The 72089-nt window shown below is 34.7% G+C and overlaps 1 protein-coding gene, 1 long non-coding RNA gene and 2 pseudogenes across 2 annotated transcripts; 1 reads left to right on the top strand and 3 right to left on the bottom strand.

Annotated features, from left to right (window-relative positions):
- Positions 1–29485: 29485 nt before the first annotated feature.
- LOC120118492 (patellin-3-like) lies at positions 29486–31874 on the top strand. The gene is made up of 4 exons (XM_039138520.1): positions 29486–30728; positions 30840–30964; positions 31049–31199; positions 31351–31874. Exons 1-4 carry the CDS (start codon positions 29544–29546, stop codon positions 31603–31605), a joined length of 1716 nt encoding a protein of 571 aa, XP_038994451.1. The 5' UTR covers positions 29486–29543; the 3' UTR covers positions 31606–31874.
- Positions 31108–58668, bottom strand: LOC120118493. Its single transcript, XR_005515754.1, has 4 exons — positions 58656–58668; positions 39107–39114; positions 32684–32688; positions 31108–31227 (listed from the first exon to the last, which is right to left on the bottom strand). It is a non-coding gene; the product is annotated as an uncharacterized LOC120118493 (long non-coding RNA).
- Positions 58669–59637: 969 nt separating this feature from the next.
- LOC120118871 lies at positions 59638–66301 on the bottom strand (annotated as a pseudogene).
- A 288-nt stretch (positions 66302–66589) lies between these two features.
- LOC120118749 lies at positions 66590–69365 on the bottom strand (annotated as a pseudogene).
- Positions 69366–72089: the final 2724 nt, after the last annotated feature.

The following is a 72089-nucleotide window of genomic DNA, read 5'->3' as shown; positions in this document are numbered from 1 at the left end:
CAGTATTTTCCTTCGTTAATGGCTCATTACCTTTGCTATTTGGCACCCGCTCCCGTTCCTTTAAGACCACATTATTTTCCTCCCATGGATTCCTCACGTTAACAACATCCTCTGTCCCTATTGTTCAATTAGTTTCAAGAGTACTCGGTAGCTCAAATCGAGACTTATCAACTTGAGCTTCATTCCCTTTAGAGCCATTACTTTCCTCTACAGGTTTCTTCACACGACGTCGTCAACCCGGTGCCATCATCCAAGGGCCATAAACGTCCTCACCACTCCTCGACATTCTGCCCAAATCCTCTACCCGAGCCACCTCCTGGTTCACCTGCTCCACATTCTTCTCGTTTGATTGTTTTCCACAAAGGTCTTGAAAATGACCATAAATGCCACACTTAAAACATTGTACTGTAGACCTTCGTATTATATTTTTTGGATGAAACCATCAATCATAATGCATGCAAGAAGGGGTTTATTCAAATCGACAACTACCGCCAATCTTGAAAACTTCCCTCTTTCTCCCCCATTGGTATTATAATCTACTTTAACCGCTCATTTTATTTCATTCGCTATCATACCAAACACCGACTTCGTGTAATACCGGTATGGTAGGCCCAGTAAACGAATCTACACAACCACATGAGAAGGGTAGCCATCCATTATAGAGAAATTCCTGCTCCATGGTTGGACCATTAGATAGCTTTCAAACACTACCCAAGACCCTTCCGTCAAAACCTTGTTATAATCCGCTTCACTCTCCAACTTCACCAGAAAATATTTATTGTCTAGATCAATCAATTGAAATATACCTTGAGGTTGCCACAACGTTTTAATCTTATTCCACAGAGCAGGGTAACCACTTGTCCTACCCAATAAATGAACAACTATTGATCTCTTTATGTTCTTATCAATGCTATCATGGACCCGATTTGAGATTTGAATCATAGGGTAAACCCCGCTCCTAACAATTACCACGTCACCCTCCTGCAACACCACATCATACCTCTCAAAGAAGCTCATGTCTGAAGCGATTCCATGGTTCGGGCTAGTCAACTTTCCTGCATATAACACACGTTCCCCTTGTACCCCAGTATTCGGAGTTTCCATATAAGATGGTAGATCATCAGCTTCCACTTCCATACCGTTATCAACTACCACCTCTTCCCCTTTTTCTCATTCACTAACCCTTGTGATATGATTACCTTCCTCCAACGGACCACCTCCTTGATCATCTGAAGGTAACAGCTGGTCATCAGCTGTCCGAGCAGCCGGTCGAGAAAAACTAACCATACAAACAACCAAGAAAACCCTAAAAGACCTCTCATACTTTCTGAAATAATTTTTAATTACTATTACTTTGAAACAAACAAAATGAATCAGCCATCAAAAGGAAAATGTGTAATTCCTGCACGGGTTTCTGTAGCTTTTAAAGGGAAAAAAACTTAACTTTATTTTTCATTTTTTTAATTAAATTCTAGGGTGCGTTTGGTTCACGGAATGTAAGATTATTAGTTAGAATAAAAGATTACCAGAAAATAGGATTACTGGAAATGTTGTATTTTCTGTTTAGTTGGTTTAGTAGGAATGTAAGATTATCGTGTTTGGTTAAATGAATAAAAGATTATTAGAATGTATATTTGATCAAATTATCCTTATTATATATTTATTTTTTTAACAAGTTGAAAAATATTTATATATTTTCTTTAAAAAATTAAATTCATAAAATTTATATATTTTTTTACAAAATTAAAAATATAAAAAAGTTTAATAAAGGGGTAAAATTTTATTTTTAATCCCTGAACTTCATATAAAATTTTAATTATAGATTTTTTTTGTAAATCTAAAATAGTTTGAATAAATTTATAATTTAACCTTCGTAGAATTTTTATTATTTAATGACAGAATACATATATTTTTGAAAGAAAAAAATATTAAGGGCATTTTAGTCTAAAACACCGGTAATCTAACAATACGTAAGGAAAGGGAGGTAATGACATTCCCGTTAGTATACCCCAAAAAGTCCACTATTAGTAATGTAAGATTACCATGAATGACATTCCCGGCCAACCAAACGGGGAATGTAGATTCCATTTCCATAGGAATCTCACATTCCCCCGACCAAACACACTCTTATAATTTTTCCGTAATTTAAATCATAATATATTTTTGGTAAAAAGGCATCTAAGGTCTCTGAACTTTCCAAAAAAAATCAATATGGCACTTATTCTATTTTTTTAGATCAATGTGACCCTTTAACTCGAAAAAAATAACTCAATGTGACCTTTTGACCAACGTTTTCTGTTATTCACCAACAGTTACGTTAATTCATGCTGTTATAAATTGGGTAAATTACAATATTCATCACTCAACTTTTTTTATTCTCTTCTATTTTGGTCACTAAACTCTAAAGTTTTCAATCACTGTTCCCCATGATTCAAATTTAGTCTTCGAAGAGAAACCCTTCCTCGGAAAAGGCTTCAAATGAATTTCTGGTATGCAGAACAATAACCACACTAGATTTCATGATCAAATCAAAAGACCCTTCCTCGAAAATGCTTTTTTGCATATGTGCCACAATATATAAACATATACACACATATGAAGAACACAAGAGAAAGGCATATCAGAATCAGGAAAAGAAAAGGAAATGATAATTGGACACATTAATTGACCAGAAATCCAATATCCAACAGAACCCAAAAACAAGAGATGAACCTCATTAGCAATTCTTAAGGAACAAATGTTAAACCGAATGAAAATGGATAGATTTGAATATCAAACATTTTATTTCATTTGTATTAAGCTGAGCAAATCTTAAGGAACTCAAAATCACCCAAAAAAAACAAAGGAAAACGCATCAATCAGCATGGGAATTTAAATTAAGAGCAAACCAGGCTTTAACGGCAGAGACATAACAGGGTTTAAGTTAAGTCGGTATCAACAGAAAAAACCAGTTTATAAACACATGCAGCTGTGAAATGTAAGGAATATTTTTTGAATTTAAAAAAGGAAAAGAGAAAACCGACCCACGAAGGTCGGAAACGTGACAGAGAAAAAGAGAGAAAAGCAAACGTTAGAAGGAAAGAAGAGATTAGTAATCTGGTTTAAAAGACTTAATATGAATCGTGGGGGAAGGGAAATTACCTACCCAGATTACTGATGCTTCTCAAAAGAGAGACCAACATCTCCTGCCTCTGCTGCCCTCTGATTTAGTGATGAGGTATTTGAAACCTGAATTTGATGCTGCCCCATGAAGGTAGAGATCAAACAGAGGAAGCAACGCGGCTGAGAAGATGGGTTTGGGGAAAACATATGAAAAAAAAGGGTAAATTGATATTTTATCCTCGAACTATACAAAAGCGATCATTTGTGTAGATTACCCTTAAAATAAAATGGGTTAATGTAAATTTAGTCCCTAAAGTCTCTAAAACTTTTAAAATTGAAAACATTTAGCGTTTAGTGACCAAAATAGAAAAGAAAAAAATAATTGAGTGATTAATGGTATAATTTTCTCAATTTATAACAGCAGGATTTAACGGAATCAATGGTCATTAACAGAAAAACGTTGGTTAAAGAGCTACATTGAGATCTTTTTTTCGAAGTTGGAGGGTCATATTGATAAAAAAATAAGATGAAGGCAACATTGATTTTTTGGAAAGATTAGGGACCTCGGGTGTCTTTTTGCCTATATTTTTATTTTTTTAATTTACCTCCCAGTTCCACACGAAGCTTGCTTCTTCCTCTTAATTAAAGCTTTTCAAAGGACTTCTCAAAACTCCATCAAACATAATCCTCAAACCATGTTCAATATCCCACTTCTCCAACAATTTTGGCACCATTTATTTACCTCATCACATCATCTTTCATCCCACCATGAAAATACTTGATTCCAAAATTGTCCAATGGGTGTTTCTTTTTCAAATCCCACCGCTCTGTCTTCTTCATTATTCTTCATTATTTCTCTCTTTCATTCCATTCACCTTTTCACTGTCCATTTCCGTAACTTGGAATCTCACATTAGTTTGTGATTCAACACTTCTACCTTCCCGGGAATTGTTTTTCAAACCCCTTTCAATCCCAATGTTTTCTTCACTGGGATCGTCTATGAGTATGGGTTATTTTTTTTAATAATCAGGGTAAATACATAGTAGTATTTGTTTAAAGATGGCTCTCAAATTTTTTGAGATTGATTGTTTACATTTCTGCTATCTATGGTGCTCGAACCTAAATCCTCAAAGAATAACAATACTTCTTTTAACACGGGAGGCCACTTTAGTTATAGGTTCTAGCATGTGTGGGTTGAGACCGTCGTTTTCCTCACCCAATGTTTTAGTCCTACATTGTTCGAGATTCTTCTACCATGTTACTGCCATGGAGTTCGAACGAATTTACACTGGTCCATTTCTCATCTAACTTGAAGTTGGAAAGTCCCACATTTGTGGGTATGAACGAAACCAACGCTCTTGAATGTTGGCAATGGCATGAGTTCAATCATATCAGGGAATAACAAAACTTTTCTTCAATCGCTTTCGGTGTGGACTATCAAAAGATGGAAAAATCAGCTGCCATGGAAAAGTCGGTGGTGTCTCGGGTAAAGAGCCTAGAGGGAATTACAGCGTCATTTCTTCTGGGTTTAGCCATGCTTGTGCTATCAAAAGAGATAATGATATAGAGTACGGGGGAGGGGGGGAAACGGTGGTCGACAATATGCCAAGGGGGCGAAAATGATTTCACTCTGCCACAGGAACTGGAAACGCATAGTTTCATTGCAATCAAAGAAAAGAAGAATGTTTTTCTTTTTGGAGTTCTAACGTTGGACTCTCCGCTGTTTTGTTGGGGTGATTCAAGTTTTAACTCGGGTTCTATAGTATTCTCCGAAGTTTTACCAAGACCATATCGGACTAAATGTCCATGTGGTGCCGATAAAACGAGCTGAAATGACGAGGACTTCGTCGTATGCCACCAGCAGTCCAGCACCAAGTGTGGAGCCCAGGGTTTTAAATAGTATTCACGGTCACGTTTTCGGTCGCATCGCGTTTATCACGGTTGCAGATATAACAGATGCTATTGCGATCATTACGGATATTGCGATCGTGAGTTTTTTTCGAAGGATATGATTTTTTTTAATTAAAAAACTTGTTTTAAAAAAATTAAAATAACGGAATAATAGCAGAATAGCGGTCCGCTATTGCCGCGATTGGTCGTTATCCGTTAAATTACGGTCGTGATCCGTCGTTATTGGTGTGATCCCGCTTCACACTATTATTTTTCACGATAGCGGTTTCGGACACCACCGTGACCGCGATATAACGGCCGCGATACCGCTATTCGATCGCTATTTGAAACCTTGGTGGAGCTGATAAAGACAACATCTTTATTAACGAGCTCGAATATTTATCTCGCGTCCACCACAAAAACCTTGCCCGACTATCGGGATTTTGCGAAGAACCGGAGAGAGTGTACTGGTATACGAGTACATAAACAATGGCACACTCCACGACCATCTCCACAAGACCCGATCGTTACACTTCATGTCATGGGCTACACGAATTAAGATCACATTAGACGTTGCGAGGGTGATCGAGTACTTGCATGAATATGCAGTACCATCAGTCATGGATAAATTTAGCTCGGACTTCTTCTCTAAAAATATAAAATTATCATACATTTTAAATTTTTCTATAATTTTTTTTTGATAATTCCATTTTCATTACCCAAGAAAGCAGGAAGCCTGCTACATAAAAACAACTTAGCACTTGCTATATAACCAGCATAGACATCATACGAACAATAGTACTAGTTCACCCCAACTTAAGGGATACCCCATTTTACACATAGGGAGTCATATCTCGGATCAGTTCTGTTGATAGTCCGACCTTCCAGCCGAATTTGAACAACTTCTTTAACATCTTTTAGCACATTATCCACCAGTCGTGCTTTACCCCCAAATAACCTATTATTTCTCTCATTCCAAATGCCATACACATGACCAGCCCAAGCAAGTTTAAACACTCACACAAGGAGAGACTTTCCTTTAAAGCAATGAACAACCCATGCCAACTCCTTATCCCAATTGCTAACTTTACGATTTACACCACATAAAGTAAGGATAACACCCCACAACTCCCTCACAAAACCACAATGAAAGAACAAATGATCTCTAGTCTCAGCCTACAAAGCAAACACTTGTCATTTTCCATATCTAATCTCATTCTCAAAAGCCTTACCCGAGTAGGAAATCTATCTAAGATAGTCATCCACACAATGATGATATACTTTGGGACAAGCCCTAGAAATCAAACCAAATGATGCCATAGGATCTTTGGAACCTTAATGCGCATATCCTCCCAAATCTGCCTCGTTTTAAGGTTTCTATCCGGACCAACAAAAAGGTGAGAAATAGTCGGCCTCAATTTCAAAATACTTTTGAAGCTCCAACTGACATTAATGGGGATACTCAGCATTCCTAATCACATAAGTGTGGAACCAAGCCACCCAAAGAGAACCTTCATTAGCCAATATGTTTCTGATCAATTGTACAATACATGCTTTATTCCAGCCTCCTATATCTTTTACACCCAGACCCCCTTCAGATTTCATTAAACAGACTTATCTCCAGCTTACTCTAGCACCCTTTGCAAGCAGCTCAAACCCCGTCTAGAAAAACCGAGAGCATAACTGTTAAATTTTCCTAATAATCGCTTATGGCAGAATAAGTTGTCTATACCAGTAATTTGTTATGCTGAATAAAACAACACGAATAAGTTGCAATCTGCCAGCAAAGCTGAGATGTTTATTAGCCCATAAATCCAACTTTGCTTTTATTTTATCAATAAGGCTTTGGTAATCCTTCACAACAAGCTTTCTAGTCACCAATGGAACACCCAAATATCTCATAGGGAGTTTTCCCAATTTAAATCCAGTAATCTTCCTTATAGCAGCACATTGCTCAGAAAAAACCCCAACTATGTGTATCTCACATTTGCTAACATTTAACTTTAAGCCCGACATGGAATATAAATTATCTAAAAAGTTTGCACACCAATAATAGAATCAATTGAACCTTTGCAGAATATGAATAGTTCATCAGTAAAATAAAGGCGGGTGAGGCCAATCCTTTCACACTTAGGATGAAAATTGAAGATTCCCTCATAGTAGCCACATTCAGTAGACTAGACAGAACATTCATAGCAAGGACAAAAATATAAGGTGAGAGGGGATCATCTTGCCTTATACCTCGAGCACCCCTAAAATAGCCAACTAGGCTACCATTAAACACTATAGAATATATGGTGTTTGTAAAACATTCCTAAATCCAGCAAATGAATTTCTCAGGCAGTCCTAAAGCATACAAAATAACACCTACAAACTCCAGTTTAAAGAGTCAAATGCTTTTTGTAAATCAATTTTTAGAGAACATCTTGGGGAGATATTTTTCCTAGTGTAACCCTTAACAATCTCTTGAGCAAGTAGCGTATAATCAACTATAATCCTCCCTTTCACAAAAGCAGTCTAGTTCATGGAGATCATACTAGGAAAAATAGTAGACAGACGACTCACTAAAATTCTTGTAATAGTCTTATAAATCACAAAGTAGTAACAAATAGGTCTAAAATCCCTAGCCATATTCGGATTAGGCATATTTGGCACAAGAACAACAGCCGTTGCATTAAAAGAAGGGAACATAAAAGAGTTATCAAAACAGTGCCTGATGGCAGCCTTAAAATCATCCCCCACTATATGCCAAGCTCTTTTGAAAAAAATAAGGATTATAACTATCTGGCCCAGGGGATTTGTCATTCCCTTGCCCCCATATGGCTTCCTTTATCTCAGCATCAGAGATTTCCATGCATAAAGCATTTGCAGCACCTATAGGCAATGAGTAATCAAGAAGATCTTTAATTATTCTAACATTACAACCCTTAACATCCGAGTCAACCACACTGAATTGATTTTTTAAAAAAATAATCACCTCATTAGACATGTCATCAAAAGTGTCTAGCCTAGTTCCGTTTTGATAATAGAGAACCCGAATTGTGCTACTCTTCCTCTTGCTAGCCACCATAGAGTGGAAAAATCGAGTTCCTTGATCACCATTTCTAATCCAATTCAATTTTACTTTTTGCTTATAGAAAAGCAATTTTGCCTCTTCAAGAACTTTCAACTCCCTTTTAACTTTCAACTCAACATTAATATTGTTGCCATCAATATCAGAATCCAAATTGGCTAGCTGAATTTTTAGCAGAACTTCTCTCTTTTGCTTAACCTGACCCGAAATGTCACTAAATCGAGCCCTATTAAGCTCTTTGAGACATCTCTTCAACCATTTCAGTTTTTGAAAAAGCACCTGAGCTAGATTCCCTGCAACCTATGCCTGCCAAGATTCCTCAACTATAGTCATAAAATCTAGATGCAATACCCAAAAATTGAAGAATTTAAAAAACTTAGGTCTAGCTACAAGAGCTTCTTTATGCAGCCAAACTAGAGCATGTCAATGATCCGAATCACCTGGAGCTTGGAATTAAACATCTGAGTCAGGAAACGTTCCAATCCAATTCAAATTTACAAGTACACGGTCCAATTTACGTGCCAAGTAAGTTTCGTGTTGTTTGTTTGACCAGGTAAACATAGGACCAGTAAATGGATGATCAAAAAGCCCCAACTCCTCCACATAGTTTTGAAAATCAGAAATATCAACATTTGCTCCAACACTAACGGGTATCGAACTTTCTTCAGCTTTTAAGATGACATTGAAGTCCTCTCCTATCAACCAAGGCATAGTACCTACCATACTTTCCACAAAACGCAGTTGATTCCAAAGTTGCCCGCGAATACATCCCTCATTATAACCATAAACCGTTGTTATGCAAATATCTTTTCCACCAAAAGTGCCCTTGATAGAAACACTTTGGTCAAATACATAACAAACAATATAGCTCAAACCTTTTTACCAAAGGACCCAAATGCGACCATTTACAGCATGGCTATAATTGCCACATAATTTGCAATTGCCAAACCTCTTATTCAAAATTTCCCCTGATTTACCCTCATTTACTCTTATTTCAAGTAGGCATAAGATATTTATTTGGCAACTAACAACCCAACGTAGCACCTTTCCTTGTTTTAGAGGATTATTAAATCCCCTTACATTCCAAAAGCATATTAACATGGTAAAATAGTAGAGGAAGAAACACCACCTCTATCCTCCATCTTTTTAACTTTTTCAGCATGTTCTTTATTCTTTAGCTTCATATCTTGAACTATTTTTGCCACTCCAAGAGAAGCATCTCTCTGCTTTCTACCAGAGTTCTCAATAGCATGGTTTAATAATCGGTCCGCAATTGGCTTAAAGATAATTTCTTGACCCATTTCTAAACTAATGCCTATATGCAAGTTGCAAACCAAAAGGACTCAACTCAAACAACACAAGTGCATAGTAGGAGAGAAGTTTGTCACAAAATCATATAGAACTGATACATACAACTTCTAAACCAAAAACCTTCAACTTCCACTATGGCAACTTTGCATTTCAACCTAAGAGATAGTCTTGTCTCTTCCTATGATTGAATATGTTTTTAGATAAAATGCAAGCCAACCTCAATGATAGTTGTTTTGGTTCATTAATTGAAGTATGCTTAGATTTATCCATTGTGTCCACTCAGAATATCACTTAATACATCTCTTTTTATATCAATTTTCATATATTTTATGATTAAAAAATAAAAATTATTAATTTTATTTTTAAAATAATAATAATTCAGTTAAAATTGGATCAGATCACCTCGAATTAGAAAATATCTTGCCGAAGTTCCAATTTAGACTAATAATTCCACAATTGAACAAGTTTATTTTAAGATAATTGCCATTACTTTTACTTTCGTTGAAAAATAAAAATATGGTAAATATTTTAAAACAATTTCTAGTTTCTACATCTATAATATAATGGATGAAGGTGGGTAAATTTTAAAACATATATTTAATTTTTTTATTTTATAATAGTTTTAATTTACTTGTTTTTAATAAATTTATCAATTCGTACAATCTCATTTAACTTCCAATAGTAACTTGGTCAAAAGCATTATATACAGTATAAAATAGTAAATACTTATTAATTTTATCATTTTTCATTATCACAAAATTGGTAGGTGTATATATATATATATATGTTATATTTCATATTTTATCATATCATAATTACGTTTAAAATAATTTTTATTTATATATATTTAATATATTAATAATTTATGTTATATAAATATCAAAATGTTAATATATTTCATTATTATCATTACCTATTATATAATATTACATATATCAACGACAACATTTTTATTTATTTTAGATTACAATACATCTAAGATGAAAAAATAATTTATATAAAAAATGTTTATGAAAATTGATGAATGATGGTAAAGGTTATGTTAAAATGTTTATATACAATTATAAATAAACTATATTTTCTTTAATCACCGAGATAAATGATGGTAAAGGATATATGATAAATTTTCCTTAGTTGGTGCTCAAACCCGTTACTTCTAGAAATAACAATATTTTCTTTAACCACCAAAATAAGTTAATTCATGCATTAAAATTTTAAGTTTTAAAAATTATATAAACTAAAATTAATTATATTAAAATACAATTAATAAATATATTTTTTTAATTAACAATAAATATCTAATTTATTAATTGACTAATTCAAATTGAATTTTGTAGAGGTCCATTATAGAGACGATCTTCTCAACTTTTTATATACACAATTATTAAGATTTAAACTTTTAATTTTATTTAATAAATTTAATATATCATTTCACTAAATCAATTAATTATTTATTATAAAACGACCGCACAACGTCTAATGTAAGGGTAAAATTGAGTTTGAAAAGTAACTATCATTTGAAGACAACTTAGGAAGGCGTGAGGAACAAACGACCGCAAGGAAAAGTGATGCTTCATTGCATGACCAATAACACTCCCAAAAGTACAACAATACGATCCATATTTTTTTTTATTTTACTATTTCCAAGAATATATGTTTTTTAAAAGATATATTTGAAATTATATTATTCATACATATAAAATTATATTTCAGACTGAGTAAAAATAAATTTAAAGAGAATTCCCACATTATTCTTAAAATTTTAAATTAAAAATGTATTAGTTTAAATTCAAGATTTTAAGGCGTTTTTTACTAAAAAATCACCCTAACAATAAATAATTATTTGTCAGACACCGTTTTTCCAAAATTACCGATCTAGCACCATTTCAGACAGGTGGACGAAAAGTGCGGATCAGGAAGAGCGCCTTCCTGGGGTTCTATCTGAGCTGGCGCCACGGTGGAAATGCGCGACTCATGAAGCACACTTTCGCGGGGTTTTCTGACACGATAGGGAGGCGCGCCTTCCATTATTACCCCCAGCTATCCCGACCAATCACTTATCCCTCTACCTACAAATACCTCCCCGAATCCAAATATCAAACCACACTAAAATTACTTTTACATTCTTCCTTTTATCAATTCTCTCTATCAAGCTAATTAAATTTTTGGTATTATTTTTAGAAGGTAAAACTATTTTTATTATATTATATTTATTTCATATTTAATTATTTGATCAAATTTTATTATACTAATTATTTTTTATTACTTCTTGTGGTTGTAAAATGGAAGGCGAGATCACATCTAAAGACATTTTGCTGATACGGTAACAATATTAAATTATGTTATTTAAATTATTGTGAATATTTTTAAAAACTTTTTAGTATTAGTTTATATTTTAATTCATATACTATTTATTTATTTAGGAGAATGGTCATATATTAGAAACAATTATTTGTTTTTTACATATATAATACTCTGAATCTTTCAAACTTTAAACTCTCAAAATGAGACGTATTTTAGCTATTGTTTACTATGATGGAGAAATTTGAGAAGATGAAATCAACATTGTCTTTGCATCAAACCATTATGTCACTTTATCCTTCAAGAGAAACATCACTCTTGAGAAATTGATCATTAAAATTTCAAGGAAGGTTCATGTTGGGAGTACTAGAAGATTGTCCTCACTTTAATACAGATTTTCGACTGCACTATTTACGTTAACTTATATAGCGTTCGTACTATCCAACGATGACAATGTTGCTATGATGGTTGATGCTCATAATCAAAATTCAGACGTTGTTACACAAATGTATACCACATTTGTTGAAGTGTTTGTGATTCGTGGTATGACATTATGCTCTCACTATGGGCTGTCTCAATAAGCTAATCAAGTTGACAGCTCAACTCAAGTAATGTGTAATGATTTTACCTCATTAATGGTACATCTGCATCTTGGTACCATTCCATCTGTATCAAGGTGGCTCTACAAACAATCCGTATGACAACATCGCTTCTAGTTCAAGGGTAAGACATTTATCTGCCAATTTATTTGACATGAATATGGAGATTCCCTCGACGCAATAATCTATTCAATACCTATTTAACACGACGCCTTCAAGTTCCAGGGGAGACATTCAACTACGAGCTTCTTCGACATCAATATAGAGATGTTTGTGACACAACACTCAGTTCAAAACCCGTATGACACAATACCTTCTAGTTCAAGTCAAAACTACCAGCTTGTTCCACCTAAATATCGACTCACGGAGGAACCCTCATTTCTACCAGAAGAACCTCTTCGTGAGCCAGGTGCATATGGTGTTGAGACTGAACTATTCGTTGAACCAAAATCATCGCAGCTCAACATGGACTCCAATAATGATGATGTAGATGAAGTTCCCATAAATATGGGACACATCGAACCCTCAACACATATGTATAAAGTTGACTATGATGCAAAGTACATCCAGAATTTGCAGATATGCCTAATGTTGGTGTCTACGAATTTAACTAATCAGTCAATGATGGTGAGTTATATATCGGAATGAAGTTTTCATACATGGAAAAAGCGATTATTGCAATTAAGAATTACAACATTCGTAATTTTGTTCACTTCAGAGTCGACCGATCCACCACCGAAAAGTATGTCTGCCATTGTGTCTAACGTAATAACGGATGTAACTGGATGGTTCGTGTATCGAAGAGGAAGAGGAAAAACAACATATGAGAACTAATAGTATACAACGATCCTCACACATGCTGTGCTAGAGAGATCAACAGGACCATTCCAACTTAGACTTCGACATTATCTACCAAGCCATAATACTCATGGTCAAAGAAAGCTATCATATAGCTATTGCGGTGCTAATTTCAGCTATACAATTTTAATATGGGTACACCGTCTCCTACAAGAAAACATGGAAGGCAAAGTAGAAGGCTATTAAAAAACTTCACGGCTAGTGGAATTCATCTTACAACGAACTACCAAGTTGGTTTGACGTAATACGCAGACTAAATCTTAGGATAATATTCGACTTTGAAACTTGTCATGTATACCACAATGATCGAGTGCTTCACGATTGATGTCAATTTTACCAGCTTTTTTAGACTTACTCACAGTGCATTAATGTTTCGAAATACTGTAAGCCCGTGGTCCAAATTGATAGGATATTCTTGTATGAAAAATACAAACAAGTTTTACTATTAGACGTTATCTAAGATGGTAATCACAACATTCTTCCAATTTCTTTTGCCCTTATTGAAGGTGAATATAAATATTTTTGGGCTTTTTTCTTAAGAAACTTTCGCTTACATGTTGTCACACGGGAAAAAATCTGCATAATTTCAGACCTCAGAGATCGGATCAAAGCATCAATGGACTTCTTAAGTCCAATGTGATAACCGCTTCATGTCCAATATCAGTATTGTATCCGACATATTGCTGCAAACTATCATGGAAAATTTAAGAAGAATGATGAACGCCAATTACTTGTACATATGGGTATATCACGATGTCTAATTTTATTTCTCAATCATTTTCATTTTTTATGGGAACTTAACAATAAGAAATACATTTGACGCGTATGTTACAAAATATTACCTCAAACATTTGAGTCCATGCTTCAAGATTTACGAGGAAAAAATGAGCAAGGATACAACTGCATCAGCCTTATCAATAAATAAATGTGGACAAATACATACGATGACGGATATCGATATGGACATGTGACAACCAACTTGGTTGAGGCTATTAATTCGACCTTAATGGGGGGCGCCATTTACCAGTAACAACTTTGGTTAAAACGAAGTATTTTTGTTTGGGAGCATTTTTTTCCAAGCTCTAACTTGGATGCAAAACAACCATTCTTATCACCCAATATTAGTTGCAGATCTACAAAAAAATATTATTGCATCAAATGAAATGTCTGTAACAAACTTTTCTCAAACCCATGAATTATTTCATGTCACATAAATTGGGTAACGATTGTACTAGATCCATCCTTATTAAGGGAGGCAAGTCATCCAAAATCTACTCGAATTCATTGTGATATGGATATTCAAGAGGTTTCTAAAGAAAACAAAATATGTAGGCATTGTAGAAACTTAAGCCACAATAGGAAAAAATATCTCTTTTATCATCATATAACCATTGAGCATCACTATGTAATTATGGTTTATGACATCTCAGTTTGTGTTATTTGAGCATCACCAAATAAATATAAACAATAAATACATTAAGAAAATTAAATAAAAACATTACAAACTAAATAATAAAAATAATTAAATATAAATATTAAATATTAAACATTAAGAAAATTAATTAATAAAAACATTAGGAAACAAAATAAATAAAAAAAGTCTATAATTCATTACTGTTGAGTTAATCGATTGACGGATTTGGCCAAGAGAGGGGGGTGAATTGACAATTAAAAATTTGGTGGAAACTTTTGCAGAAAATTGAAAGTAATTGCACAGCGATTTAGAGTGGTTCGACTTTCTCAATCAAAGTCTACGTCCACTACCTTAGCTATCCACACTAAGGATTTTCCAACAAATTCACTAATTTGTTCTTTCTTTTGAGGCCAAAGAGATAACCTTACAACACCCTCAAGAATATACCCCAATTCTTGAGAACACTCTTTCCCAAAGAGAAGATTACAAATTTGCAAACTTACAAGGAAAACCTCACAAGGTAAGATGTTTGCACAATTCTAGAACAAGAAAAGAACACTCAAAGATAATTACAAATGAGCACAAATGGTGTTCTTGAAAGGAAAATTGGCTTGATTTGCACAAACTTGATGTTTGATGCTTTCTCTCTTGTTTCTCTATAATTTCTTGTTGATCAAGGGCTTCAGAACTTGTTTAAATACACCTTGAATCAATTCTGAACGTTGGGGGTAATTAATGAAGATAATATAGCCGTTTAAGTGTGAAAACATTTAATAAAAATGCTTGGAGCATGGGGGGAATCGGTTCCCCCTCATAGGGGATCGGTTCCCTAAGTGTAAAATTCAAATATTTCGACCATTGAACAGGGGGGAATCGGTACCCCCTATGGGGGAAACGGTTCCCTCCGAGCATTCTGGAAATCTCGGAGCCAAACCATTCAGGGGGGAATCGGTACCCCCTTGGGGGGGAATCGGTTCCCTCTGAGCAATCTGGAATTTTTGGCTTTGAAATAGTTTGAAATACTTTGAAAGATTATTTTGAAATTGTTTTAAGATTAAAACTTAAGGGGGAATCGGTACCCCCTATGGGGAAACGGTTCCCTCCGAGCATTCTGGAAATCTCGGAGCCAAACCATTCAGGGGGAATCGTAACCCCTGGGGGGGAATCGGTTCCCTCTGAGCAATCTGGAATTTTTGGCTTTGAAATAGTTTGAAATACTTTGAAAGATTATTTTGAAATTGTTTAAGATTAAAACTTAATTTTACACTTAAGTAAGGATTAAAATGATTTTTGAAATATTTGGAGTAATGTTTGATATTCGAATAATTATATCGAATATACTTAGAAAATCATTTGGAAAATCTTAAAATTCATTAACTTAATTTGTTATATCGAAATATCAAATTTTCAACAATCTCCCCCTTTTTGATATACAAAACATTTTAGAAATTTTAAGATTTGAAATCAGGTATTTTAAGTTTTAAAATTACTCCCCCTTACTTTAACACTTCTCCCATTTATCATTTAAAAACACTTTAACACTTCTCCCATTTATCATTTTAAAACACACTTAAAGCACACACTTCTCCCCCTTTTTGTTAAATCAAAAAGATTCAAAGAAACGGAAAAACATTTAGCCAATTGATTAGGTATATGTATGCAGTTGCTAAGATCACAATCAAGAGAAACGTTAGCCATTAGTTCCTAATCAATATTCATAAACATGAGATGGAAAATGGTCAATTGACTAATAATGATGTAAATGATGCAATAATGAATAAATCACACCAAACAAAGTCACACCATCCTAAATCCAAACAATTCACAATCTACAAATTCAAACATTCCAAAATTCAAAATGTTAAAACAATAAGTTTGGAGTTCAAAGTAAAACATTAATCACATATCCGGATCAGGAGAAGGAAAACGAGCTCGCATAGCGGCCATTTCGTTAGTGAGGTCATTAATACGTGCGTTGGTTGCTTCATTATTTGCACGCATTTCCCGAAGAATTTCTAATTATTGAGCTCCCATTGTGGATAAATTAGACTCTATAGAATTAAAGCGCAAATCCATGGTCGCATATCGGTAATCAAATGTCTCCATAAAAGATTGAAAATATGGAGGCATTTGAGTCGATTGTTGTCCGCTCCTCGGTTGCTCAGGCTCATCTTCGGCTTCATCGATATCCCTCATTAATTGTTCAAACTCTGGATCTTCGTCAGCTTCGAGTGGAGCTTGTGAAGAACTAGCTCCCAGAGTAGTTGCAGAAGATCGAACCCATTCACCGGATTCTTTATTTTTGACCCATCCCGCTCTTGTTAATGAAAGAAGATTGATTTGTTTCTTAAGAGGAAAGGAGGCATCTAGACCAACTCGAAGCTCGGCTTTAGAAAAGAGGTTACTAAGGATACAACCGTAAACTAGTGAAGAACAAAGTTTCTTATTTGGCAATAGGTTAACGGTTTCAACAATCTTAACAAAGATAATCTCGGAAAGATTTATTTTTATATTGTGTTCAAAACAATGCAACCACCAAAGATCTAAAGCTCTGAGAGTAGAATAACGACCCCCGGATGGTCGAAACCACCAAGTGATCATAAGATGAAGAAAACGCTCATGAAGATCTAGAACACTTGCACTATCATTTCGTTTATATCGTGAGCCTAAAACTTGTTTTTCATTTGATAAACCTTCATTATCCAAGCCTAAGGCATTGGCTATGAAAGCCGTATCAAGATGGAAATATTGACCTAGGAGGTAGGAACGTACTCCTATGGTTTTGGTTTTGTCACGATTTTTTATACAAACGGCATTACAATAGAAGATACGAACAAGTTGATGATAGATAACATGTTCAAGTTCGAAAAGTTTATCAAATTTCCATTCGTGCAAGATAGGGAGATATTTAAAGTTAATAGCAACCATAGCTTGAAGAGATGGGATACGTTCTTCCCTAATCTTATACGAGTCAAAATATTGGTAAAACCAATAACGATAATCTTTAGGACCCGGTTGATTGAAACAAGAATTTTGGATAGTCAAGTTTGGATCAAGATTTGGAATAGGATTTTGAGGATTTGGAGGAGGATTTGGAGGAGGATTTGGTTGACGACTAGAACGACTAGATGAATACCTAGCACGTTTAGGATTAGACATGGTGAAGGAAATCGGAATAGATTGGATAACCTGCAATTTTAAAAACAAATGTATGCAATTCAATTAATCCCAAAACTCAATTGAGTCCTCAATATTTCAAGGTTCTCTAAATCAATCCTAATGGGCAAAGTTTTTGAAAAACTTTTGAAAAATATGGTTTTGAGAAACAATATATGTATAGTTTTCATAACAACAACATAATTTAATCAAAACAAAATAATTTAAAAAACAACAATTTTTTTTTAATTTCGAAAATTTAAAATTTTTGGAAAATTCTTGTGGTTTTTGATGAAATTAGTTGTAACATATAGTTTCTAATCACTAAACAATCAATGCCCGATCACTATTTCAACCTAGAACTAATTAAAACTAATCATATGTTCAAAATCAATGAAATAGAGAGTTTAGAAAAATTTACCTTGAAAGATGAAGATTGAGGGGATTTAGATGTTGTTTGCACGATTTTAATGATGATTGCAAGTTTAGGAGATGATATTTGAAGTGAATTCCGATTAAAATCAATGATTTGATGCAAGAATGGAGATTTGAGTGTTTGAGGGTGAGAAACGGCTTGAAGAAGGGTTTTGGGAATTTTGGGCTGTTCTACCCGATTTTAACAGAACCCCAGGGGGGTATCGATTCCCCTGTGGGGGGAATCGGTTCCTCTTCAAAGGGGGAATCGGTTCCCTCATGGGGGGGATCGATTCCCTCTGCACCAAAATGCTAAAATCTGATTTTTAAGCACATAAAATGCTAAATTAATCTTCTCTAGTGGTATAGGCAACTCATATATTGAAAAATAATTATGTTCAAACAATTAAATTAATCTTTAATCGATATTTGAACATAAAATTAATTTTTCATCAAGAATCATAAACTCCCCCTAACTAATAGCAATGAATGCAATCAAAAATTACTATTATGAGCATTTTTCAGTATTTATTAAAAGTGCTGAATTATTTTAAACACTAAGTGAAGATAGGTCAGTTAAACCTAATTCTCTCCTAAGTGTCCAAAAACCTTTCCTTATCTAAGGGTTTTGTAAAAATATCCGCTAATTGATGCAAAGTATCAACAAATTCTAGAACTACATCTTCCTTAGTGACATGGTCTCTAATGAAGTGATGTCTAATTTCAATGTGTTTAGTTCTAGAGTGTTGTATGGGATTTTTAGTGAGACAAATAGCACTAGTATTGTCACACTTGATAGGAATAGTACCTACTTCAATTCCATCAAAAAGTTGTTGTTTCATCCATAAAACTTGTGCACAACAACTACCGGCTGAAATATATTCTGCTTCAGTGGTAGATAATGCAACACAATTTTGTTTCTTTGAAAACCAAGAAATCAGCATATTTCCAAGGAATTGGCAAGTACCGGAGGTGCTTTTCCTATCTAATTTACATCCTCCATAATCCGCATCAGAAAAAGCATGCAAGCTAAAGCTAGTCTCTAGGATACCAAAGTCCTAAACTAGGAGTATCCTTAAGGTATCTAAAGATTCTCTTAACAGCTAGTAAATGTGATTCCTTAGGGCATGATTGAAATCTAGCACATAAGCAAACACTAAACATAATGTCTGGTCTACTTGCAGTTATATAAAGTAGAGATCCAATCATTGACCTATATAATTTAACATCTACACATTTACCTCCTTCATCTAAGTCAAGCTTTGTTGAAGAGCTCATTGGAGTGTCATGAGGTTTCCCATTTTCCAGTCCAAACTTCTTGAGCATATCTTTGACGTACTTAGCTTGATTAATGAAGATGCCATCTTTTCTTTGCTTGATTTGGAGTCCCAAGAAAAATGAGAGCTCCCCCATCATGCTCATCTCAAACTCACTTTGCATTAGCTTAGAAAATTCTTGGCAAAGAACATCATTAGTAGAACCAAATATTATATCATCAACATAAATTTGAACTACTAATAAATCTTTACCTTTATGCTTTAAAAACAATGTAGTGTCAACCTTTCCTTTTGAAAAACCTTTTTCAAAAATTTGACAATCTTTCATACCAAGCTCTAGGAGCTTGTTTTAAACCATAGAGAGCTTTTGTTAATTTAAGAACATGATCTGGAAATTTTGAATCTTCAAAACCTGGAGATTGTTCCACATACACTTCTTCTTTTATAAAACCATTTAAAAATGCACTTTTAACATCCATTTGATATAATTTAAATTCATGAAAACATGCAAATGCTAATAACATTCTAATTGCTTCCATCCTAGCTACGGGAGAAAATGTTTCATCATAGTCTATGCCCTCTTCTTGAGTATACCCTTGAGCAACAAGTCTATCCTTGTTTCTCACTATATTACCACTCTCATCAAGCTTATTCCTAAATACTCATCTAGTACCTACAATAGATTTATTACTAGGCCTTTCAACTAATGTCCATACTTTACTTCTGTCAAATTGATTTAATTCTTCTTGCATAGCCATAATCCAATGTTCATCATTTAATGCTTCTTTAATATTCTTAGGCTCTATGCATGAAATAAATGCAACATAATTACAAATATTTCTAAGATAAGATCGAGTTGTTACCCCTTTGGATGGATCACCTATAATCTCACCACCCTTGACATAGTTGTACTCTCTTGGATAAGATACTTCCCTTTCTTCAATGGTTGGATTCTCAAGAGGATCATGAGTTTCCTCATTTTTTGTTTCTTCCTTTGATGATGGTTCTCCAACTTCATGTCTAACATCATTTGTATTTATAATACCTACATCATCATTCACACAAGAATCCTTCCTTGGAAGGGGATTATCATCGAAAACAACATGTATAGACTCTTCTACAACTAAAGTTCTTTTATTAAATACTCAATAAGCTTTAGAATTTAAGGAGTAACCCAGAAAAATTCCTTCATCACTTTTAGCATCAAATTTGCCAAGGTTTTCTTTACCGTTGTTTAAAACAAAACATTTATATCCAAAAGGATGAAAATAGCTAATGTTAGGCTTTTTATTTTTGAAAATTTCATATGGAGTTTTCTTTAAAATGGCCTAATCATTACTCGATTAGCAACATAACAAGCAGTATTTGTGGCTTCCGCCCAAAAATATTTTGGCAAATTATTTTCACAAAGCATGGTTCTAGCCATTTCTTCTAAAGTTCGAATTTTCCTCTTAACAACTCCATTTTGTTGAGTGGTTCTAGGTGCTGAAAAATTATGACTAACACCATTAGAATTACAAAATTCAATAAATCCAAGATTTTCAAATTTAGTGCCATGATCACTCCTAACACTAGTTATAGAGTAACCCTTTTCATTTTGGATTATTTTTGAAAATGTGATGAATTGTTCTAATGCTTCATCTTTAGTATTTAAAAATAGAACCCAAGTATATCTAGAATAGTCATCTACCAAGACAAATGCATATTGTTTTCCACCCAAGCTAGTAGTTCTAGTTGGCCCAAAAAGATCTAAATGGATCAATTGTAAAACTCTACTAGTTGATACATCATTAATGGATTTAAAAGAAACTCGCTTTTGTTTTCCTTTAGCACAAGCATCACAGATTTTATCATTATCAAATTTAAGCTTAGGCAACCCTCTTACTAGGTCTCCTTGAATTAACCGTTACAAAACACTCATACTAGCATGTCCTAGTCTCCTATGCCATAACCAACTATCATGTTCATCCTTAGCAACTAGGCATAAATTAGTCATATCAAAAGAATCTAAATGCACCATGTATATATCCCTATTTTATGACCAATAAGCATAATCGAAAGTAGATGTAATGTCAATCAATTTTGTAATCATTTAAAATAAAACATTGTATCTTTTATCAATTTTTTTTTAAAGATTATGCTTTTAACCCATTCACATATAAAACATTATGCAATGTTGATTATAGAGAGTAAGAGCACATGCATAAAGTTTTTGAAAATGTTATGCATTAAAACTTTATAATATTTAAACAAAAATCTATGCATAAACATTACAAATTTCATATCAAAATTTTGCAAAACCAAAGTTCTTGAAAAATCAATATCAATTATTAAAGAGATATCAATTACATTTTAAAAACAATTTTGACCAAAAATTAATATGATGAACTAGAGTTTAAAAAAAATACCAAAAATTACCATGTTCATCATACAATATTTTTCAACATACATGATACAAAACATAATCATTTAGAATTATTTAACATTTAAAACCTCATGCATGCATAGAATAAATGAGCAACCAAATAAAAAAAAATTAAGTTTAGAGGTTACCCATTACTTTTTCATGTGTGGCTAGAGCATCTTGAATATCATCAACTTCATCACCATTGCTCCCACACACCTACAAGAGACATTTAAGTAGATTTTGGTATCCAAATTGCTTTGGATCCTTGAACATTAGTTTCAATGCATCTTGTTCCTTTTGGAATCCATACTTGTCTAATTTTAAATCGTTTTCCTTTCTTTAAAGGACAAGTATGTTCCTTATGACCATGATAATGACAATGTGAACATATTGTCATTATTGAACTAGATGAATTATTTAGAATGATCTCTTTTTCTTTTGTTAAACATTCAAGCTTATCTTTTAAATTGAAATTTTCTTTTTCAATACTTTCAAATTTCATTTTTGAGAGTTCTAAATCCTTCTTCAAGATTTCATTTTGATTTTCAAAATCCATTTTCATTTCTAGAAGAAGTTTGTTTAATTTGAAAATTTCTTTTTCAAAGTTTTCAGATTTTATTTTTGAAAGCTCTAACTCCTTTCTCAACATTTCATTTTGATTTTCCAAGTCTGTTTTAGCTTTCAAAAGAAGATCATTTTTAGCAATAAATTTAGAAATCAATTTATTGTATTTGGAGTTCATGGTCTCAAACTCTGAAAATAATTTATCATAAGCATCTTGTAACTCATTAAAAGATTTTGAATTTGATATATTTGAGTTAGAAGATACCTTTGGCTCTGTGAAAGCTAATAGAGACATCACTTTTATTGGTTCTTCTTCTTCCTTGTCTCTATAGATCTCCTCAAGCTTATCCCATATTTTCTTGGCACTTGAACAAGAAGAAACTCCTTTATATACATTAGGATCAATTGCACAACACAACATGTGCATAGCCTTTGAGTTTTGGTGAGCTTCATTCCGTTCTTGAATACTCCACTTCTTTGCCTTCTTAGTAGGAGAGGAATATCCTTTCTTGATTATCATCCAAGCTTCCATATCAAATGCTTTGATGAATATCATCATACACTTCTTCCAATGACGATAATTGGTTCCATTGAAGTGTGGAGGCACGTCAATTGGTCTGGATTCTTCCATGGAGAATAAACCGGAAGTGGACGCCATCTTTATCGATTTAACTCTTCCCGGATCGACTCAAGAGGCGATTAAACCTTCAAATGAGTTAGGCTCTGATACCAATTGTTGAGTTAATCGATTGACAGATTTGGCCAAGAGGGGGGTGAATTGATAATTAAAAATTTGGTGGAAGCTTTTACAGAAAATTAAAAGTAATTGCACAGCGATTTAGAGTGGTTCAACTTTCTCAATCAAAGTCTACGTCCACTACCTTAGCTATCCACACTAAGGATTTTCCAACAAATTCACTAATTTGTTCTTTCTTTTGAGGCCAAAGAGATAACCTTACAACACCCTCAAGAATATACCCCAATTCTTGAGAACACTCTTTCCCAAAGAGAAGATTACAAATTTGAAAACTTACAAGGAAAACCTCACAAGGTAAGATGTTTGCACAATTCTAGAACAAGAAAAGAACACTCAAAGATAATTACAAATGAGCACAAATGGTGTTCTTGAAAGCAAAATGAATATTGAAAGGAAAATTGGCTTGATTTGCACAAACTTGATGTTTGATGCTTTCTCTCTTGTTTCTCTATAATTTCTTATTGATCAAGGGCTTCAGAACTTGTTTAAATACACCTTGAATCACTTCTGAACGTTGGGGATAATTAATGAAGATAATATAGCCGTTTAAGTGTGAAAACATTTAATAAAAATGCTTGGAGCGTGGGGGGAATCGGTTCCCCCTCATAGGGGATTGGTTCCCTAAGTGTAAAATTCAAATATTTCGACCGTTGAACAGGGGGAATCGGTACCCCCTATGGGGGAATCAGTTCCCTCCGAGCATTCTGGAAATCTCGGAGCCAAACCATTCAGGGGGGAATCGGTACCCCCTTGGGGGGGGAATCGGTTCCCTCTGAGCAATCTGGAATTTTTGGCTTTGAAATGGTTCGAAATACTTTGAAAGATTATTTTAAAATTGTTTTAAGATTAAAACTTAATTTTATACTTAAGTAAGGATTAAAAATGATTTTTGAAATATTTGGAGTAATGTTTTGATATTCGAATAATTATATCGAATATACTTAGAAAATCATTTTGGAAAATCTTAAAATTCATTTAACTTAATTTGTTATATCGAAATATCAAAATGTTTTCAACAATTACATTGCTGATAAACAAAAAATTAAATAAAAACATTACAAATTAAACAAGTCTATCAATGTTTGCGTCTTGAACGTGTTCCATTGGGTGGTGACTGTCTATTTTGATGAGTGTTTCTTGTATAGCTTGTTTTTCCTCCTCACTCTTATCATCATAATCATTATCAGCTGCAACTACATTTTATTAATGAGAGAAGAATGACGATGTAGCACCTCCATAGAATAAGGACCTTGGAGGTGTATGACTAACCATCTCACCGCTCATAGAGAACCATGAAAACTGTGAAAACATCGACAACTGCAATATATACTGAGTCGGAGGTGTCTGTGTCTGTGGTGAAGCGCCACCCGTCAAATAGCATGTAACATCCCAAAATCAGGGTTAGTGACTAAAATGGAAGATTTGAAAACTTTGTGTTTAATTTCAAAAAATTAAAAAGTTCAGGGACTTAACTGGAGAATTTTGATGTTGGATTTAATAGTAAAGTTTGAAAGTAATAAGGGTATTATGGTCTTTTCTAATAGAATATGTTTATTTTCTCTTTTTAAGTGATATAAACACGTGGATAATGGGATAAAGGAAAAGAAAAGTCTAGAGACTTGGTTATCTTCTTCCTCTCGTGCCCTTAGTGATAAGGTGAGTTGGTTTCAACTTGATTGATTCTTTCATTTTAAAGTTGGTTTTGATTATTGGAGTGTTAAGAAAGCTTAAGGAAAGGTTATAGTAGTGTAAAACTAAAATATGAGGAAGTTATGGAAGATTTAATATAAGGGGTGGTTAAGTGAAATTGTGGAAAGAAGTTAGTAAATGAGTTTTGAGATTAATATTGAATTGTCATAAGTTAGAATAAGAAGTTTAAGGTGTTAGAAATGAAATTAGAACATGTTGAAAATGTAGTGAGATTCTTGATTTCAAGATTTGTGTTGAAATATTGAACACCATGATGTATTATATGGATATAAATTGATTTAAGTAAGGGTAGTTGAGTTTTATGGCATGAAAAGGATTAAAACGAAAGGTTTAGGTTGGAATTAGATAATTTTCGGGTTAATGAAACATATCCTGGGCTAGTAGTATCGGTACCGATTGAGTAGATACCGATACTACAAGGTAAATTATGTGATAATTATGCGTAGGGTATCGATATTGCATGAATAATATCAATACCATAAGGCAAAAATAGAATAAATATTCATGGGGTATCAATACTGAAGTGGTAGTATCGATACCATGAGTATCGATACCAATGGGGAAGTATCGGTACCATTTCTTGTAATAAAATTTTAGAATCGAAAATGGGTATCGATACCGTGGAAGGGTATCAATACTACAAGTATAGAGGTATCGATACTGTTCTTGTAGTACCGATACTACCTAAGTTGGAATTAAGGAATTAGTGCTTTGTTTAGTTTATATTGGAAGGAATTTTTCCAAGTATTTCGAATTTCGATATTCATTGAATTGTATAATTGTGTAGATGTCGATCGGAAGCAAGTATATGATGAGTAATGAGATAAGATCGAGCAAGAAAGAGATAAATGCATGACTTGGTCTAGTGAGGCTAAGGTGAGTGTATGTTATTATGTATAGGGTGTTTTATGGAAATAAGACTTGCGATGAGTCTATTTCCACTATTAGATTGTATGAGTCCATGAACATAAGTGTAGTATTGATATGATTTCTTTGTGGACATGAATACATATATATGTTTATATGTTAAGTATGTGATTATTAGCCATGAGAATACATGTCTATATGATACATGCTATGTGACTATGATATATGTGTTATGTGATATATGTGACCACATGATAATATGATATAAGTTATGTGATACTAAACTAATGAAATATATGAAAAGGTGGTATGAGCTATGTGATGAGTATCTATATGTTCATATGTCCATAAGAAGATAGAAGAACAAGATATAAACCATGTGACATGTGAATATAAATCATATGAAAATGTTCTACATGTAAGAGAACTAAGAGATTATATGAATATGTGAAATGATATAAATGATAATACCCATGTTATATGTTATGAGAGCTAGGGGTATAGTTGGCATACCAAGACTTGAGGATTCTATGTGGTCATTCGAGATATATATGTAATCCTTTAGAACATATGTGCGATTCTTCAGGACACATATTTGGTCTTTGGAATATATACGCGATCCTTAAGGAGTGGTCATTCGGGACATCTATGTTGTTATTCGGGACATTTCTACATGGTCTTTCAGGACAAATTCTATGCGTCCTTAGTGGGAATTTATACGAGTTGTGGTGACAGCATATGTGCACAACCTCAATGTACTCATATATCTTTAGTTTTCACAAGTATACATGAGCAAATAAAAGATATAACATAAAAAACCTTGTGTAATATTATGTGTTTTGCTTTGTGGAATGTATGATATGATATGCATGAGTGTTAAGGATAAGATCACAAGATTAAAGGAATGAATGCAAATAATATTGATAATAATAATAATAATGTGAATGATGATAATGATCAAATAAATATATGTATGTATGTAACGGTCATATGAATTGTTAAATGATTTTTGCATGATATTAGTGTGTGAATTGTTCGTGCATTGTTAGATAATTAAGGTTTTTCGTATTTGTTTTATATGCCTCACTAAGTCATTGACTTAGCGTGTGAGTGTTTCACACATAGGTTTCGAGAAGATTGAGGAGCAAAGAGGAGCAAGACATGTCAGCTTCTCCTTTTAAGATATCAGATCAGAAAAGCATTTTATTAATATGTATTTTGTTATATGAAATGTAGTTGGCATTCAAATAAAAGATTTGAGTTGTATATGCTCTGATAAGTTTTGTAAACCCTTTTTATTGGAATAATATGAATTATGAAGTTTTATTTAATATTAGTGGGAAATTTTCATTATTGTGTACAAGTAAAGGTTTTGAAAAATCAATGTGACACCTCAGACTCGTGTTCGGGTTGGATACGGGTTGGTGGTGTTACATAGCATATGAAGCCCATGTTGGATCCATAAGCATCCAGTAATATCCGCCAAGAGGTGTCGTAAAACCCTACGATGATGGCATCTGAACTGGTTGCGGTGGCATCTAAACCAGATGCGGTGCTATCTGAATCGACAATGTACCAATGTATAGTGGCGGGCTGGGAATATAAACTAGTGTAGACGGTAGATGCTGTGATGGTTCCAGTGCTGCAGCTGAGGATGAGCCGGAAGCGTTTGCTCTCCGTCCGCTAGTAGGGAGACGATGATACTATGACGGTGGCCACTTTTCTTAGCGCCAATGAATGCTCACACCTCGTGCTTCCTCGAAAAGTAAGAATGGTTTCGCATTCATGTTGAACCACTAACAAGTCAATCGCAACTGAATAATGATCCACATATATTGACTCCCTACGGGGAATGCATCTACGTCGATCCTCCCAGATCATTATCCACTCGCTGTGCTTGATCAGCCAGTTGACATCATTTTTGCCCCATCTATCGACGTTATGAATATTGTCGAGATTTTTAGGTGCTTCAGGAATATATTGTACGAAGCCAAATTGGCGGAACACGCGATCAATAGGATGCCACTCGATAATAACATAACATATCAGAGGGACCTCTGCCATCCATACATCTAATATGCTACTCAGGTGAGGTGGGATACAAAGCCTCAATTCTTTAGTAGAATAAGAAGCCCATTGAAACTAAAACAATATATATATATATATATATATAATTATAAAATAATATTCTAATTATATAATGATAATTAAAGGCAAATAATAATTTAAATACATACCTCTGTACCAGCCTTCTGATCAATAAGTAGCCGAATTTCTTCTAGTATATCACGATGATTTTTCCTTATACATGACCACCTATTCAATGTAAAAAATCATTATATACTAAAAAATATTAATATACAAACTCAATATTAAAATTACCTCAACAATAACGGGAAGACCAACGGGATATTCATAACCAGATATAAAAAGGGAACGCGATACCACACCCATAACTGGAGAAGAATGAGACATCCACCGATAGCATTTTTCTGATAATCAGTTGGCAAACACATTTCTCTATATAGAGATGCCAAAACCGCGAAGCCCCAACTAAGTGAGTCAGCAACGTGAAAATCTTCGAGGTGATGCCACATACAATGAACTTGGTTGTGGGATTTGTCGGACATCAAGATCCCTCCTATTAGTTGTAATATGCAAGTCTGAGCAAATATTTTAGCCTGTTCCTCGGAACAATCTTCACTCAAATGTTGAAAATTTATAGCCAACAATGACAACAGTATTTGACCACCGTTAAAATTAGGCGGGATAACTCTAAGATACTTCTCGTACAAGGAATGTCAATCATCATCCGCCACACTAGAAATAACATCCCCATCTACTGGAAGCCCAAAATGTATGGAAACATCCTTCAACGTAGTAGTACACTCCCCACACAAAAGATGTAATGTGTGTGTCTCTGGTCTTCATCTTTCAATCGATGCAGAAATAAGGTTGAGTTCAAGGTTACAGTGTCCTTCATATTTCGCTATGTAACCGACTAAATACGGTCATATACGACTCGATATCTCTAACTTAGCGTTATGAATAAATGGATCTAATATATAATCATTTCCCTAATTAAATAAATAGTATACAAATTAAAATATAAACTAATACTAAATAAATAAATAAATAAAACATTCATAATAATTAAAATAACACAATTTTAAATTGTTACCGTATCAACAAAATAACTCGAGATATGATTATAATCTAAACGCAGCAACATACCTTCCATTTTATAACTGCAAAGTAAAGAAAAATAATATAGTAAAATATAATAAAATATTAAATTATTATAATATAATAAACAAATTTACCTTAAAAAATATAACAAAACCTACTTAAAGCTTGATAGAAGAATTGATAAAAAGAGGAATATGAGTATTTTTGATATGATCTTAGGGTTGTATGAGGAGGGTATTTAAAAGGGAAGGAGGACGAGTGATACTAAAGAGGTATGTGATAATTAAAGGGATGGACGAACGGTTAGGGTAGAAGGCTCACATCATTATTCGCGTCTTTTCCCTGTGTCAAAAAGCCCACAAAAAAGTGTGTATCATGAGTGTCACCTTTTCATCGTTGGGTCATCTTGAAAAAAAATCATATGAAGGTGTATTTTTTGATCTACATTTTCCGTCTAACTGTTAGAAAAAATATTAGATCGATAATATATGAAAAAATAATGCCTGATAAATAATTATTTATTGTTGGGGTGATTTTCGTTTAAAAACGCCTTTTATCGTTCTAGATATTTCCATTGTCCATATGAACGGACCTTCTCATTTTTTAACTTGACAGTAGCACTCTTCACTTTTTTCATACAACAAACAGCCAAACATGACCGATGAAACACCAACCCAGAATCCTCCTACAGCAGCAGCGGCACCGCCTACGGTGACCGAGACTGGTTCACCTGCTGTTTTAGAAAAAGAAGACCCTTCTCCAGTACTTCAAGTAGCAGCTGTGTCTGTTTCTGTGACCGAATCCTTATCAACGACTAAAGCTGAAAAAGACGAGCAAACACCGCAGCCACACGAACCGATAGCATTGGAGCCTGATTCAACGGATAAAGGATCAGGAAAAGAGGAACTACGTCCAACGCCACCACCGCAATCGGTGGAGTCAGAATCTGAGCCACCTGCTGTAACGGAGGCACAAAAGGAGGAAGCGACACCAGCAGAAACTGTATTGATATCGGAATCCGAGTCGCAGAAACCGGAGGTGGTTACGGAGTCGGAGTCACTGGCGGCGGCGATGGAGAAAGATGAGAAGCCTACTGCAGCGAGTACTAGTACGGCTCAACAAGAGGTGGCTGCTGTTGTTGAAGAGAAAAAAGCTCCCCAAAATCTGGGTTCTTTCAAAGAGGAAAGCAACAAGGAAGCTGATCTATCTGATTTCGAAAGGAAAGCTTTGGAAGAACTTAAACAGCTTGTTAAAGAAGCTATGGACTCTAACCATTTCAATTCAGAATCCAAAAGTGAAGAAAACCCAGAGAAGGAAAAGAAAAAAGGACCAAAAGAGGTATCCATTTGGGGTATTCCTCTTTTAAAAGATGACAGGAGCAATGTCATCCTTTTGAAGTTCTTGAGAGCAAGGGATTTCAAAGCTAAAGATGCGTTTGTGATGATCAAAAACACCATCCAGTGGAGGAAAGAGTTCGGAATCGATGAGCTTTTGGATGAAGATATTGGTGATGACATGGACAAAGTTGTGTTCATGCATGGAAAAGACAAGGAAGGGCACCTTGTTTGTTACAATGTTTATGGGGAGTTTCAGAATAAAGACTTGTACCAGAAAGCATTTTCCGATGAGGAAAAACGAATGAAGTTCCTGCGATGGCGAATTCAGCTCTTGGAGAAGAGTATAAGAAAGCTTGATTTTAGTCCTGGTGGTGTTTCCACCATTTTCCAGGTTAGTGACCTCAAAAATTCGCCTGGACCTGGAAAAAAGGAGCTTAGATTGGCAACTAAACAGGCTCTTCAGGTTCTCCAAGATAATTATCCAGAGTTTGTTGCAAAACAGGTTTGTTTTATATCTATGTATCTATCTATATGTCCTGGAAAAATGTGCTATTTTTATTGCCCATTAGATTCTTTGGGAGATGCATTGATTTGGGTTTCGTATTCTGTTTAGGTGTTTATTAACGTTCCTTGGTGGTATCTTGCATTCTATACAATGATTAGTCCATTTATGACACAAAGAACCAAGAGTAAGTTTGTCATTGCACTGCCAGCAAAATCTGCTGAAACCCTTTTCAAGTGAGTGATTTATCCTAGTGCTTATTCTAAGTACTATGGTTCTTTTAGTGGTTAATCTCCTGGAATATATGATATGTAAAACAGATACATACCACCTGAGCAAGTGCCTATTCAATATGGTGGTTTGAGTGTGGATTATTGTGATTGCAACCCGGAATTCAGTGATGCCGATCCTGCCACTGAAATGACTGTGAAACCGGGGACAAAGCAAACTGTTGAAATAACAATCTTTGAGGTTCGAATTCCATTGTTTCTTCATCCTGCTAATCTCATTCACTGATATTAACCAAACATATTTGGCTTCTATGTGCTTCAGTATTGTGCCAAAGATGATTAATGTACGGTCTAATCCCACTTATATTATTGCGAAAAACTTTGCATTGCAGAAATGTGTTCTTGTTTGGGAAATAAGGGTAGTCGGTTGGGTGGTGAGCTATGGAGCTGAATTTGTGCCTGATGCCAAAGATAGCTATGCTGTCATCATCCAAAAACTGACGAAGATGACTTCAAAAGATGAACCGGTTGTGTCTCAAAGCTTCAAAGTCAGTGAACTGGGTAAAGTATTGCTCACGGTTGACAACCCCACTTCAAAAAAGAAGAAGCTTCTCTACAGGTTCCAGGTTAAACCCTTCTGCAACTGAGGGTACTATCCGTACTATGATTTAATTTATTCTTGTCTAAATTTTGGACAATTCACTTGTTCATTTTTCTCTGTTTTGTATCGACTGTGAAGGGCATGGCTGACAGGCAAGTTGTTCATGGTTTTGAAATTTGTTCTTTGTCATAATGTTGGGTTTACCCTGTTGTTGTGCACTGTATATTTTCCTTGTGTATCATGTCTATATTGTGGAACCTTTTATGCTCTTTGTAGATTTGTAAGAACATGAGGGATTGTTTTGGTTTATGTTATCTTTCCTATTTCATAATTTCTATTTGATATATAATTTTTGGACCTATAAATCCCGATTAAGCATTTAAGAGACTTGAGTTGAGAATATTGATATGTTGTCTGGATTTTACCTTCAGGTTTTGCCATGATTGATGCATGCTTCATCATGCATGCTCATGCATTTCAATCACTGTTTCTAACTTTTTTATGAAAACTATATCATGCTAGACTTTTGTAGGACGTGTAGGAACATGATCATGGAGCATAAGTTGATGAAATTGTTGACTGAAGGCTTTGAAATGTCATGCGTTTGTTGAGGTTTCAATTTGTAGGTGGATTTGGTTGGGTGGGGGAAGGTACTATTTCTTTATTTTGCATTTAAAGTGAGCTTCTCCACAGATCCTTCAACATCATCTATCTTTTATGACATTGAATCTCCCTCGTACATTTTCGCTTTACATACTAATTTTGAAGGATATAAATCAAGATTCTTTAATTTTTGAAAAGCTGAACAAGAAGGTAACTAGCTTTTGTAGGGTCCTTTGTGTCAGGACCTGCCTGCTACGGTGTTACACTAATTATTGTTATTAATGTGAAAACACTATTAAATCTAAAATCTGAAGTGCTTTCCCTTTTTCTTTAATCATTCACTGGCTGGCTAGCTTAAGATTCTCCGCTGGAATTTTTGTAATTTGTCGGAATACATTGGATCCAATCTTTGCTTGTTTGACACTCACTATTGACTGATTCCAATTTTTTAAAGATTAGGGTAAATTGCTTCATTACTTAATTAATTAATTATTGTTTCTTCTCTTTTATAATTATCTAACTATTTCTTTGTTACGTTTTTTTTATTTTGGTTATAATAACTAAAAATTTAACGACAGTATTGATATATTTTTTTTAAAAAATTTTACGTCATTTTGTCTTTTTTATTGACTTTTCAAAAGTTAAAATTTTTAAACTTCGATCGTAATTATTTTAAATATTTAAAAAAATAATTTTTATCAAATATATATTTCAAAATTATTTAATTCGATATTTTTAAAAATATATATATAGATTTTTTATAATTTTATCAATAATAAATTTTAAATAATAAAGATTTAAAGTTTAAAAAAATTATCAAGAAAAGTCAATGTTGGATAATTTAAGGGGACGAGGTAGTATTAAATAATACTTTTATGTAAATAATAAATATTATTAAATATATTAACATTTTATTATATAATAAAGATATAATATTAATTATTTATTAATTTTCGCCTAATTTTCTTTTGAACAAATCTTAGTTTAAATTGTATAATATATTGTCGATTTTATTCAAGTATTAAAGTTGGTTAAATGGATAAGCATTCATTCTTTTACCCTAGTAAACTCCAGCTCGAATCCTTAATTCCGATTTTTGATTTCTTTAATTTCTAATTAATATAATAGTTTTTAATAGAACATGTTTTCAATTTTTAATCAAGGGAAGCATCCATTCTTTCATTTTTTTACTCCGATATCAAGGCTTCGTCTTGATTAATTTGGACGTCGTACGCGTTACTTTGATGGGTGAATCTTCTAGCAAAGATTTTTCTACATACAAAACGACCCGAACTTGAGACCTTGTTTAAACTAAACCTTGCATACAGAAGCATTCATTTTTTTTTGGTAAAGATGGTATGATTAAAGAAAAAATCATACACAGGAAAAGTTATGGGTGTCTCGTCAAAAACTTCTTTAATCCTAGTTGGAGGAAAATAATACACCAAATCGTAAAAAACAAAAATTACATCAGGATATTAAGTCGAGCCATCCTGCAGCAGCCTATCATCCTTTTGCAGCAATTCCACAACTTCCGGTGGGGGGTTTTGCAATGTAATGAACTCCGAAGTCGTTAGGAGCATCCAAACCAGTCAAATAATCAGCAACACGATTACATTTCCGGGTAATATAGCTAAAGCAAACATTCCAATCCCTTTGCACAAAAATATGGATATGAGCTAAGATCGGCAAAGTTCCGTTGACACCCGAACTCGGTTTCAGGAGGTGAAACGCTTGAATACTATCCATCTCAACTTCAACATTTCGATGCCCTCTCTCCCAAGAAGACATTAATCCAACAAATACCCCCATAATTCTGCTTCCAAGACTGAACAAATACCGATAAATTTGTAGAAACCCACCAACCATGCACCATGACAATCTCGAAGGACCCCTCCACATGAAGCAGTGCCATCTCCTGGATTTTGGCCCCCATCCATGTTTAATTTGGTCCATCCAACAGCTGGTCTGCTCCATTGAACCAACACAGCAGTTTCACTCGTTAAAGTTTTCATCGTACTACCACTCCGAGAAGCTTCATGTCGTGCGGAACAACACAGCTTTTGCACTCTTGTGCTCCGCATGATAATAGAGCTTGTATCATTTGAGCAATCATTAAACACATAATTATTGCGATCAAGCCAAATGTTCCAAAGGAGAGTTCCAAAGAGAATATCCTAGTCCCTTGTTGGAAATATGGATTGTAAAATAACATCGTTACCACTGACAGGAAAATAAATAATAATTTAAAAGAAACAGATTGATAAACCGTGTCGTGGTAAAACCACTGCCTTAGAAACGAATTCGTCTCGATGTGTGTTATCGTTGCAGTAGGTGGACCGTTCCCCCGAGGTTAACACGGCTCTCCAAGAATTCGTACACCCGAACACTGGAGTGAACTTGGTGGTATTGCTCTTTTCTCAACTCAAACAACACTCAAAAGAGAGGAGTGTTTTCAAAGCAAATGTTTTGCTTGGGATATCTCAAAATGAATGAAATTGCTCTCTATTTATAGGTTAAATAGCGAGGGCAAAATTGTCATTTCCAATACTAGTGGAATAACCTAATTTGAGCATGATCATTACCAAAATTGAGCATTATCAAGAAATGACATTTTCGAGCATTTTTACAATGCTAGTTGAATGAGCATTATCATTATCAAAATTGAGCATTATCAAGAAATGACAATTTTGAGCATATTTACAATGCTAGTTGAATGAGCATGATCATTATCAAAATTGAACATTATCAAGAAATGACAATTTTGAGCATATTTACAATGCTAGTTGAATGAGCATGATCATTATCAACATTAAGCATTATCAAGAAATGACAATTTTGAGCATTTTTACAATGCTAGTTGAATGAGCATTATTCAATACTTAATTGAGCATTATCAACATCCCTCACATGAATGCCAAAACGGGACACATCTGATAAGTTTGCTGCGATCCAATTCTTGAAATCAAGTGTTAAATACTCCATCAAACAGTCCGGACGCACAAAAATAGCCCAGACCATCATTGAACGTGGGCATTCGCGGAAAATATGGTGAGCATCTTCCACGTCAGAACTCAGACGGCGCAGCTTGAGTTATCAGTAAAATGACGGCGAACTCGATGCATATTAGTCATTAGTTTATCCGAACACACCTGCCAAAGATTTTTTTTTATCTTCTGTAAGCTCCGGAATCCATTGATCAACTTCCATAACCGTGGTTTATGTAGAAATCAGTTGTAAATAGTTATTCTGTTAGTGCCAGGGTTTTAAATCGCGGTCGCGGTTTCGGTTATTTCGGATTTACCGTGATTGCGGTCGTCGCGGGCGCTATTGCGGCCGTCGCGGGTAACTCGGACAGCGGCGAAACCGCTATATCGCAGTCGAAATCGTGGGCGCGGACCGTTTTTTAAAACCCTGGTTAGCGCAATTAGAAAGTTATTTTTTGATAGTCAGTTTGTAAGTCAGTTAGATATTTAATTATTGAATAAATACTTTCGTATGTAAGCTTATCAGTTTGTTACAGTTGAGCGTTTTAAAGCACGTCTTGTTGCTAAAGGTTATAATCAAAAGGAGGGTGTCGATTTTGTTGAAACATTATCTCCTGTAGCGAAATTAGTCACTGTTAGGATTGTTCTTGCTCTTGCTATTATGAATGATTGACCTCTTTTTCAAATGGATGTTCATAATGCTTTTCTCCAATGTGATATCTTTGAGGAGATATACATAAAGTTGCCTGAAGGATTTTACAGCAAGGGGGAGAATATGGTATGTCGGTTGGAAAAATCTCTTTATGGTTTGAAACAAGCTTCACAACAGTGGAATTTAAAGCTTACTGAAGCATTGGTTGCTGCAGGGTATCAGCAGAGTAAGTTTGACTATTCAATGTTTACAAAAAAAGAAGGTGAAAGATTGGTAGTGATGCTTATTTACGTAGATGATCTCCTATTAACTGGCAATGATTTAGCTTTGATTAATGAGTTGAAAGATATGCTAAATCGCAATTTTAGGATGAAAGATCTAGGAGATTTAAAATACTTTTTAAGGCTTGAGGTTTTGAGGTCAGAAGAAGGAATTTTGATGAACCAAAGGAAATATGCTTTAGAGTTATTAAAGGAGACTAGCCTTGAGGGAGTTAAACCAGCTTTGACTCCTTTATAACAGAACTTGAAGCTTACTACCACATAATATGATGAACACTTGCAGCAAATAGAAGATGAAGTATTAGTTGAAGAGAAACCAACATTCCAAAGGCTGATTGAAAGACTAATATACCTAACGCATACTCGATCAGATATCACGTTTGCAGTTCATCATCTTATTCAGTTTATGCAACAACAAAAAAGAACACATTTAGAGGAAACATTAAGGATTGTTAAATATTTGAAGAAAGAATCGAGACAAGAGATATTGTTAAAGAAAACAAGCAAGAGCCAATCAATAGCGTATTGTGATTCGGACTGAGCTTCATGTCCTATGTCACGTAAACCAGTAATCGATTTTTGTATAAAATTGGGTGATTCCTTGATATCCTGGAAATCAAAAAAGCAAAATACAGTAGCAAGATCTTCAGCAGAAGCTGAATACCGATGCATGGCAATTGTTGCAGCTGAAATAGTGTGGTTGAATGGTCTTTTGCAGGAGTTACAAGCTGATATCTCACGACCAACAAGGTTGTACAGTGATAATAAAGAAGCTTTGCAAATTTCAGCAAATCCGGTGTTTCATGAAAGAACCAAGCATATTGATATAGACTGTCATTTTGTTAGAGAAAAGATACAAGAAGGGCTAATCAAGGCTGAATATATACCTTCTGCGTAATAGCTTGCTGATGTTTTAACTAAAGCACTTAGGATACAACATCACAAACATTTGGTGATCAAGTTGGGGATGAAACATGTTTTAATCCCTCAACTTGAGGGGAGTGTAGAAATCAGTTGTAAATAGTTTTTTTCTGTTAGTGCAGTTAGAAAGTTAGTTAATTTGTTATAGTCAGTTTGTAAGTCAATTAGATATTTAGTTATTGTATAAATACTTTCGTATGTAAGCTTATCAGTATGTGAAATAGAAAATTGGGGTATTCATTTTAACAGTTCACAAGCCACACTTGGGCCAGAACGGATATTATAGGCAGATTTAATTGAAAATTGGAGATCCGAGCACACTTTCCATCCTACGATATCCCCTTTACTCTAAGCGATAGGACTCCTAACAGCTGCGATACGAAACAGTATAGACATTGGGAGAAGATGTTGAAAACGGCTCCATAACTACTGTCGTAACCGGTTTTCGTCCGGGCACGAAATTTTTGCTTTTACTACTTGGCGGGAAAATTTAAAATGAATAAATAAATTATTTTGATTTTTAAAAAATATTTTTGGAGTCGCCATTGACCTTTTTAGGTTAGGTAGGTCAAATACCTAAAAACAATCTTTTAAAATAGTTTTTAAGAAAACATAATTTAAAAGATAAACTGATATGCGTATAACCAAAAATTTTTAATAAAAAAGATTCGTGGTCGGTTACGTTTAGGGAAGGATTAACACCCCTATAACACCCAAAATTGGTACTTTATTAATTATAAATTGTCTCTATTATCAGAAATTTAAAAATTCAAATATATATTTAATTTATAATATTATTATTTCAAATTTATAATTTTATGAAAATATATTAATTTAAATATAAATAAGATATTTATTTATTTAAAAATATCAAAAAAGGGCTTCTAGGTGCTTTAAGACAACTATTTCCTTAATATTAAAAAATAAATAAATATTAAAACATCTATCTAAAAATAATTAAAAAATAGATCAATATATAATTTATAAAAGTAAAATATTTATTTATTTAAAAATATCAGAAAATGGACATCTAGTTGATTTAAGACTGTCATTTCTTAATATTGAAAAATAAATATATATTTAAAATATAATTATTTTTCATAAAAAATAATCTAAATAAAACAATATGTATTTTCTGGTTTTTATAAGTAAGATATTTATTTATTTTTAAAATACCAGAATAGGATATCTAGTTACTTTAAGACTGCCATTTTCTTCGATATTTGAAAAATAAAATATTATAAATTGAACAAATATATATATATATATATATATATATATATATATTATATGACTAATATAATAATAAAATAATAATTAAAGTAATCATTTAAACATATTGGAATTGAAATGATAACAATACAAATTAAATTGCAATTAAATAGTGACTAAAACATATAAAATTAAAATAATAGGATTAAAATATAAAATATTAAATTTACAGCCCTTATTTATAGTATTATAAAAATATAATTATTAATGATGTTATTAACCCTAATTATTAATAGGTGATTAAAATAATAATTATTAAAATTAAAGGCTCTAACTCGAATAATAAAAAGATCTAAGTGCTAATAATGTAATTTATTTAATTAATTCGGGTTAAAATGATAATTACTAAACTGTAAGGGACTAAATTAGGTATTTACCCTAAATATATATATATATAGATAAGGACTAAAAGAAAATAAAATATAATTACGAGACCAAATTAAAAGGATCAGAAAATAATTCCAGTGATGAAATTGAAATATTACAAATCTATGGGGATTGCGGGTATAGTTTACCTACGTGGGAAATTACACATATACCCTCCCCGAAACGACGTCGTTTGGGGAGGGGTTTAAATACCCTAAAGGACCGGCCCTTCGGGCCATTCTTCCCATTTTCCTTTCCTTCCTCTCTCTCTCTAAAATGAGAGAACCAGAGTTCTCTATGGCTTCTCTCTACATTTCTCTCACCGGAGAGAAACCAGTCCCGGCCATCCACTACTGCCGGGCTCCGACCACAGTTGACGGTGGCCAAAATTCACAAACCTACCCTAAATTAAAGCCCCAATTACCCCAAACACAAATCTTAACTTGTTTTCTCCTATAAACTCACCGAAACCGCTAGATCTAAACATTTTACCTTTGATTTTTTTAAGTTCCACGGTGGTTTGGAGGCTCCGATGAGGGTAAGTCTCCTAACTTCTTTTCTTTTCTTTTGGTTTGGTGTTTATCTGGGATCGTTGGTGTAGTTTTTGCTCTGTATTTTGGCTATTGGTTGCTGTTCTCTCCGTCTTGCCCCCGTATCTCTTGATGGTTTTGCTTCTGTTGGTTTCCCGTTGCTGTCAATTGTTGTCTTCTCCCCCTTTTTCATTTTGCAGGTGTGGTGGATTTTATAGTCACCACCGAGGATGCTCTCAGACCGGTCCCAAGGAGGATGCTCTCAGACCGGTCCCAAGGAGGTTGCATAGGTGAGTCACCATAGCTATGGTGGTGACTCACCATAGAGCTCGACGTGTGGAGTTGTTATCATGGAAGCAAAGCTTTTAGAGGCTTCTGACGAGGGCGTGGTACTGGTGGAGCGTCGGCAGTGGCGTTGGCAGTTGCTGGTTGGGTCACTTGGCAGTGGAGGCATGGCAGCAACTTCTGGCTGAGGCGGCAGTGCGAGATGATAACCTAGGGTTATGAAACCCTAGGGTTTCAAGCTGGACCTTCTGGGGACCGTTGGATCAAAGTCAGATCCAACGGTGATGAGGAGTTGGCGGCTGCTGGTGATGATATAAACCCTAGATGGGTTTAGGGTTATTATTAGGCCATCTGGGTTGGGTTTGTCCTGATCGGGCCTCCATGTTTGGGCTCCAGGATTTGTAAAACGAGCCTTAGGTTTGGGCCTGAAATGTAAATAAAATTATTTATTATTTATTAATAATAATAATATAACATAATAATAATAATAATAATAATAATAATAAATATAAGCAAATGAGAAAAAACTAGTGTCTTCAGCTGTCCCACTTTGCTCATTCTTGTGTTAACGAGAATAGAGCAAAGATGAAAAGGCAATAAGTGTTTTTTTTTCATTTGACTTCACTCAGAAATGTTGAACAAGTTTTTCTTTGGGATTAGTTCTTCTCATTATGAACTTTTCCACTAGGGATGATAATTTATCTCATTCTGTGATGTAATCTAGCTAAAAGTTGAACAAATTCTTCTCATTCTTCAGATGAGTTCTTCTCATTATGAACTTTTTCTGGAAATGCTGATATTGATCGATTTTCTTCTGTGATAGAATCAAATAAAGGTTGAACAAGTTCTTCTCATTATGAACTTCTTCTTCCTCTTCAGATAAGTTCTTCTCATTACGAACTTTCTCTGGAAAAGTTGATCCATTGAGTAATGAATTCAAGCAAAAGGTTAAACAAGTTCTTCTCATTATGAACTTCTTCTTCCTTCTTCAAATGAGTTTTTCTCATTATGAACTTTCTTTGGAAAAGTTGATCTATCGAGTGATGAATTCAAGCAAAAGGTTGAACAAATTCTTCTCATTATGAACTTCTTCTTCCTTCTTCAGATGAGTTCTTCTCATTATGAACTTTACCTGGCAATGCTGATCCATCAAGTGATGGATTTGAGCAAAATGTTGAACAAATTCTTCTCATTATGAACTTCCTCTTCCTTCGTCAGATGAGTTCTTCTCATTATGAACTTTCTCTAGCAATGCTAATCCATCGGGTGATGAATTAAAGCAAAAGGTTGAACAAGTTCTTCTCATTATAAACTTCTTCTTCCTTCTTCAGATGAGTTCTTCTCATTATGAACTTTCTCTGGCAATGCTAATCCATCGGGTGATGAATTAAAGCAAAAGGTTGAACAAGTTCTTCTCATTATGAACTTCTTCTTCCTTCTTCAGATGAGTTTTTCTCATTATGAACTTTCTCTGGCAATGCTAATCCATCGGGTGATGAATTAAAACAAAAGGTTGAACAAGTTCTTCTCATTATGAACTTCTTCTTCCTTCTTCAGATGAGTTCTTCTCATTATGAACTCTACCTGGCATGTTGATCCATTGAGTAATGGATTCAAATATTTGCTAAAATCTTTGAAGTTCCTGTCAAATATTCAACATGGATAAAATGAATGAAAATGCCCCTATTTGCAAATGTCTAAATATGATGCATGAATGTTAAGTTCATCTTTATTTGATTTCAAAGTGGTGAACTTAGTCTTTTTTCACTTGGTCAAAATGTCATTTCAAACTGCATTTATGATTTGGAAGATCAATCTTTGTGTCTTCGTTGCTTCATTTGCATTAAAGTCTCAGAAGAAAATGTTTCATTTATGGAACTCTTGCCATAGTCAGAACTATGACCTTGATGCCCCATTTTGTCTGGATAAAACCGATTTTCTTTGTCTGGACTTGTGTAGAAATCCAATAAAGCTTTCATCTTTGAAAAGAGAATCTATCATCTTCGGAGAGAGAATCTATCATCTTTAAAGATGTAGATGTAGATATGTCTGATTCAGCAAATTAATTAGGAGAGTAGCGTCTGTTCTGTTTTGACTCTTGAAACACATCATAAGGAGGATTTATCCCAATTCCTTTCATGTTTCACATCTAATCATATCTCGAACAAGGTAATTTGGACCATATCATGTCAAGATGCTTAACAACAACCTGTTGTTCTACCTTAGTTGGATCCACTAGTTTCTTGTTATTAAAATTTCTGCTTCCCTTCTGTGGAAAGAAATCTTCATCATATCTCACTTCTAACCTTGAGGTTGAAGAAAACTTCATCTTGAGTCCATAAATGGAAATACCATATGGTTGCAACATTGATTCTGCACCATAATCACTAGTTCGTAAAACATTTGACAACACATTCATCTTGTTGTGGTTTCTGCTTAGATATTCGTAAAACATTTAACAACACATTCATCTTTTCCTGTGGCTTGTGCCCAGATTTTTGGTCAATGAAGCTTTTTGCACAGTGTTCAAAGCTTTTGTATGATGTCACAAGACAACTTGAGAACAAAACTCAATGGCACAGGCTCTTGAAAAGTTTACACTCATATAACATGTTGATTCTGATAACTACTCATCTGATTATGAAATGATCTTTCAAGATGATTTCACAAATATTGATAGTTCTTCTGATACCGAGGAAATCCTGAATTCTTATTCTGATGAGGAGAGTAAACTGTTATACTTGACGAAAATGGGATACTCAAATGCTAAGTCTTCAATAGTCATAGAGATGTGGTCCTGATTCATCAATTGCAGATCTTCCGGTAAAAGATAGGAAGCCATTCTGCAATGATCACAATTACAAGAAAAGGCGAAACTTGGGCTATGATTTAGAAAAAGAAGAAGCCAAAGTAGCTTGAAAAGAAACTTCTTAATGAAGACGATCATGCAGTTCATCTTCCTAATCCAATGATTGGTTTTGGAGTTCCATAACTCAAAGAACACTTCCAGAAGATGCTATTGGACCTCCTTATTTCTACTATGATAACGTGGTATTTGCTCCAGTTGTATTTGGACTGAAATGTCACGGTACTTATACGATGTAGAGCCAGAATTTGTAGATTCGAAACATTTTTGTACTGCTGCATGGAAAAGGGCTATATTCATAATCTCCCAATTGAGAACATATTTCCTCTTATTTCACTTCATCCACACACCATACATGATGCTTTTCCATTGATAAAGAAAAATTGTGATCTTCCTAGGATCCAAGAACAAAGTTGACCTGTTTACAAATATGTACAGGAAGTGCCAAATTGACAGAAAGGATCCGTAAGGCTCTTGAAGCTTATGACGATAAGCCACCTTAGAGTTTCCAGAAGTATGTTCTTGATGAGTGCCGAAAATGGAATCTGGTATGGGTTGGAAGAAATAAAGTTACTCTACTTGAACCTAATGAGGTGGAAATGCTTCTAGATTTCCCTAAAAACCATACATGAGGAGCTGCTAGAGACATGTTCCTCGGTGGTATCAATGTTCTGTCTCTTTTTCTGGGATCAGTGATGCAGAGGTTGTCTTTTACCGGCTCAGTATACCTTTGAAAGCAAATGTGCAAGAACTAAATGGTCATCAATTGGAGCAATTGATGAGTAGATTTGTCGAATTCGACCTTGTTGTCGGTGGTATCCAGTGTAACAACCTTATTGGAAGACATAAATATCATCAAGATGAACTAGAAGATTTTTGTTGGTGCATTTCCTTGCAATGACTGATATAATGACTGTCTCTTCTGCTGCTTCAAGACATGTACTGCCATATCCCACTCTTCCCGAACCATGGAAAGGTTTAGTTGAAATGAGCTTTTAGTATCTCCCTTTAGAACAAGGTAATCATTCTTGATAAGTTGCTGATAATGTCACAGGAGAGCATCATAAGTTCAATTCTCCAAACTTTCTGGCTTCTCAGACCACTTGATTTCAAGAGTGCTTCATCATTTTGGTCTGGCTTATTCTTTCTCTTCAATAGAGGTAGAATAGGCAACAACTTGGTTCAAGGACCTTCCTCATTTGAGATTGTCAAGTTTGAAAATGTTTTTACTCATTTTTTTATTGAAGAATGACAGAATTTTGTAAAGTATTGCCCTTTACAGGTTCACAATAGAATAAAATCACAAGACATGAAATTAATGAATATCAAATAAATCAACTACTCTTTTAACTCATTCAAAAATCATAGTCCTATGGCAAGTGTCAAAACTATTGACTGATTTAAAGTGTAGGTGGATTCTGGTAAAGTAAGGTCTCTCAGGTTAGTCCAGCATATATGTCTCTTTGGGTTAACTTGAAGAAATGATTGTTGTGCTCATCTTGTAGAGATACTTCTCGTTGTTATACTCATCTCGTAGAGATACTTCTTGTGTCTGACTCTCAGGAACCTCTTTGGGATGTGTGGTGCTTCATTAAGAGCTTAAAATCGTCTCTTATGTCGTTGTTGCACCATTTAATATTCGAGTTGCCTTTTCAGATTTTCAACTCGAATCCTCCTTTGGTTCCAAGATATTATTTAAAAATTTACATCTTGAACCCCTCTTTTATCATTTTTCATAACATACATCAAAGATTTTAAAAACCAATTTTTGCAAATAAAAATCAATCTTGAGAGGCAGAATGAATTCTGAAGATATTCTATTTTATTTAGTTGCCTTCGATCTTGCTTTGCTTAACTTGGATCTGTTTTCCTGGGGAGTTTTCCATGATTCATTCATCTCTAGTATTTCTTGCGCTTCTTGTTGAATATGAATCTTCGAACTAATTGCACTTGATCAACCTTGTAACTTGAGGCTCCATGAGTCATTCATTTTGGTTCAATTTTTCCTTTTTCCTTTTTTTCCTTTTTTTTAAGTATAATATTTCTTGACAGAATTTGAGTTTATTTGGTTTCTCAGAATTTTCCCATCATTTCTGCCAAAATCAACGCTCCTCCGGAAAAGGCCTATTTTTTACAATATTTGACCCTTCCCAATTAGACATCCATTTCTCACGGAAATCTTTATGTATAGGCAAGATCTTTTTAAACACTAGATTACCCTCTTGGAACTCTCTCAGATGTGATCTTTCATCATCCGTTTCTGATGCATCTGCCAAGCTTGGATCCCTTCAGCCTCCTCTAATTTTAGCTCCTTTAAGATACAAAGTGATGGTATCTCAAATTGGTAAGACTGAACAATAAGGTGTTGCCCCAGTGATGTTCGAACAGTATTTTGATATGTATATAAGGCAAAAGGTAGCTTCTCGTGCCAATCCTTGTAAGTTTCAGTAATATTTGTAATGATTATCTTAATGTTCTTATTTTCTCCTTCAACAGCCTCATTCATCTTTGGGCAATATGTCAATGAGTTTGCATTCTTAAACTGTGCACAAAGTTCAGTCGTCTCTTACATAGAAGTCTTTGTGAAAAGATGTATCTCCAGGGGGATGAATATTCAAGATTAACTTTCATTTACATGAAAACAATGTAATTAATGCATGATATATTTATTTAAATTAATCATTTTTCTTATTTGAGTATGCTCCAATCACTCGAAATTATCTTCGATAAGCTGGTCCATAATGCCTCATCTCGTCTCTTCTTGCAGGAAGATTCACGGATAATTGAAAGTTTGGTTCTTTTGAGGTCATTTGGTTTATGATGGTTTTGTATTTGGAAGGACAAAAGTGTGACTTTTGAAGTCGTGTTTGTGGTGGAAGGTAGTATCATAAACTAGTAAACATCTGGATTTGGTCTCTCAAAAATAGGTAGAGATATTTCTTCAGAGTCTCAGATAATCGTAGTGTCAGGATTTGGTTTTGTAAGGATCAAGTAATTGGCGTTGGATGGGATATGGAAGATATAATTTTACCACTTGCCAAAGATCTATAACTCTTGAAAAATTAAAAGAATATTTAATCTACTTGATACTCAAGAACTTAATTCCTTGCTCATAACCATAAAAGCAACACAAATTTATATATTGTACAAAAGGCGGAGAAAGGAACAAAAACATATTCAAACAAGATGCTGAAAATAGAAAGGTACTACAGTGGTAGATAACAACTTCCACTTGTTTATGCCTCATTACTCTTTGAATGTTGGGTGTCTACTTGGCCTAGGATTTTCATCTTTATTTGCCCCCCCATTTCTTTATCATTTCTTGTGTCAAGACTCCATTGTCAACGAGCGTCTCTATTTCTTTTAACAGTGACCAACAATTCCCTGTTGAATGCCCATATACTCCCAAGTGAAAATTACAGAAGCTATTTTGATCATAGCAATAGGCATAAGGGTTTGGTGACACTTTCACCAATCTTGGTGTAATGTATTGGCCTTTAACCAAATGAGAGTACATATCTGAGATAGATTCTTGAAACACCTTTAAAGTTTTTCTTGCTCGAGAGATTATCACTTTCTTTGATCGTTCTGAACGACAAAATGTTCTCCTGTGATCGAGGGGGTTCTGGATACTCATTTTATCTACAACTGGGGTAGTATTAACCAGACTCCTTAAGTTTCCCCTTGCTTTATTAGTTTTTAGAAAGTCTGATATAGGTATCTGAGGTGTCTTCTGGGTTATATCTGCTTCATTCTTTCTTAGACCTATGGGCCAATCTCGAATTACATCTATGGGAGCCTTTTGATTTATTTTCCCATTTTCTTGCACCCAATATTCTTCACAGGATTCGGTCATATTAGTCTCTGTTGAAGCAACGGTTTCTAAACATTGAACCTTAACCCCTTCTTTTATCTTGCATTTTTGAATTGCTTGCTCTAAAGGATCTTCAAAATTTCCTTCAAGGTTACCAGGAACCTTAGCTGAACAATTTGGAATTCCAGTTTGATTTATCCAAGAAATCTTCTTATAGGTCCAATTCTCATTTTAGGCCACTGTGGTTGATCAATTTGTGGAGTAATTAATCTGGCTGAGAGCATTTTCAGATGCAATTTTTCACTCGAACAGTGGAAGGGAGGGTATTGAAAACCCTGTATATTCTTTTTCTTCTTGATCACTCTGTAAGGTTTGGCACCATGTTTAACTGAATAAGACCTCAATGTATTAATCTCAGCTTCTTTCTTGACTTCAGTATTGTTAGAGCCTCTTATCTTGCCATTTTTTATATCTATTTTGATCATTTCTCCACTTATGATGATGTCAGAAAAATCATTAGGGAGAACCCCTATCATGTGATTAATATAAGGAAATTTTAATATACCGATGAATAAAGTAGTGAACTCCTTTTCAGTCAATGTGGATGCACTTGAGAAGCAACGTCCTTCCATCGTTGTGAATATTATCGAAAGCTTTCATTGCACTTCATATTCATGTTTTGTAACATTATTCGATCAGGGGCCATATCAGCCATGTACTTGTATTGACCCAAAAAAGCTTGAGCTAAATCCCTCCAAGAACGTATTTGAGTACGTTTTAGCTGATTATACCATTTGGATGCAAACCCAGATAAACTATATTGAAAACAGTGGATCAACAACTTTTCATTCTCCACATAGCCAGTCATACGACGACAGTACATAGTGATATGATATGAAGGTCACGTGGTCCCATTATACTTCTCAAAATCTGGAACTTTGAAATTTGGTGGGAGAACTAATTCGGGGACCAAACACAGTTCTTTGGCATCAAACCCATAAAATGACTCAACCGTCTCTCTAGAGGCAGCACAAAATTCATTTGGTTTCAACCCAGAAGCAGTAGAACAATCAGTGGGGAACGATGCTCCAGCTTGATATTGTGAGTTCTTAACATCGAAATGAACTGGTGATTGAATTTCATGATGTACAAAGGTGCGCTTAGGAATATGAACAGGTGTAACATCCATAGGATTTGTGGGGTTTTCAACTAGACTTTTCCCAATGGTCAAATGCTTTCCAATCATTTCTTCCATCTTGTTCAGTAGATTGATCTGATAATTTGAGATATTAGCTTCAACTTGTACCAACTTGCTCTTCAATTCTTCTTGCATCTCTTTATGCTCTATCTCAAATTTGGTTAGCCTATCCTCGGTTTCTTTAGACATTTTTCTTGTGTTGTGCTAAGCGTTCTTCTACAAGGAATAACCAAGATCACTTCGGTTGAAATCCTTATTTTAATGAATGAATTTTTTAACGCATGATGTAAGTTTGAAACTATAGATGTAACTATGCAAAGATGCAAATGTAAATGCAAATACAACGATGCAAAAATAAGAATGCAAATTGTGCAATACAAAAGCAAACATAAAAATACAAATGCAAAGATGCAAAATGCAAAAATGCAAACGCAAAAAATATAAATGTAAATTATTTAAAATACCAGAATAGGACATCCAGTTATATTAAGACTGCCTTTTTCTTTGATATTGAAAATAAGTAAACATTATTATTATGATGTAAGTTTAAAACTATAGATGTAACTATGCAAATATGCAAATGCAAAAATGTAAATGTAAATACATAAGTAAAAATGTAAAGATGTAAAATGCATGTATGAAAAGGTGTTACTCAAGAGTGATCATCTTAGAACAGATTTCATTGAACACAAAAGTTTATGTGCATCAAACAAAACTTTACATATAGGGAACATCTTTTAGTCCTAACTTCAACAAAACTTTATATATATGGGATAACTTTCCCTCTTATCTTCTCTAAAGCCAAGTTAGTCTATCAGTTTATGGGCCATATTGCTTGTCTGGATTGCAACTCCTTCCGTGACACTCTCTTTCTTCTTCTGTATCAGTTCTCGGAGTTGCTCATTTTCCCTCGTAAGAGAACCTTTGTGTTCAAGAAGTTCTTGGACAATAGATTCATATATGTTGCAGTTCTTTTTCAGTTTGGTGACCCCTGTGATCCATTCTTCTGGGGTGTTTCCTATGCCAGCATTTTGAAAGGGTTGACTGATCTTTTGGAAATCTTCATGCATGGTTTCCACTTTTGTTCTCAATTTCTTGTTTTGATCCTTCAAATAACATGCTTGAGCTTCATAAAAATTACCTTTAATCTGAATACCCTGACTGATGCTCTTACCATAGACTGCTTTTGGTATCAATCTGGCAGGATCTTTATGGAGTACTTTTGGTATTAATATAACATGATCTCTATGTGTATTGCTCGCTTCTATCTTCGGAGTTTTCTCAAGATGTTTTTCCTTGGCTGCATTATATTTTGTTTGATCATAAAACTTTTTGTCCATTTACGATTTCTTTCTAATTTGATGAACATTCTTTCAAGTCAACACCTTTGATTATGATATGATCATGCAATGCAAACAAAGAAATCAATATAAACAAGTTAGAGAAAAATAACATGCAGTAAAAAAGATAAGAAGAAAAAAATGGTTAGTACCAACTAATGGAAAGAAAAAAAATCTTATCTATCAGAGTATAAATCCTAACCTCATGCTTTATAGCTCTCTGCTTTGTTTGGAAAAATTACCTAACCGCATGATTACTAATTCGCATGCATTTATTTAGGAAAAAGAAAAGAAAATAAAATAAATTAAAAGCTAGAGCTTATTTCTCCTTTATGTACACCTACAGACAGAGGTTTAAGTATTGTCTTAGATCAGGAGAATCTCTAGGGTTTGTTATATGCAAGGTTTTGGTCCTAAGAGTAAAGGTACTCGAATTGTCCTTGTTGATGCCCCCTTGGACTGCCAACCCTCAATTCTAGTCCACTACAGACTTAAATGGATCGAGTTCAATTCGAGGGGACACATTTCTCTATGTCTGATACGGAGAATAAATTCCCACGAAGACATAGAGCATATGAACCCCGAAAGCTACTTGCTAGGTCTAACACGGAGAATAAATTCTCACGAAAACGTCGCTTTCACTCTCACTTAAAAGGGACAAGCTTGATTATAAAGCTTTATGTTATGCAATGCATGTGTTGTGTGTGAGGAGAAATGTTCATACCTCTGACAGAAAAATAAACAATGAAAGTTAATACATGAAAATAAAATGAAACATTAATAAAATAATATATATATAAATATTATGAAAATAATAAGTATATATACAAATTTTTGAAAAGAAAGAATTATAAATTAAATATATGAATTTTTAATTTCTAATTAATAGAGACAATTTATAATTGATTTTAAAGCTTGACCATGTCCCCAGCGGAGTCGTCAAGCTGTCGTAACCGATTTTCGCCCGGGCACGAAATTTTTGCTTTTACTACTTGGCGGGAAAATTTAAAATGAATAAATAAATTATTTTGATTTTTAAAAAATATTTTGGGAGTCGCCATTTACCTTTTTGGGTTAGGTAGGTCAAATACCTAAAAACAATCTTTTAAAACAATTTTTAAGAAAACATAATTTAAAAGATAAACTGATCTGCGTATAACCAAAAATTTTTAATAAAAAGGATTTGTGGTCGGTTACGTTTAGGGAAGGATTAGCACCCCTATAACGCCCAAAATTGGTACTTTATTAATTATAAATTGTCTCTATTATCAGAAATTTAAAAATTCAAATATATATTTAATTTATAATATTATTATTTCAAATTTATAATTTTATGAAAATATATTAATTTAAATATAAATAAGATATTTATTTATTTAGAAATATCAAAAAAGGGCTTCTAGGTGCTTTAAGACAACTTTTTCCTTAATATTAAAAAATAAATAAATATTAAAACATCTATCTAAAAATAATTAAAAAATAGATCAATATATAATTTATAAAAGTAAAATATTTATTTATTTAAAAATATCAGAAAATAGACATCTAGTTGATTTAAGAATGCTCTTTCTTAATATTGAAAAATAAATAAATATTTAAAATATAATTATTTTTCATAGAAAATAATCTAAATAAAACAATATGTATTTTCTAGTTTTTATAAGTAAGATATTTATTTATTTTTAAAATACCAGAATAGGATATCTAGTTGCTTTAAGACTGCCATTTTCTTCGATATTTGAAAAATAAAATATTATCAATTGAACAAATATATATATATATATATATATATATATATATATATATATATTTATATGACTAATATAATAATAAAATAATAATTAAAGTAATCATTTAAACATATTGGAATTGAAATGATAACAATACAAATTAAATTGCAATTAAATAGTGACTAAAACATATAAAAATAAAATAATAGGATTAAAATATAAAATATTAAATTTACAGCCCTTATTTATAGTATTATAAAAATATAATTATTAATGATGTAATTAACCCTAATTATTAATAGGTGATTAAAATAATAATTATTAAAATTAAAAGCTCTAACTCGAATAATAAAAAGATCTAAGTGCTAATAATGTAATTTATTTAATTAATTCGGGTTAAAATGATAATTACTAAACTGTAAGGGACTAAATTAGATATTTACCCTACATATATATATATAAGGACTAAAATAAAATAAAATAAAATTACGAGACCAAATTAAAAGGATCAAAAAATAATTCCAGTGATGAAATTGAAATATTACAAATCTATGGGGATTGCGGGTATAGTTTACCTACGCGGGAAATTACATATATACACTCCTCGAAACGACGTCGTTTGGGGAGGGGTTTAAATACCCTAAAGGACCGGCCCTTCGGGCCATTCCTCCCATTTTCCTTTCCTTCCTCTCTCTCTAAAATGAGAGAACCAGAGTTCTCTCTGGCTTTTCTCTACATTTCTCTCACCGGAGAGAAAACAGTCCCGACCATCCACCGTTGCCGGGCTCCGACCACCGCTGACGGTGGCCAGAATTCACAAACCTACCCTAAATTGAAGCCCCAATTACCCCAAACACAAATCTTAACTTATTTTCTCCTATAAACTCACCGAAACGCTAGATCTAAACATTTTACCATCGGTTTTTTTAAGTTCCACGGTGGTTTGGAGTCTCCGATGAGGGTAAGTCTCCCAGCTTCTTTTCTTTTCTTTTGGTTTGGTGTTTATCTGGGATCATTGGTGTAGTTTTTTCTCTGTATTTTAGCTATTGGTTGTTGTTCTCTCCATCTTGCTCCCGTATCTCTCAATGGTTTTGCTTCTGTTGGTTTCTCGTTGCTGTCGATTATTGTCTTCTCCCCCCTTTTCATTTTGCAGGTATGGTTGCTTTTATAGCCACTACCGAGGATTCTCTCAGACCGGTCCCAAGGAGGATGCTCTCAGACCGGTCCCAAGGAGGTTGCATAGGTGAGTCACCATAGCTATGGTGGTGACTCACCATAGAGCTCGACGTGTGGAGTTGTTATCATGGCAGCAAAGCTTCTGGAGGCTTCTGACGAGGGCGTGGTTCTGGTGGAGCGTCGGCAGTGGCGTTGGCAGCTGCTGGTTGGGTCACTTGGCAGTGGAGGCGTGGCAGCAGCTTCTGGCTGAGGCGGCGGCGCGAGATGATAACCTAGGGTTATGAAACCCTAGGGTTTCAAGCTGGACCTTCTGGGGACCGTTGGATCAAAGTCAGATCCAACGGTGATGAGGAGTTGGCGGCTGCTGGTGATGATACAAACCCTAGATGGGTTTAGGGTTACTATTGGGCCATATGGGTTGGGTTTAGCCTGATCGGGCCTCCATGTTTGGGCTCCGGGATTTGTAAAACGGGCCTCATGTTTGGGCCTAAAATGTAAATAAAATTATTTATTATTTAATAATAATAATAATATAACATAATAATAATAATAATAATAATAATAATAAATATAAGAAATGAGAAAAAAAACTAGTGTCTTCAACCACAAACCATTTCCGTGTCCCATATCACCTACCCACTCGTTACCAATTAGATGAATTTGGTGTGGGGGAACATACGTTATCAACGGATCAGCACCTGGCAACCATCTATCTCTCCAAAAATCTATGGAAAATCCATTACCAACACAATGAATAATATTATCACAAACATCACGCCACACCAAACAAGTGCCCTTCCAAACCCGAGAGCAATTTCGCCTATTGGGTTGTTCGGGAATCAAGTCTTGGCATTTATATTTCATACGGACAAAGCGAACCCACGGGTTGTTTGTATTTGCAATAAGCCGGAATGCAAGTTTCATTATGAAAGATTCATTTTGAGTATGGAGATTCTTAAATCCAAGTCCACCCTGACTTGTCGGTCGACAGGCTTCCTCCCACCAACGACACCTTTACCATCCGGGGAGATGCCCCAAACGAATCTTTTTATTAATCGCTCAATCTTTGAACAAGTCTTCTTATGAAGAACCGCCGTTTGCATGGTATACAGCGGGATAGCAGCTAAAACCACTTTAGCTAAGGTGATTTGGCCTGCGAGAGTAAGATTCTTAGCTGCCCAGCCGGAGAGTTTAGTCTGAATCAACCGAATCAAGTAAGCATAAGATTCCGAAGTCACCCGATTGTGTAGTAGAGGAGCGCCCAAGTATCTCCCCAAATCATTGACCATCATAAATCCCAATCTTTCGCTAAGTTGCTTGCGCAATGCAATTGAAACATTTTTTGAGAAGTACATGATTGTTTTCAATGTACTCACCTTATGACCAGATACATCACAAAATTGATCCAGTATCCACCGAATATTCTCACATTGGGCAACCGAAACTTCAGCCAATAATAAAATCTCATCGGCGAAAAATAAATGAGAGATTCTCGGACCCCGTTTGGAAGTACGATAATATGCCAATTTTTCTGATAGAAACCAACTTGTAGACCATCAATACCAGGTGCTTTGAAACTTCCCATATTAAAAATGTTGAAAATCAAACTTAATTCTAGATGTTTGAAAAGTCAAAAAAAGATGAATAAAAGAATATGCTTAATTATTAAACAAAGTTCAAGGCCACATAATGTTGTAGCATAGTTGAAAAGTTAAAATATGGTTGAGTTGGCAATAACCTAGGGAATTCTTATCAATTAAGAAAGATTAATAACTACGTGAGAGAAGAAAGTGACAATTTCTAAAGTCTTCAAATAAGTCGGTTATTATACCTATAAATATGTGTAGATTAGCATTAATATATGTAATGCAAAGAGAGAAAAATGAAGGCTTAGAAAAGCCAGAATGATTAATAGCTTAGCAAAGCTATTAATAAGAGAAGGAATATGAAGAAAAACTTAGAAAAGCAAGAATGAGAGATAGCTTAGAAAAACTATTAGAGAGAGGGTAAAGTTTAGTAAAACTTAGAATATTGAGGTTGTGTTTGTAAACTAGTCGTAGCTAGTTTCGTAGTGTTGTAATATTGAGGTAGTGTCGTTGTAATGTATTTTACCTCATATCAATAATATTTCGAGTTATATAAATTATCGAGAGCTCACCTACGCTTACAACAAGTGATATCAGAGCTTGGTTCAAGTTTAATGTGGTGGAGAAGATGGCTAACATGATTCAACCTCAAATTCCGAGATTGACAAAGACAAATTATGGCAATTGGAGCATTCAAATAAAGGCGTTACTAGGCTCTCAAGATTGTTGGGATATCATCGATGATGGTTACACTAAGCCTAAAAATGCAGCAGCAGAAACAACCCTGACCAATGAAGAAAAGAAGGTATTGAAGGAATTCCGGAAAAAAGATAAAAGAGAGTTGTTATTTATTTTTCAAGGAGTACACGAATCTACCTTTGAAAATATTCCTAATGCGAAGACTGCAAAACAAGCGTGAGAAATTTTGCAAAAATCTCTACAAGGTGACGAAAAAACAAAGAATAATATATAGTCGTAACAGCGTGCATTTGCCAAGAAATAAAGAATCGATTGGAGAAGACAAGTGGAGAAAAACTTGGAATGGAAAATCAAGTTTGAGGGAGAGTGTTGGAAATCAAATTTAATTCTAGATGTTTGAAAAGTCAAAAAAAGATAGCTAAAAGAATATGCTTAATTATTAAGCAAAGTTCAAGACGGCATAATGTTGTAGCATAGTTGAAAAGTCAAAATATGGTTGAGTTGGCAGTAACCTATGAAATTCTTATCAATTAAGAAAGATTAATGACTACGTGAGAGAAGAAAGTGGCAGCTTCTAAAGTCTTCAAATAAGTCGGTTATTATACCTATAAATATGTGTAGATTAGCATTAATATATGTAATGCAAAGAGAGAAAAATGAAGGCTTAGAAAAGCCAGAATGATTAATAGCTTAGCAAAGCTATTAATAAGAGAAGGAATATGAAGAAAAGCTTAGAAAAACAAGAATCAGAGATAACTTAGAAAAACTATTAGAGAGAGAGGGTAAAGCTTAGCAAAACTTAGAATATTGAGGTTGTGTTTGTAAACTAGCTGCAGCTAGTTTCGTAGTGTTGTAATATTGTAATATTAAGGTAGTGTCATTGTAACGTATTTTACCTCGTATCAATAATATTTCGAGTTATATAAATTATCGAGAGCCCACCTACGCTTCCAACAAAAAATAGCATTCTTAACTTCCTTGTAACCGGAACAGTCATCGAGTCATAATTTCCTTGCGACAAAATTTTGAAGCCACCTCGAATACTATAGTTTAAATTATGAGAGCCCGAAGAGGTGAAGAGATTACAGAAATAATCACGTACCATATCAACCAATTCCTTAGGATCAGAACACCAACTTCCATCGGTACGCTTTATGGTGGTGATTTTGTTTTTTCTGCGCCGAGCCATAGTAATCGCATGAAAATAATTGGTATTCCTATCCCCATGCAATAACCATTGAGAACACGCCTTTAGACACCAGAAGCTTTCTTCTTGTTCAAGCACTGTAAGATACTTATCTTGTAATTCAGATTTTAATTGAATTAAGAAACTATTATACCTTCGTTGAAGAGCTTTCTCAATTCCTCATAGGCGAGCGAGCAGTCGTTTTTTCCTTTTACCGACATGACCAAATGCTTCAATATTCCACGAATTAGCTGCTGATTAAAAAGATTTGATGTTCTCCTCGGTCGATCCATCTCGATCCCAAGATGACTTAAGAAGATCTTGGAATGTCGGGTGATCTTGCCAAGCTGCGATAAAACAGAAAGGTCTAAATTTATTCCCTTGCATTCGATCTGCCATCTTCAGGAGTAGAGGTCTGTGATGCGAACCCAACTGCTCCAAGTGGAATACTCTTGATTCAGCAAATTGGGATAACCAGGCCGAATTAGCAACACATCGATCAAGTCGTTTCTGTAACCTGCCCCTAGAACAAGTAAAAGCCGGGCCGATAAACCCAAGTCAATCAAACCAACATTCTGTAGAAAATCAGCAAATCCACGACTACCACCCTAAGGACCCGACAAACCATCCGATCGCTCGCTGGGATACAAAATAACGTTGAGATCACCTCCAAGAATCCAAGGAACATCCGCACTCGGTTCTAAATTAGCTAGCTAAATCCAAAGCATGTTTCTTTTAGAACTTTGGGGGACCAGCATCGATGGCCGTAAATTGAATCCACTTTGAACTCGCCTCAATGTACACCCGCCCATTAATAAATTGATTCGAAATTTGAAAAATGTCCACAAGAACCGACTTCTTCCATAAAAGCCATATTCCACCACAAAAACCATGTGCTTCCGCTCAAAACTAGTTGTTGAAGCCAAATTTAGCAATGATTTTATCCGCGACTGAGCCACAAATCCGAGGCTCAAAAAGCACCACTACATCCACCCGGTTATCTCGAACCATAGCTTTCAAGATCCGTCGAAAGTTTGTACTTGAAGAGCCCTGACAATTCCAAAAAACAAACGACATAAGTCCAACAAGAAAAGGGAGAGACAGGGACTTACTGTCCGTTATTTGCCTCGGGATTCTCCCGACCTTCCCCATCGATCATCATATTACGATCATCCATATTGGTAGAGCTTCCTCCATCCGTATGGAGGCTACCAAGAGAGTCATGCGGTGGTTGGAATTGGGAAGCCTCAGAGATACCAATTTCATCAAGTTGTTTGGACAGCTTCTGAAGATATTCTCGAGTCCGATGCCTTCCGAATTTGAACACCCTTTCTATTAATCTCTCAGCTTACTTTATTGTTCCCGTGCGCTTTGTCAGCCTTCTTTGTTCTTGATACATTCAACTCAAAACCTGGTTCATTGATTGAGACGGCATCATGCTTTCCGGACCTAATAGAGGTAACATGACCGTTTCAACGTTTTTCTCCACGTTCAGAGGAATAACTTCCATTGCTTTCTTCCCATTAGAGGAGGCCCCATTATTTTTCGATTTATTTGCAGGATTCGAGGCCAAGTAGGCTGCACTCTTAGTAACCACCGACGGCTGACTGATGTTGCCAACAGTACGAGTCGCATTTCCTGATTGGTTTCAACGGAGGATATCTTTCCTTTGCTTAGTGATCGGTGGCTGCTGGTTCGGAACTACCTCTTCCACACTGTTTTCAGTAATATCGAGGGCAGTAAACCTAGAGCCCGAACTCTGACCAGTTTGCTGTCCATCACCAGTTCTTCCTTTACTTGCAGTATTTCTCTGTCGTCGATTCGGAACAATCATCCATGGACCATACAAATCACCCTCTTTAACAGCAACAGTTGGGGCAGTCACAGGTTGTGTTACTGGAGGATCCGGTTCATCTGTAAGAGGTTGTGAGTTGCTGCAAATATCCTTGAATGTCCATACTTTCCCCAGCCAAAGCATATTTGACTCAAACCTTCATACTCAATTTTTTGCACAAAATCGTTGATTCCGATACAAGATTGTGGCGGCTTGTTAAGATCCACCATTATCGCCATCCGAGCAAATTTCCCGCGTTCACCTGCTTGAGTGTTGTAGTCAACCTTAATTACTTTCCCCACAACCGAGGCAATACGACGGAATAAGGCTTTACATTAGTATCTATAGAGTAGTCCTGGAAGTCTAACCCAGACTATAACCTTCGACGGATGTTTTTGGGACGTAGAAAAGCCTCTACTCCAAGGTTGCACGTTAAGTAATTTTCGTAGATCGTCCAAGGGCCATCCGTAAGAACATTAGTAAAGTCTCTCTCATCCTCAAATCGAACTAGTAAGTATTTATTAACCAAATCAACTAACTGAAGCTCCCCAACCGGTTTCCAAAGAGCATGGATACGTGTCAGTAACGTGTTATATCCTATAGTTCGACCAAGCAGTCGGACAATAATTGTTGCTCATGCTGAGATCAATCTGTTCATGAACTTTTCGGAGAATGATATTTTCGGGAATGGACCCGATTCATCAACCAAACAATCTTCATCCGGTACAACTATATTGTCCGAGTCGAAACCCTCACCAAAGTTTCTCCTAGTTTCAGCGGCAGTATTCTTTGCAGTGACCGATGCATAAGACGCATTTCTTTCTCTGGTTTGGTTATTTTCCTGAACCTGGTGATCTTCTTTTAAAACCTGAACGCTACCATTAGTTTCTATTCCTTCCATGGCTGTTGTGTCCAACGTTGTAGTCTGCTGCTCAACCGTACTCTCCACGCTTCTGCCCTTCTTCGCAACCTGTTGATCTTCGACTGCTATCGAGGATCCCAGTCGTTCCAGAGCCACCGGGGCATCGATATGTGCTGCTGGTTCCGACGGACGGCCACCGATGTTGCCGTAAATAGTTAACGTATGGTTTAACCCATCGCTAGGGTTTTTTCCGCTGCTAGGGTTTTCCATCTTTACGACCTTGATGAATAAAATTTTAATGAATTTTGTCTCATAAGCATCCATTCTTTGGTTTCATGATTGTTTCATTATTTGATTGAAAAAAGATATCAACTTAAATATATTAAAACTAAGGATAAAAATTTAATTAAAATATAATATATATGAGATTTAATTTATTAAATCAAATTAAAATAGAATTACACTTATAAGACTCATATCTGATTAATAAAAGTTATATTTAATTATATATATTTATTTAATTATCGTATAATTAATTTTTCAACATAAAATGTCAGTGATTTAATTGATATCATTCAATAACATAGAAATGATGAGATACAAGGTTTTATACAAAAATAATTGTCTAAATTATACTTAAAATTGATTTTTTGGTGTCAAAAGAATTTTTTGTTAAAAATAATATATAATGTTTTATCCATCATACTTTTAGGTGCTTAACGTTAAAAAAGAATCAATAAATGACACATTTCACTCTTATATCTTTTGATTTTTTTAAATAAAAAAATATTTAAAAATAATTAAAAAAACTGAACGTAACACGTGTCACTGTCTTTTTAATGATAATCAGCTCAAAATGTATCGATAGAAATATTAGACACATATTTTTAACGGAAATCTTTTTAAACATCAAAAATCAATTATAAGTATAACTTAAACATTTATTTTTGTATTAACATGAAAGTACTTTGATTTCCCAAGGATCAAGGGGTCGTTAACTTTATTCCATCGAAAGCCTTCAATTGTGGAGTTCGATGATAACTTCCAACGCCTACAACAGAGATATATGGAAATTGCCAAACTCTGGGTAATTTTGTTGTGCGATGAATTTTTAATTTAATTCGTTATTTCTTTAAATTTAAAAGTTTTATAGTTTATAATATTTTCAATTATAAGAAAAAAAGATCATATTATGGTGATTTTAGAGTTTATAATCGAAAATGTTATATAATCTGTAACAATTTGGAATTTAAATTATCCTAAATTTATTTTACATTAATATATATATACACACATATTAGTTGATTTAGAGTTTAAATTATAATCTAAAGACATTTTGTATAATTGATCCATATGTGCATAATGCAAATCATTTATTTGACCTAATTCAAAAAAATTCCTTTATTTAACCATTTGTAAAAGTCAACTTTTATGTGAACACACTTAAATATTTTAACTATTTAAATAATATTATATTAATATCTTATATTTATTTTACCTTAATTTTATATTAAAAAATTAGAGCTCAATTTAAAATTTTAACTATAGTTTAAGAATGTTTGGTGTGATAAACCTATGTCTATATGGTACAACCCCTTATTTGATAAAATTAAAAAAAAACCTAATTTGATAATTAGAAAAATTCAATCCTTCAAAAAAGTCAACCCTTATGTGCACATATTCTGAAAAGTCAAACTAATAAATGATCAATGAAACAAATGCAAATATAACATACCAAGAAATTTATACAAACTTTCAAAACAGAATGAGGTTTCGCAATAACAATATATATATATATATATATATATATACATACACATACACATACACATACACATATACATACGCATGCGCATACGCATACGCATACGCATGCGCATACATATTTAAATTTCAATAAAAGCGAAATCCAAATCCATCGATTATTTGAAATCTTCAATAAGAATAAGCCTTGGTCTTAGACCGATAAAGAAGTTTCTTCTTAAATGTTTGATTATAAATGGTGAGAACAACTTTTCCGGGCTTACTGGTTTGGAAGCTACCAGAAATCACTGTTTCATCGGCGGAGGAGACTTTTCTTGTTTCTGACATGATCACGGCATACCCGTCTTCGGCAGTCGGCATGAATTCAGCTCCGTATTTGACATCCCATCCCACAACTCGGAGCTCCCAAACCAGATTAGACTTCTGCAAATTCAAAGTCAAATACAGTTTCATATATAGTTATTACATGAATGTGACTGTGAATTGAAGTTTACTGAAATGGTACAAACGTTCTTATCATACATTGGTTATGGGGAATTCGATGATGTGCTTGATTGTAACATCCGTGACGACATCGACTATGGTAAATTCTTCTTCACCATCTCTGTTCATTCCACCGTATTGAGCTGGTACTTGTTCAGGGGCAATATATCTATGTTTTATTGAAAGATCATTCATGATCAAACAAGCAGATTTAAGAAGGGAAGGAATAATGAATGAAAATCCAGTTACTTGATCAGAGTCTCAGCAGATATGGATGGACCTGCAAATACAAACTTGCTCTTGATTCTCCGACTAAGTGAAGGACTGATCATCCTAACGAAAGCCAAGTACCACCATGGAACATTGATAAACACCTTCAAAATCCAAAACCCAACATCGATATTAGTTCAAATTTTAACAAACAATGAAAAGTTTATATCATTAAAGCATACTTGTTTGGCCACAAATTCGGGATAATTTTTCTGTAGCAAGTTAAGGGCTTGTCTTAACTCCTTGGAGGATCCGGGAAAATTCTTGAGATCGATGACTTGAAGAATTGTATTGATATCATTAGGACAGAAGTCGAATTTATGGATGCACTTTTTCAAGAACTTGGATCGTTTTTCTTCATCAGCGAAAGTATTTTGATACAGCACCTTGTTCTGAAATTCTCCATACACGTTGTAACAGACAAGATGGCCTCTATCGATTCCGTGCATGAAAATCACTCTCTCTAGTTTATTTCTAAACCTTCATCAACCAAGGATTTGAAGGGAACAGTGTTTTTTTTTTTAATCTTAGTTAATGCATCATTTGCTTTGAAATCTCTTGCTCTTAAAAATTTCAACAAGATCACATCGCTTTTCTTGTCCGCCAAGAGTGGGATTCCCCATATAGACACCTCCTCCGGTGGTGGTGGAACTTTTGCCTCTTTTGACTTTTTGTTGGGAAATAAAACGAGTAATTTCCCTATAACCAGATTAGTGAGAATACGAAATAAAAGCGGAAAAATAATACCCGAAATTGATAACGGAGTTCAACCAATTATGCATACGTCTCCGAACTGATGCAGATCTTTTACTAAGAGAGAAAATTTACAGGTGTTTACAAAACACTCACTACTCACAAGAAAGCTCTCTAGTATTGGGAGAAATAAATGATTTGGGATAATTTTGAAGCTAAATGGGTAGGGGTATTTATAGTTGAAGCTTAAGGACTAATCTTATAAATATCCTAAAGTTTAATGACTCAATTTGGTAATTATCCCTTTTCCAATTTCAACAATTAGCCGCCCTATTTACTGTTTTTCCAACCGCCCATGTTTTATATTCAACAATCTCCCACTTAAAGACTAATTTTAATCTGTCTTCACACCTCAATCAATGCATCAGCTTTTCTAGTCTTGTTACTCTAGCATGCCAATTGAAGCTGAACACAACTTCAGTTTATCCGTAGTCACCGTTTTTGTTAACATGTCCGCCGGATTTTGAGCTCACTAATCTTTTCAAGTTTTAAAATCTCATCTTCTAGAAGAGACCGGATAAAATTATATCGCAATTGTATGTGCTTCGTCCTGGAATGAAAAGACGGATTTTTTCCTAAATGGATAGCACTTTGACTGTCGCAGTACAAGACATTATTTTCTTATTTCTTGCCTAACTCTTTCAAGAAACTTTGGAGCCAGACCATCTCCTTGCTGGCTTCCGTAATAGCGACATATTCTGCTTCAGTTGTGAAGAGAGCAACTATCTTCTGTAATTGAGAAACCCAACTCACCGCGATTCCTCCTAGAGTATAGACATACCCTGTAGTGCTCCTTCTGATGTCAACATTTCTAGCTAAGTCAACATCTACATAGCCTGTCAGTATCATATCTCCACCTTTGAAACAAAGTGCTTTGTTTGTGGTACCCCGCAAATATCTGAGGATCAATTTGATAGCTTCCCAGTGTACCTTACCTGGATTATTCATGTACCTGCTAACAGCTCCCACTGCATGAGCAATATCTGGTCTAGTACAAACCATGGCATACATCAGACTTCCAATTACTGAGGCATACGACACCTTCACCATGTGTGCACGTTCTTCCTCCGTCTTTGGTGACTGTTCTTTGGAGAGTCTAAAATGAACACCTAAAGGTGTACTTACTGGTTTAGCACCTTGCATGTTGAACCTGAAGAGTACTTTGTTGATGTACTTAGCCTGTGATAACAGCAAAGTCCCCAACTTTGTGTCTCTCTTGATCCTCATCCCAAGAATCTGCTTTGCAGCGCCCAGATCTTTCATTGCAAACTGCTTCGATAATTTTTGCTTCAAGTTTATAATCTCTTGCATGTTTGAGCCTGCAACAAGCATGTCATCAACGTACAATAATAAAATAATGAAGTTGTTGTCAAACTTCTTGATGTAGCAACAATGATCTGCTTGGAATTTGGTAAAACCACTGCTACTCATGAAACTATCAAACTTCTTGTACCACTGTCTAGGAGCTTGTTTTAAACCATACAAGCTATTCTTCAACCTGCATACCATGTTTTTCTTGTTTGCCACATATAGATTTTTTCCTCCAAATCACCATGAAGGAAAGCTGTCTTTACATCTAACTGCTCAAGATGTATATTCTTTGTAGTTACAATTTTCAACACCAGTCTGATTGTAGACAGCTTCACGACTGGAGAGAAACTTTCATTGTAGTCAATACCTTCTTTTTGCTGAAAACCTTTGACAATCAATCTTGCTTTATAGCGTTTGCTCCCATCGTGCTCTTCTTTTATCCTGTAAATCCACTTGTTATGGAGCGCTTTCTTTCCTGGTAGTAATTCAGCTAATTCCCACGTCTGATTTGACATAAGCGAGTCCATCTCATCTTTCATGAAAGACTCCCACTTGACTGAATCCTCCACCTACATTGCTTCATCATAGCACTCTGGTTCACCATTGTCAGTCAGCAACAAGTAGTGCAAAGAAGGTGAATAATACTGGGTTGATTTAGGAATTCTGGAGGAGCGTTTTAGTTCTGGTATGCCTAGTTCTTGAACTGTTTCAGGACTAATCTGGATATCATTTCTAGAAATCTCCTCAAACTTAGTAAATTCATTTGTTTTAGCTTTGGTATTGGAGCTACTTGATTTTATGGTTGACATGTCTTTGTACATCACATTCTCATTAAAAATGACGTATCTACTTCTGATGATCTTTCGATTTTCGTAGTCCCAAAACCAGTAAACGAACTCATCACCACCATAACCAACAAAGACGCATATGTTGGACTTAGCATCAAGTTTACTTCTTTCAGCAGAATTTATGTGTACATAAGAAATACAACCAAACACTCTTAAGTGTGAAAGATTTATTTCTTTCTTGCTCCAAACTTCCTCTAGTATTCCACCATCCAAGGGAACTGAGGGTTCATGGTTGATCAGGTAAGCTGCAGTATTGATAGCTTCAACCCATAGCGATTTGGGCAAGCCGGCATGTATCCTCATGCTTTTAGCATGTTCATTCAGAGTTATGTTCATGCGCTCTGCTACACCATTCTGCTACGGTGTCATGGGAACTGTTGTCTCCATCTTGATCCCATTGTTTGTGCAGAAATCTCTGAATCTTCTATTTTTGTACTCTCCTCCATTATCAGACCTCAACCGCTTGACTTTCAAACCAACCTCATTTTCCACCACAATCTTCCATTTTCTGAAGGTATCAAAGACTTCTGATTTCTTCTTCAGAAAATAAACCCACACATTTCTTGTAGAATCATCGATGAAGGTGACATAATATAGTGAGCCTGCAAGAGCTGAAACTAAAGATGGTCCCCATACATCAGTATGAACTAACTCTAACTTTTCAGCCTTGGGTGTCTTGTCAATCTTTGCAAAACTGACTTTCTTTTGTTTGCCAAATATGCAATCCTCACATAGTCTGACATCTACATTCTTTAGATCTGATAACTTTCCTTTTAACAAAAGTGTCTTCATCCCTTTCTCGCTCATATGGCCAAGCCTTTGGTTCCATAGGTTTGATTTTCCATCAGCATCTGATGTAACAATGATATTCTCTAAGTTTGAGGTTACATAGAGAGTACTAATCTTCTTACCACGAGCAATGACGAGTTCTCATTTGGTAATCTTTTATTCACAGCCTGAAAAGGTTGTACTATATCCTTCTCAATCAAACTATCCAACATAAATCAAATTTCTTTTGAGGCCAGGAATATGTCTCACTCTTTTCAGCTTCCAGGTGGTCTGGTTTGACAACTTTAATCGTATGTCTCATTTTCCGACGATTTTCAAAGTTTCATCATCGGCTAGATGAACCTTCCCAAAATCACCACTGACATAGTTCTCCATGATTTCTTAGCATGGGGTGGAGTGGAAAGATGCCCATGAATCCAAGATACATGATTCAATCGGACTATTGATGCTTAGAATCATGGCATCACCTGTATCCTCTGTCATGTTGACAGATTCCTGTGCGCCAATATCTCTCATCAGTGCTCGACAATCCCTTTTAAAGTGACCCTTCTTGCCACAATTATAACAGGTAAGATATTTCTTTCTCGTTCTTGATTTTCCCCTTCTGGATTTCAATCTGCTACGATTTAAATTTCTTTTTGAAGTTCTCCCTCTAGACTCCGTGTTCAAGGCTGAGGAGGTTGATGCTTTACCCGATTCTCTCCGTCGAATTTCTTCACTCTATACCAGATCCTGAACATCGTCGAATTTTAATTTGTTGTTTCCCGACGAGCTACTGATTGTTGTAACAGTAGCATTCCAACTGTCTGGTAGAGATGATAGGATAATTAAAGCTCGAACTTCATCATCGAATTCAATTTCCACAGAACTCAACTGGGTTGTGATTGTGTTGGGTTCATTTAGGTGTTGAGCCACTGATGCCCCTTCCATCATCCACAAATTGAATAATTGCCTCATCAAATGAACTTTGTTCGAGGCCGATGGTTTCTCATACATACTGGAGAGAGCCACCATAAGACCCGCTGTGGTCTTTTCATTTGCTATGTTGAAAGCAATATTTTGGGATAACGTCAGTCGGATAACTCTGAGGGCTTGTCTGTGGAGAAGAGCCCAGTCTTCATTCCTCATGCCCTCTGGTTTTTTTCCTAAGAGAGGTTGATATAGATTTTTCTGGTACAGAAAATCTTCAATCTGCATCTTCCAAAAGTCAAAATCCGCACCATCGAACTTTGCAATTTTCACCTTCCCTTCGTCTGCAGCCATCGCTTCAACTCGAATCTGACTTTGTTTGGACCGTTTCTGACAATTCTTGTGAACCACCGTGTATTAAAACACCTCCGTCGATAAATTCGTATCACCGACAATTTTTTTACTATTCACGAAATTTACTATTCACGTGAATAGTGATAAATAGTAACCTCACAAAAAATTGATAAAATTCACAACCAAAAGCTCTGATACCAGTTATTGGGAAATAAAACGAGTAATTTTCTTATAACCAGATTAGTGAGAATGTGAAATAAAAGAGAAAAAATAATACCCGAAATTGATAACGGAGTTCAACCAATTATGCCTATGTCTCCGGACTGCTGCAGATCTTTTACTAAGAGAGAAAATTTACAAGTGTTTATAAAATACTCACTACTCACAAGAAAACTCTCTAGTATTGGGAGAAAGAAATGATTTGAGATGATTTTAAAGCTAAATGAGTAAGGGTATTTATAGTTGAAGCTTAAGGACTAATCTTATAAATATCCTAAAGTTCAATGACTCAATTTGGTAATTATCCCTTTGCCAATTTCAACAATTAGCCGCCTCATTTACTGTTTTTCCAGCCACCCCATTTGCATTTGTTTTTCCAGCCACCCATGTTTTATATTCAACACTTTTCAGCTTGAGGAGCCTCCCCCGCTTTATCGTCATTCTTTTGTTCTTTCTTCTCAGCTACAGGTTGTTCTTCTTTTTTGGCAGTGAATTCGTGCTTATTAAGGGGATCCTGAATAAGCTGTTTAAGCTCATCACGAGCCTTATTTTCATCCTCGGAAAGTTCAGCAACAACATTAGTTCCTTCTTTGAAAGAAACATACTTAATAGTCTTACTTTCTTCAACCTTGGCCTTCTCAACTTTAACTACAACAGTTGTCTGCTTCTCAGACTCCGGAAAGGGAGGTGGTGGAGACGGTTGTGGCTTTTTCTCAGTAACTTCAGGCTTCTCCACCTCCACTGTCACTTCCTCAGCTGGTGCAGCGGCTGCAGATTCTAGCTTTTGGGTCTCCTCAGCCATGAATAGTATATAATGACGATGATTGTAAGCGAAAAAGAGAGAGGGAGAGGATGAAGAGAAGGGGAAGGGGGCTTAAAAATGGAAGGAATATAGAGAAACAGAGTGCATAGTCGAACGACATGGCGAGATGAGTTGAGGAGTATATATATATATATTGAAATTTATTTTATATAACACGGATATTGCTTGCATGTCAACACGAGAATATTACTTAAAATGTTTTTTTAAGAAAAAAGAGCAAAAGGAAAAGATAATTAAGCCCAAGCAAAAACCTAAATAAACTTTTTATGCCATCATCAATGCAGATTTGCAATTTCATAATTTAAACAACATTCAAGTAGGAAGTCACTTTAGAACGTACTATTTTACCATTACAACAAGCGATGTCATGGTGAGACTAAGAACACCATACAAAATTTGTTGAATGCTACCTTTCAATGATGATTGCACGAGGCAACTGAGGTAAGCCTGAGTAATCTATATGGTGGCTCCCCCGTCATAGATGTACGATTTTGTAGAACATAAAAATAGAGCCAATCCAATGGCACTAAATGCAGCAAGCAGCTAATAAAAGTAATCAAGATGAGCCCTATTAAGATTATTCGCAAACCAGTTATCTCGGCCTTCCCCGCTGGTCATCTTCTCAATGGCTGAGATGAGACAGCTACTCAAAAAGCTTCCAACACCAAAGATGCTGAGGTAGAGTGCAATGCCCACACTCCTTAATTCTTTAGGCATCTGATGATAGAAAATTTCTTGAAGACCAACCATTGGGAATACATCAGATAATCCAGACTATGTATTGAGGGACCAACCACCACACACTCATCGGAACCGTCACATTTGGCTTGTCTATCAGCCCGCATTCTTGAGCAGTTTTAAGCCTCGTCATCTATGCTAAAGCAGCAGTTAACATTGATAAGGCAGATAGAAGCATTCCGGTTCCAACTCATTGTAGCATTGTAATTCCGGCTGGTTTCCCAGTCAGTCCTCTAGCTAAAGGAACAAAAATGCGGTCATATATAGGAATGAAGATCATAATTGTAAGGCTAATAAATGACAGAAGTGATGCAGGCCTTATTACTGTCTTCGCTTCTTCAACTTCTCCGATGCTACACACCTTTCCTTGTTCCTTCGAACCATCAGGAGCAAGCAAGGCTTTATTGAGGATCCTACACACCATACCGCCATTTAAGATATGTTTGTTACAGAAAATGTGAATAACAACATTATTTTCATAAACCATAATAAGGGTAACAACTCAAATTACTCGGAAAAGTTCAGTTCTAAACATTATAATAGTTGGAAATAGAAAAGAAATGAGCAAGAGCTCCAAATCATTTAGAAATCATAATAGATGCCTTAACCAAGGCTATTAAAGATTGGCAAAAGAAACTACATGCCCAGCACATTTATGAACACGAGCTTATCACATGCTTTGTATGACAGAGAGATTATGGTGGCACTATATTTTACAAGATCCATACATGCACATGTACCGGCTTATAGACTCATTTGGATAATAACTAGAACTTATGCAAGATGCCATTAAAACAGAAAATTGATCAGCAAGAATCATTTTAAAAAAACTTCAGTCTGTTTCCTAAAGGAAACTTTGAATAAAGCTATAGATATGGAACTTTACTAAAGCTCTTGTTATCCCTTCTATACGGTCCTAATTTTCATTATGCAAAAATATCTCACTTGAATTGCTTGGAACTTTCGGTAGGAAGTGTTCCCCGAGCCTCTTCCTCTGCGGCAATTGCAGAAGATTCTGTTTTCCAATTCTTAACTGCCAAAATAAACACTCTCCCAATTCTCACAAATGGACTTTCTTCATCCCCTCTGATACTATATCTGTAAGTAGTCGTTCCAAGCAAAACAATTACCAGTCCAACAACCATTAAAATAGTGGGTATCCCAAATCCAAGAACCCAACTAAGATTGTCTTGGATGTAGGTTTAAATCCAAAGGGTTATGAAGGTGCCAGAACATATACCAAAATACCACCAAATAAAGAGTGAACTCTGGGCTTTGCACTCCTCCGGGTCTTGTCTATCAAACTGATCTGCACCAAAAGCTTGAACACACGGCTTGTTCCCACCTTGTCCAAATGCTACTAGATACAATGAGAAGAAGAATAGTATCACTTGAAGCCAAAGAGAAGGAAGAGCAGCTGACAGAGTCAACAAGCCAAGACCCTGTAAATCATTCCAAATCAAGTCAGCACGAAAAACATCTAGCAAGCACTTAGCACTCTTATCAATTACTAAAACAATTAAAATAGTCTTGAACATCAAGTTCTCTAATCATTCCGATGTGTTCCCAGGTTAAATATCACCCTCTTTGTAGTAAGCCAATCCCTGATGGCCAACTAGCAGCTTTCTAAAACTACTCTCCTTTTCCTCTAACTTCACTTACACTGAGAGCCTAAGCCAACTTAACTGGAATTCAATGCACAACACTTTAGAGTTTAGACCAAAGGTTCAAAATCAGCCTATTGTTAATAAAAAAAAAATAAGGTATCATCCATTTCCAAAGTCTATAAAACTCAGAAAAATGATTCCCAGAGTGAACAGTGAAGAAAGAATTACATTTTAATTATATTTATACTAAAATATGTTTCACCAAAATTACAGCAGTGCGGAACTCTCTTAATAAACATTCTAAGAAGAAATCAAGTTGAACCTATTTAAGGTGAAAATTAGCGCCTTTTTTTTCTAGTTTCAATTGAAAAGAAAGGAAACGCGTTTTATCAGAACGTAGAGAAGGGAAGCAAGAATGATGGTGCGGAATCGGCCAAGAAAGGAATCAGCAATGAATGCTCCCAAGAGTGGCAGAAGAGCCGAGGCCCCAGACCATGCGTTGACCTGTGCTGCGGCGGCGGCAGTGGAGTCTCCTAGAGGCCCCGTCAAGTAAGTAATGAGGTTTGAGGAGATTCCATAATAAGCAAACCTCTCAGCAATTTCAACGGCAATGATGAAAGAAGCGGATCGCCAACCGCCAGAGTTCGAGCGGCGGACGGGGCGGCCTTTGTAGTCAACGCAGGCATCAACGGTGCCATCTAACAGTGGAGTTTGAGCAGACAAGAGATTGGAGTCTGCCATCGGTTTGGCAAATGCCTTGTGTCGTAACCGTCTTTCGGTTGGGCCCGGAATTGGACTTCGACTTAGGAAAATGTGGATTGGAATCGCCACCGATCATTTATTTAAAAATAAATGGGTTGATCGGATACCCTATTTCTTACCTGATCTGCATCTTATCAGAGATGTGTCGGATTCGGGAGTCGGTTACAGTCAAGGAAGGGCTAGCACCCTTGAACTGCCCTTTCGGTACTGTGTAATTTCCAGTTGTCTTTAATTAAGAAAATTGAAAGTTAAATTAAAAGGTAAAATATTGATCCAAATTGCTTACCACTGATTGTTTGAAGTTCTCTCAAAAAGCCAAGGAAAGGGTTAGGTAATGAAAGTAATAAAAATAGAAAAATAAGGCGAACAAACGAAATAATACAAAAAACAATGTATACAAAAAGGAAAGAATGAAATATGACTAAATACAAAATAAGATATGCAGAAGAGAAAAACAAACGAAAATACAAATAAAGAAAAAGAATAAAATATAATAAAACATAAATGGATAAAAAATTACACAGAGTAAAATAAAATATAAAACAATGAAAATGAAAAAAAGAAAAAATATGTGTAATATATAAATAAAAATAACAGTTATAATAGTAAAAATAGTAATGAAATAATAATGATGAAAATAATAAATAAAAAATATATATATATATATGTAGAATATGAAAAATACATGAAAGATATATAAAAATAAAAGGTAAAAAAAAGTAATACATATACGTATATAATAATAAAAATATAATATAATAGCATAAATAAATAAATAATAATAATAGTAAAAAGTAAAAGGGAGAAATAAATTAAATAAAAGTGGAATAAATAATTAATGAATGAAACGAGAAATATATATATTTAAGTATTAAGAAGGAAAAATATCAATAATAGGTAAAATGAATATATATATATGTATATACATAAATACAAAAAAAATAAAATGTTAATAGAAATATAATTATAAGATAAAATGAGTAAGGTTGGTAAATAATAAATAAAAAAATACACATATAACGTATAAAATTATAAGATGTAGTAGCTAGATAAAGAAATGACCAAAAAGTTAATTAAAATAATATATATGTATTAACACTAAGTATATAGATGAAATATATAGAAAATACGTATATATATATATAATTACATGAATAAATAAAAAATAGTAATAATAGAAATAATAAGGATAATATAAAGAATAATAATAATAAAAATAAAGATGGTAAAAGAGTATAAAAAGAAATAAAATATATACATATATATACGTATAATAATAATAATAACAATAATAATAATATATATATATATATAATAAAACGTAATATATAAAAAAAATTTAAAGAAATACGAATTGAATTTATCAGGGACCAAATTGAAAGTAAAACGAATTGAGTGGTCGAATTAGAATAACATTGGAGTTTGAGAACCGGATTTGGGGATCAAAATAACAGACTTTTAAAATAGGAGGGACTAAAAGCGGGTTTACCCTAATTTAAGGCAAAACACACGAATTTGATATAAACATGGATCAAATGTTTTTTAGTTTCATTTTTCCTTCTTCTCTCGCCGCAACCTTCCCTCTTTCTCTGGTTTTCATCTGTGTTCTTCATAATGAAGAACACAGTCGCCCCCAAACCCAGAAATACGATGGCACCGCCTCACCGACCGCCTTTGATCGGCGCCGGCTGCCAGTCATCGGCGGCAATCTAAAAAAGTTTTGATTTTTTTAGTAGATCTCGACCCCCACTTCTCTAAAAACATATTGGTTTTAAAAAATTAGCCTCAGGAGAGCGTAAATCTAAGAACGAAAGTTCGAAGAACTCCCCCCTTTGTCCTAGGCAAAGCGTTTGAATCAAAAGAACGGTGAGCAACATCAACACATGCAAAGCAGGAAAATGACCACAATCGAAGGTAAAACAAAACTACCTTTATTTATCTTCAAACTTGTTACAAATGCTTTGAAATCACTATTAACTTGCTCGTATTTTTCTCTAATCTTTCGTGAGTAATCCCTCTGTCCGTGAGTGTTCTAGTTACATGTGATTTATAGCCTTAGATTTGAAGAGTCATGTTCCGATTATAATGCTTATTTGCTGATTTTGTGGGTTGCTGGTGAGTTGGTGTTCCACACGTTTGTTTGTTGCCGAGATAATCGATTGCGTGGAGCGTAAAAAGCGGCGACCGAGCGGCTGGGACTCTTCACTGGCGGCGCTGGATGAGAAAAGAATGCTAGGGTTATCAAACCCTAGCTGAACCAGTTCAGGTTGGGTACTTGGACCCGGTTTGGAGCTCTAAGCGATCTGGGATAAGAGTGGGGGAGATCCAGGGTTTCCAGAAACCTTAATCTTCTGCATGGGCTGCTTTGTTGGGCCACTTTTATTTGTGTGTAATAGATCTGGCATTACAAAGTAAAGAAACTGTATTAACATAATAATAATATCATATGTATATATAATATATGATGTACGTAGTTCCCACTAAAATATGTAACACGCATATATTGTATAATATATATAGTTATAAGCAAGGACGAAATTGTGTGTTTTCAGCTGCCCCTCTTTGCTCATTATCGTGTAACGAGAATAGAGCAAAGATTAAAAATACACAAATTTCGTCCATACCGGATATCCTCTATCGTAGAGTTGAGATCCGATATTGAAACTGGTTTGTCAATTTAAACCACGAAATGACTCCCTCGCCGTGAGGTTG

The sequence above is a fragment of the Hibiscus syriacus genome, unplaced genomic scaffold (genome assembly GCF_006381635.1).
Source record: "Hibiscus syriacus cultivar Baekdansim isolate YM2019G1 unplaced genomic scaffold, ASM638163v2 tig00110328_pilon, whole genome shotgun sequence".
In the NCBI taxonomy this organism is placed as follows: domain Eukaryota; kingdom Viridiplantae; phylum Streptophyta; class Magnoliopsida; order Malvales; family Malvaceae; genus Hibiscus; species Hibiscus syriacus.
This window is presented reverse-complemented; position numbering and strand designations above follow the sequence as displayed.

Excerpts from the sequence above, each read along its gene's own strand:
- LOC120118492 (XM_039138520.1), top strand. The coding sequence starts at position 29,544 with ATGACCGATGAAACACCAACCCAGAATCCTCCTACAGCAGCAGCGGCA. Across the intron at positions 30,729-30,839 it reads CAGAGTTTGTTGCAAAACAG|GTGTTTATTAACGTTCCTTG; the intron begins GTTTGTTTTATA and ends TATTCTGTTTAG. Across the intron at positions 30,965-31,048 it reads TCTGCTGAAACCCTTTTCAA|ATACATACCACCTGAGCAAG; the intron begins GTGAGTGATTTA and ends TATGTAAAACAG.